Genomic DNA, 60,948 nt, shown 5'->3' with positions numbered 1-60,948 from the left:
ACCAAATTTCAGACCCAGCTTTAGCTCACTAAGGATTTGGGGGCCACTTTCCTAGGCTCCAGCCCAAGGCCAGCAGGACTAAGGAATCCAGGAATTGATATGTATGTATGTTAGGGGCAGAGGGCAGCACTTTACTCTCAAGGTGAGGAAGCAGACAGGACCAAACCCTCTTTACACTCTCCCACCACCCTCTGCTGATGGGTACCTCCCTCCCTGGTCAGCTCCTCTGTCCCACAGAGCACTGGTCACTGCAGGGAGAGCTGACATGGATCCTCCCAAACCACCCCACAGCCGGCCAGGCTGCGGCATCCCAGTGTGTGCCAGCCTCCTCTTCCCAGGAGAGTTAAGACACCAACCACAACGTAAAAGTCACATAAAAGCCTCCTCCACTTGCCAAATAAAAAAGACAAAACCAAACTGGACACAACACAAATCAAGGAGAGACATACACAATGTGAGGGGCCGAGGCCCCCGCAGGTCTCTGGCTTCCCGGCATGGTACATTCTTGTGTAATTCAGGAACAGAGGCACTAGGGCCCCTCTGGGGAGTAGGAGTAAAAAAATAAGGAGATTATAGTCTCCCTGTGGGTCCCAAGCAGGGCAGGGGCAGACGCAATCTCTCACAGTTTTTTCTTGTTTTTGGTTCCACATCTGGTCCCCAACTGGGGCTGGCTCCCTGTGCCTCAGCCTCTGCTCTGCCCTTGGGTCTGCTCCCTCTAGCTCCCCAGCTGATGGAAGGGCCTGCAGCTGGGAACGGATGTCCCAGCCATGTGTGGTGGGACCAGCAGGACAGAGTCTACCGGGGGGACAGGAGGCAAGGAGTGAGGACCAGCAGTTCCGAGACACTGTTCCCTCAGTGACTGGCCAGCCCCGAGTGCTCTGGTCACTGGCACAGGGCATCCATCTTCGGCCTTCAGCCCTTGAGAGGCTTGTCGGCACCGCCACTGGGGCTACTGGCACTGTCACTCTTTTTCCTGCGCAGGCTCTCAATCCAGCTAGAGCTGGAGCGGGTGGTGAAGCTGGAGAGCGCGAGGGAGCTCAGCCGCATGTTCTTGCCAGACATGATGAGCTCCCCGAAGCCCTCCTGGTGGGAGAAGGCATAGCCAGAGCGCCGGGAGCCCGTGCGGCCAACCCGCCGCATGCAGCGGTGCTGGGCTTTCTGCTTCTTCCTCACCAGCTGCGTGTAGCGGACCTGCAGAGGGGCACAGGGAAGAGCCCTCTGTCATCGTGGAGGTGTCAGACATCGCCAAGGAGAAGGGACCCACAGCACCCAGGACCAGGCTGACGCAGAGGCCTCAGCGGCCAGCTGCACACGGTGTCTGTCCCCAGGAAGAGCAGATAAGCACCAACACACTGAGCAGCCACACGGCCCCACAGAGCCCCCCAGGGTTCACAGGAGGCCTTTCGGGACATCCCATCTCTGCCTCCCACAGCAGGTAGCCCAGCTTCTCACCGTGTCAGAGAGATCCGGCTTCAGGTTGAGCCTGAGGAATCTAAAGGCAACCACGGGCATGATGCAGACGACCGTGGTAAGCACAATGGTCAGCCACACCGTGGGCTGGGCCAAGGTGTTCTGGGCATTCCCTGGGGATGGAGAGGAGTCAGTGGCCTTGGGAGTCACAAGGCGGACATTCCCCATTCCCATTTCTGGCAGCTCCACTTCCCCACTCTCAAAGCCTAAGTCACCTCTGGCTTCCCGCTTCTCCAGGCTCACCCTCCAAATGTAGATCTCCAAATTTAGTTCCAAACTCCCTCAGAGCTCCAGACCTGCTGCTTCAATTGCCAGACTTGACATGTCTGTTGAACATCTACCAGGCATCTCGAATTTCCCATGGCCCAAACTCAACTATTGTTTCCTTCCCCCAAATCTGATCCGGGTCTTTCTCAGCTCAGGAAATGCCACAACGCATTCAGTTGCTCCAACTAAAAACCCCGCAATGGATCTTGATTCATTTCTTTTTAAAATTTTGTTTTGTTTTGATTCATTTTTCTCTCTTCTTTGGACCCCACATTCAATCTGTTGGTTCCATTTTCAAAACATCTCTGGAATCCCACGGCCTTTTACTCTATTCTAAGCCCTCATCAGGCTCTCACCTCCTAACTAGTCTCCCATTTCCACCCTTGCCCCCTACGCTTTATTATCCACAAAACTGTAAGAGTGGCCCTTTAAAAACATTGTAAGCTTATGGTATTTCTCTGCTCAAAACCCTCCAATGGCTTCCTCTCACATTTAGATTAATATTAAAAATTCAAAGTTTTTAATATTTTAATAAACCCATAAGGGCTTAAATAATCCAGAATGATTCCACACCCCCACACTCCAACTCATTTCCTCCACTCCTCCCCAGCTCCACGTGCAGAAGACCTCCTCCCAGGCCCGGGCTTCTGAAGGCCTTTGTATATATTGCTGTTTCCTCTTTTTGGATTGACGGTTCCCAGAGAGCCACATGGCAGGCTCCTTTTCCCTTTATTCAGATTTCTCTGTGCCAGCTGGGCGCGGTGGCTCACACCTGTAATCCCAGCACTTTGGGAGGCCGAGGTGGGTGGATCGCCTGAGGTCAGGAGTTCAAGACCAGCCTGGCCAAAATGGTGAAACCCCATCTCTACTAAAAATACAAAAATGAGCCAGGCGTGGTGGCAGGTACCTGTAATCTCAGCTACTTGGGAGGCTGAAGCAGAAGAATCACTTGAACCCAGGAGGCAGAGGTTGCAATGAGCCAAGATCATGCCACTGCATTCCAGCCTGGGCGACAGAGTGAGACTGTCTCAAAAAAAAAAAAAAGTATCTGTACCAATGTCCCTTCCACAAGAGGTCTTTGCTAACAATGCTTGTCACTCTCTAGCCCACTTGATGTTTCTTAAAGGACTTATTAGTTCCAGACATTATATCTGTTCATGTATAAATTATCTGTCTCTCTCATATATAAAATCCAGGAGGGCAACCGCTTCCACCTGTTGGTTAATTGCTGCCCCCCCCCCCCGGGCATTCAGAATAACGGGTCACATACTAGGTGCTATAAAATGCTTGTGTGGGCTGGGCGCGGTGGCTCACACCTGTAATCCCAGCACTTTGGGAGGCCGAGGCAGGCGGATCATGAGGTCAGGAAATTGAGATCATCCTGGCTAACACGGTGAAACTCCACCTCTACTAAAAATACAAAAATTAGCCAGGTTAGCCAGGCATGGTGGTGGGCGCCTATAGTCCCAGCTACTCGGGAGACTGAGGCAGGAGAATCTCTTGAGACTGGGAGGCGGAATTTGCAGTGAGCAGAGATCGCGCCACTGCATTCCAGCCTGGGCAACAGAGCGAGACTGTCTCAAAAAAAAAAAAAAAAAATTGCTCGTGTGATAAATGAACAAACAGATCTGAAGCAAATGCCAAGATCTGTAAATACTTCCTTCACTTCATACCTCCCACCTCTTTGCCACCCACCACGGCCACTGTGGCACCAATTCTGAACCAGTTTGCACTGGTCACTCTGGTAACTTCCTTGCTGGACATCAACACCAGCTTCATCTTTCTCAAGCAGTCTTTTGATGCTGCTCCCTCCTCTTCCTCTAAATAAATGAATCAAGACTCCCAGCAAGTTGGATGCAATCCTGACAGCCTGGCGTTCTGACACCTCAAATGCTCCACCTTTCCCCCTCTCCCCCACTGCTTCTCAATGAGCATTCTTGCCCATTCTACCTGGAGCAGTCTCCATTCCCTACAAACACCTCCAGCTCTCCAACTTGGAATCTGACTCCCCAGTCCTGCCTCCACTCACAGCAGCCCCCTCTCTGGAACTGTCCCTGGCTAACTCAACAAAAGCAACTCTACTGACCGTGAAGCCTGGCCTTCCATGGTCTGGCAGGGCTGTTCTTCACTTTCATGGATATGGAAGCTCTTTGGGGGCAAGGCCTGGGTCAGATATAACTTGATATTCCCTCAGCACCTCACTGAATACTTGGCACATAAGAAATGTTGAAATGTGCAGATTGGCTGACCGTCCTGTTAGTCCCGGAAAAGCTGTGAGTCCTCACTGATTCAAGGAGGCCACGGGGACTTACCCACGAACCGGAACTGGTTGGGAAACATGTCGAAGAGCCCATTGCTGTGCATGGCAAAGAGGATGGCAAAGTAAACAGCAAGGCTGCCCCAGATGAAGAAGTGGTTGATGGCCGTCCAGTAGCCTGTGTCCAGCCCAATCTGCAGAAAGTAGGCATAATCAGGGAGGTGCACCCCCTAAAAACCCCTTCACCCAGAAACAGAACTGTGGTGCCCACGGCAGCCCCAGGGACAGAAGGCTCACTCCTTCCAGAGAAGAGGGAAGTTCCTGGACGGCCTCATACCTGCACGCTAACCACAATGACCAGGGATGTGGCCACAGTGACTGCAAAGGACTGGTAGTCAGCCAGCTGGGTGCCATCATCCCGGGTGGCATCGGCAAACACCCCGTAGGGAATGAAGAACATGAGCACGGAGGTGTAGATGCCCTGGGCGATGCAGATGAAGAACTCCCGCTTGTTGAAGAGAAGGTTCAGCTGGCCCGGCTCATACAGCTTAGGGTACTCCATGCTCCGCTGCTCAGGGACATCCTGTGTGGGAGGACCATGTAGCATAGGGGGCCTCAGAGGTTGCCATTTTGACTCCACAAGGCCAAGGGCAGACTCTGTCCCTGCCTCCTTCTTTCCAAAGTCTTTGGCAGCTAGAACCAACCTCAAGCCAGGTACCCCCAGTCTAACTTAGTTCAGCAACCCAAGAGAGTTCTAGATCAGCTGCAACCAGGAGGGAGAACCAGTCACACCTTCCCCAGCTGAAAGAACTGCCTTCCCAGTGGCCACAGACAATGGGCACAAGTGTCACACCTGTCTATGTGACTCCTTCAAGCAGTGACCTTCCCCGCATCCCATCTGATCATCAAACTCCCCCATACCTGATCAAAGACCCCCATAGCCAGGACTGGCAGGGAGGTGTACACGATGTTATACAGGGTGATGAAATACTGGTCATAGACGGTCTGGAAGAGAACAGGGAGCAAGGGAGCACGCAACCTTTCTTTGCTACACATCAGGCACAGGAAGACAGCTGATGTCACATACAGAGAACCCTAAGAAATTTTCTCAGGCTCCTTCTCTCCTCCTTTAATAAGCATTTTTAAAAAGTATGTACCAGAAAATAGCTAGGCCCTGGGGGACTGAGTGATAAACAAGACAGATAGAACCTCTGCACTCAGGTTAACAGATTTGCACTACAGTGGACCGGGAACACTTATTACCTGGGCTGAGAAGCCGCAGAAGAAGCCAAACCAGAAGTGGACCATGGTGAAAGCAAAGTTTTTGTAGAAGAAATAGCAAAGAAACTTGCACATTCGCAGGTAGGACCAGCGCCCATGCACCAGCAAAAGGCGCTGCAGGAACTTGAACTGGGAGAAGGAGTAGTCGGAGGCCAAGACAGCCTGGATCCCTTCCTGCCCACTGATGCCCACACCAATGTGAGCCGCTGCAGAGACAAGAGATGACAAGAGGGTGAAGATGGCCACCGGCCACACACTTTAGAGCCTACCAAGTTACAACCCCCTTCCCATCATTCTTCTGCAGTCCAGAGACCCCAGTGGGCCCCTCCCCAGCCTCAAGCCCGACCTACACACCTGCATAGCCCACACTCACTTTTGATCATGCTGACATCATTGGCTCCGTCTCCAATGGCAAGCGTCACAGCCTTCTTGTACTTCTTGACCAGTTCTACCACCTGGGCCTTCTGCAAGGGGGTCACCCGGCAGCAGATGACAGCTTTGCAGGCACATGCTGTCTCCAGAAACTCCAGCTCCATGTCCGCCTCCAGTGCGTGGGCCTGGAGCACAGAGAAACCTGAGAAAGCCAGTCTTTCCAGGAGACACCTGGGAGTCTCAGCTCCTCCCAGTCCCCTTTGAGACCAGAGTCTTCTCTGAAGTCAGGGGAAATTAAAACAAGATATAAAAGCCCCGGACAGAAGTGCTCCCTGAAAAGACACTGCCCAAGCTAAGGACAGCGATGCCTACCAGGCTGTGACCATTGATGACCAGGGCGTACTCCCCAGCAACGGCCTCCAGGACAGAAGTTAGCTTGGAAGAAGAAAGCTTCTCCTGGTAGGTGAAGCCGTTGCCTACGGAGCGGGATGAATCCATCATCTTCTCCCGGGCTTTCCTGGCGAGGTGGAAATGATATGCTTGTGGTCTTTCAGGACGGCAGTGGGGAGCAGGGATTCAAGCCTAAACAGGGTCCAGAAACCCCCGCCTGAGCCCTGAGCACAATGCAGAGCACCGCCTCCCTCAGGCTTCTTGTTTACCTGAGCTCCTCCCGCACCTCCAGGACAGTATGGCCAGTGACTATGAACACCTCGGTCATGTCGTCCGTCAGCATCTTGCAGGAATAGCCGATGTTCACAGCCGTCTCTACCAAGAGAGAACGCAGGAGCTACGGACAGGCACCCAACAAGGTCAGCACACTCGCCTGCCTGATGTCCTCGGCTCCATGCAAGGGTCCAACAGGGCTACTGTCAGTTGCAACTGCCTCTGCCCTGCTGGGCTCTCACCTTGCTTGTCTCCGGTTAGCACCCAAATCTTGATGTTGGCCAGTGTCAGGAGGGCAATGGTCTCTGGAACCCCTTGCTGAAGCTTGTCCTCAATGGCCGTTGCACCCAGCAGCTGAAAATACCACAAGGATTCCTGGCACAAGAGTCGCAAGCATGAGCCCTCCGTGCCCACCCCTGGCCTGTCCCACAGCCCGTACCATCATGTTGTTCTCAACCTCCTCGTAGATGCTAGCCAGCCTGTCCTCCCGGCTGTCCTGGGCCAGGCTGGCCTGGAGGCGTCGCTCAGCCCACTCCTCATAGTACTCTTCATCCAGATCCTTGTAGGCCAGCACCAGGGTCCTCAGCCCTTCCCCTGCGTACTCCTGGAGGCAGAGTGGAAAGGCACACCTGGGTAAGTCTGGAGAGCTAAGGGACAGCATGAGGGCGACAATGAATAATCCTGCACTGTAGACTGGGCGTGTGCCACATTCCACAGTTAGGGACCGTCACCACACACACACAAAGAGGTATATACACACCCAAACATCACGTTGTAGACCTTACATTTACACAATAAAACATACAAGCCGCCTCCCCCACACTAGAAGTAGAACCCCCAGGCTGGCCCTCCTCTCCTCACACCCACATTAAGGTGGTCCGTGGTGGTGCTGAGCAGCTCTTGAGTGGAGTGGTGCAGTCTGTCCAGCAGGATAGTGTCAGCCCCTTTGCAGTAGAGTCGGATCTTCCCCTCTGGATTCCGCACTATGAATGGGGCAGGTAGAGAAAGTGCCAGAGAAATTCAGACAGGCAACCTAAACACATCAAGAGTCACCTGGCACACTTCACCCATTCCAGGCCTTAATGCTGCCCCCAAACGCCCCAGCACCCTAGTCCTGGCCTCACCTATGACTGACATCCGCTTGCGGATATTGTTGAAGTCCAGGATGGCCAGCAGCTGGTAGGTGATGGCTGTGCCCATCTCATGGACAGTGATCGTCTTGGGGGTGCGAGAGCGGAAAACAAAACCAAAGTTCCTGGCTGCAGTGACCAGGGCCCCCTCATCTGGGGACTGAGCTTTGTAGTACAGCTCTCCTGGGTGGGGAGGAAGAATACACGTGATATAAGTGGCCTCTCTCAGCCATGTGCCCCGCCCAGGAAGCCCCAGCCCAGCCACATTGCAGAGGAGAGCAGAGCCCAAGGGCAGAGTCAGGTCGGAAGAGTGCGAGCCGGCTCCTCAGCCCACCTTCGTTCTTTTCTTCTGACATGACAGTATGACACAGGGAAAGGAGGCGGAAGAACTCATGTGTGTGGGGGTCCCCGATCTTGACAGCCTCCAGGAGGCTGGGGTCCCAAAATAAGAACTTCTTGTCAGCCAGAGGATTGAAGGAGAAGTCGACAGGTTCAGGCCTCTGGAACACGTAAGAAAGCTCTTAGGAAAGGCTGGGGTGCCAGGCTGCATCCCGGGGAAGTGTTCATCCCTGCCCTCCCAAGTCTTAGTAGGCTCTTGTCCACGGTGGACCTCAAAATTTCCAATTCTGTCATCACCAGTTCTGCCTTAAAACACCCATTTCTCCAAGCAGCTTCCATCTCCTATCCAGACAACACATCACTCCTGACTACACTAACTGTTACTGGCCAGGCACCCTGTTTCACTGGCACATAGAATTAGGGAGACTGAACCTTACCTCTCCCAATTCAGCTTTGTGTCCCAGGACATCAAACACATCACCTACATACAGCCAGGGCAGAAAAAGAAGCAATGTCAGAGCCAGAGAACTCCAGAGCACGGAAAACACCTCCAACACAGAATCCCCACAGCCACTGAGCCCCTCAACCCTAATCGCTGAGCAGCTGTCACAGTGTGAGTCACTCAGTCACACTACTGACCTTGCGGGATAGGAGACAGCAGGCACCCTAGACCCTAGAACCCCAAGGCCTGGCCATGAAAGAGCCCCGGCACCCACTGCTCACCATCCCTGTCTCCACCCTAGGTGGCACTCCCCTTAGGGCAGCTGCAATTCCACACCTCCCAGGCCTCCTTGCACCCATTAGACCTGTGCAGCAGACAAGGCTCAGACACTGACTGAAAGGCATCGGTCAGTACAGAAAGCAGTTACAAGAGGGGTCCACACTCTGCATAAAAGTCAGCCCCACATGCTGCCCCAGGCCATCCCAGCAGCACAGCCACAGGCCACTAAGGCAGGGCCACACTGGGAAGTCCAACCACAGCCACATTCCACAGACTCACAAGGACCCTGAGCAGCAACAGGGGAGAGTGCAGCAGGGTTCTGCCTGGCCAGGATGCCCAGAGGCCAGTGTCTCACTTCAAACAGCCATGGAGCTCCCTAATTCCTGGAGCTGAGACCAGGGTCAGGGCATCAGGGGAGGACTCTCAGAATCTACTTTTTTTTTTTTTTTTTTTTTTGAGATAGAGTTTCACTCTTGTCGCCCAGGCTGGAGTACAATGGCGCAAACTCGGCTCACTGCAACCTCCACCTCCTGGGTTCAAGCAATTCTCCTGCCTCAGCCCCCCAAGTAGCTGGACTTACAGGCACCTGCCACCATGCCCAGCTAATTTTTGTATTTTTAGTAGAGACTGGGTTTCACCGTGTTGGCCAGAATGGTCTCGAACTCTTGACCTCAGGTGATCCACCCGCCTCAGCCTCCCAAAGTGCTGGGATTACAGGCGTGAGCCACTGCGCCCAGCCAGGATCTGCTTCCTGACATGGGACACAGAATGGACCTCTTCTTTGTGTGTGAATTTTTCTCAAGAGACGGGGCCTCACTCTGTCTTACAGGCTGGAGTGCAGTAAAAGGATCATGGCTCACTGTAGCCTTGACCTCCCAGGCTCAAGTGATCCTCCCACCTCAGCCTCTTGAGTCACTGGCTAGCTGAGACCACAGGTGCCACCACACCTGGCTAATTTTTAAATTTTTTGTAGGGATGGGGTCTCACTATGTTGCCCAGGCTGGTCTTGCACTCCTGAGCTCAAGCAGTACTCCCACCTCAGCCTCCCAAAGTGCTGTGACTACAGGCATGAGCCACTGTGCCTGGCCAGGATGGACCCTTTCGAGGCCCCTCAGACCCAACTAGGAAGGAAGAAAAAACCAATGTTAAGGAAACTGTGGGGCCCCAGTTCCACTGTCCTTCCAGGCGAGGTGCAAGCGTCCAGTCCCCAGTGGTGCCACCATACCGTAGCTGCGGCCATTGATGGAGCACTTGTTGAAAACCATAATGTTCTGAGTGAGGGTGCCCGTCTTGTCGGAGAAGATGTACTCCACCTGGCCCAGCTCCTCGTTTAGAGTGGTGGTGCGGGCTTCTGCAGGCGTCCGCTTCTTCATGCAGAACATCTTCTTATCCCAGTTGATGAAGTAGCTGTGGCCCAAACGGATGACCTCCACACTGCACAGGGGACAAGAGGTGAAGCTTGGGTCGGGAAGGGGAGGAGGTGCCCCACCCGCACGGGCCTTCGCTGCAGGCCCTCCGCCTGGGGAGAGACGAGAACGGAGAAGACACCTGGGCACAGAAACCTGGGTGGGAAAGGGCAAGGAGAGCCTGAAGGTGGAGACGGCTGCACACAGCCAGCAGAGGAATGCCCCAACCCGACCCTCCTGACGCTCTCCAGACAAGAAGGGGCAAAGGGCCTGGGTGGGCAGGACAGACAGCAAAGGAGGAGAAGGGGCTGTAGACAAGGCACTCGGCCAGTTCTTACCTCAGTACTAATAATACAGAAACCATGCAGAGAAAAACAAGTGAAAGTGCCAGAGGGAGGGGAGAGAAAAAAGAGAGAGAAATAATGAGGGTGCTGTGCATGCCACAGCAACGCAGACGCCACCTCAAAGAGGGGCCGCACCAGGGAGGGGAAATGGAGTAGGCTTGAAGCCCACTCCTCACTGTCCCAGCACAGGCAGGTGCACTCCTTCCACCCTGGGCTCGCAGCGCTACATCCCTGATTCTGAACAGGGGGCAGGGCTGAGGTGCTGACTCCAGACAGAGAGGGCCCTAGGCATCTGCAGAACACCGCCACTTCACAACAGCACAGCGCTCTGTGGTGGTGGTTGTTAGATCATTTGTTTTTTGAGCTAGGGTCTCTGTCACCCAAGCTGGAGTGCAGTAGCATAATCATAGCTCACTGTAGCCTCAAACTCCTGGGCTCAAGCAATCCTCCCACCTCAGCCTCCCCAGTAGCTGGGACTACAGGTGCACGCCACCACACCTGGCTAATTTTCATTTTTTATAGAGATGGATCTCGCTGTGTTGCTCATGCTGGTGTTGAATTCCTGAACTCAAGAGATCCTCCCACCTTCACCTCCCAAAGTGCTGGGATTACAGGTGACAGCCACTGTGCCAGGCCAATATAGTGCCTTTAACATCTCCAGGTCTGTTCATATCCTCTTCTTTGCTAATCATATGCACTGTTAGCATTTCCAGAAAGGGCCATGTTTAGGTCCAGTGCAGCCAAGCAATGAGGCCATATCCGGAGCTCTGCTTCCCACCTGACTAAGGCTCCTATCAGGATCCCATTACCAGGCAAATGGGAATGTCTTCACATTCCGAAGAGCCTTCTCCTCACGCAGCTCTCCAACCCCCTCTCAGTCTCCCCCAAACATACACACTGTGACCTGATGAGACTCAGAAAGAAAACTGTTTTAGCTGCTCCAAGGGCTTCAAGTGAACTGAGATACAAAACACAGATAGCAAAAGCCCATAGGTGGGAAAACAAAATTAGGTTGTAAGCAAAAAGGCATTTAAATAGTAATACAGAAGGGAGTGGTAACAGTCACGACGAACAGGCTACCACCCAATAACTGTACAGTCATTTAAGTTTAAAATGTTATCTTCTAAGCCAGTATCTTATATCAAGACATCCTATTAAAAGGTGAGACAAGTACTCCTGTTCCTGTTTCACACGGGAAAACTGAGATCAAGTGAGGCCCTGAGTGACTGTGGATTTTCCTGAGGTCACATGGCCACTGAGGAGACAGGACTAAACCCAGAACCTTCTGACTCTCCTTTTCACACCCTGGAAAAGCCTAAACTGTATTCCCTCAGCAGAGAAATGCTATATCTTCTATTTATTATCACCAGCAGTTAAGATTGGAGGCTGGGAACGAGTTGAGGGCTATTTGGGGAATCTGTATGAACAAAAGATGGGAGACAGGACAAGTTTCCAGCACCTCCATAAAACATTTCCTTAAAAATGTCACAGGTTCCCTTATCTCAAGGGCAAGACACTAAGCAAGAAAGTTCCTTTCCCCTGGCCGTTCTTCCTGCCTCCTCTTCCTCCTCCTCCCCTTCATTCTCACTGGCCTGTCCCTGCTAACATTCTCTTTACCTCAAACATCCTAGATGTCGCCTTGATCCTATTCATGCTGTACACCACTGCCAGTCAACACTTCCTAAAGCATTCTTTAGATTTTTTTTAGAATGCTTTTTTTTTCTTTTTGTGGGGGAGGGGCTCCAGTGAAAACCGGAAAACCTGCTAGGGAAATTCTAAAAGAGCTGTGACACTTGGAATGCATTTTTACAATATAGAATACATTCTTTTCACTTCCTTCAAAAACTTTTGTTTGTTTGCTTTATTTTGATTTTTGAGACAGAGTTTCGCTCTTGTTGCCCAGGCTGGACTGCAGGGGTGAAATCTTGGCTCACTGCTACCTCCACCTTCTGGTTTCAAGCGACTCTCCTGCCTCAGCCTCCCGAGTAGCTGGGATTACAGGCACCTGCCACCACACCTGGCTGATTTTTGTATTTTAAGTAGAGACAGGGTTTCACCATGTTGGCCAGGATGGTCTCGAATTCCTGACCTCATGATCTGCCCACCTTGGCCTCCCAAAGTGCTGGGATTACAGGCGTGAGCCACTGTGCTTGGTCTCTTTAATAACTTTTAATGGTTAGTAAGTACAAAGTCCACAGGCAAAGATTCAAAAGCCTCCACAATCAGTAGCAAGCTATGTTTCCAGCTCTCGCTCTTGGCCCAAGACCCTGGACAACTATTTCCACAGGCCATTCCCAGGCTCCCATCTCCACACCTATGCTTCCAGCCCTCTCCTCCCCTCCTCCTCTCCTTTGCGGCTCCACCTTCACCCAGCCCAATCACCACTCAAAGCCCAGAGCAAATGCCATCTCTCCCTCCCTGCCTACCTGCTTAGGGAGTGACACCCTCCCAGCCCCCGGCACCCTGTGCCTCCCACGTGGTATCTCAGTCTGACACTGTCTAGATCTCCCCTCCTCGACCCATCCATCTGCTGCTGCTGAAGGCAGAGGCCACCTAATACATCTCTGTATCCCCTTGCTTCACACAGAAGACTCTAGGTCCAGTTCTACAGCACTGGTCCCTATTTTGTTTTATAATGTGTTTAGATTTTCCTTCCTTTACTAGATGTAAGCACCTAGAAGGAAGGAGATCCATTCCTAATTCATCTTTTATGTGTGATGGCACCTAGCACACTTCTTTGTACACAGGAGGCATGTAATAAACAGGTGCTGAATAAATCAATATTTTTTTTTCTCTAATACAGTTCCAAGTACCAGGAAACTGTGGTAAAAAGTTTGCTCTGCCCACAAAGATAAACAGATAACATCAAATGTTTACGGTACAGGAAGAAGAGGACTTCAAGTTACTTCTCAAGGACTTCATCTTCATAGAAAAGAAAAGTTCTATGGGACCACCTGACTCCCCGGAGAAACCCCAGGGCAGAGAAGGCACATACCTGACGTAGAGTGAAATGGGCACAACGGTGTTGAGGATGATGATGTAGGACCAGAAGGAGAGGAAGCCAGAGAAGAAGGCACTGTCTACTGCCTCATCCCACGGCAGGTAGACCTGGAAGCGCATCCCCACCTCGTGCTCCCAGATGGCATTGCCAATGGCCAGGATCACCCCCATGCAAACCAGGAATCCAAAAATCTGGGGAGGAATGAGAAACACAGGTGAGGCTGACATGTAGGAAGCCCTCAAAACCAAGTGCATCTGTGATGTACTCATCCCTTGAGCCCTCAAAAGCTCAGATGCTCTAGTGCAAGCTTGTCCGATCCGTGGTCTCTGGGCCACATGTGGCCCAACACAGATTCATAAGCTTTCTTAAAACCCTATGAGGCCGGGCGCGGTGGCTCAAGCCTGTAATCCCAGCACTTTGGGAGGCCGAGACGGGCGGATCACGAGGTCAGGAGATCGAGACCATCCTGGCTAACATGGTGAAACCCCGTCTCTACTAAAAAATACAAAAAACTAGCCGGGCGAGGTGGCGGGCGCCTGTAGTCCCAGCTACTCAGGAGGCTGAGACAGGAGAATGGCCCGAACCCGGGAGGCGGAGCTTGCAGTGAGCTGAGATCCGGCCACTGCACTCCAGCCTGGGCGACAGAGCGAGACTCCATCTCAAAAAAAAAAAAAAAAAAAAAAAAAAAAAACCCTATGAGAGGCCAGGCGCGGTGGCTCACGCCTGTAATCCCAGCACTTTGGGAGGCTGAGGTGGGTGGATCATGAGGTCAGATCGAGACCATCCTGGCTAACACGGTGAAACCCCGTCTCTACTAAAAATACAAAAAAATTAGCCGGGCATGGTGGTGGGCGCCTATAGTCCCAGCTACTCGGGAGGCTGAGGCAGGAGAATGGCGTGAACCCGGGAGGCGGAGCTCGCGGTGAGCCAAGATTGCGCCACTGCACTCCAGCCTGGGTGACAGAGCGAGACTTCGTCTCAGAAAAACCAAAAACAACAACAACAAAAAAAACCTGTGAGATTTTGGTAACAGCTGAATGTTAAAAGAAAAATAATTTTAAAAAACCAAAAAAAAAAAAAACGATTATGGGCTGGGCGCAGTGGCTCATGCCTGTAATCCCAGCACTTTGGGAGGCTGAGGCAGATGGATCACCTGAGGTCAGGAGTTTGAGACCAGCCTGGCCAACATGGTGAAACTCCATCCCTACTAAAAATACAAAAGAATTAGCCAGGCCTGGTGGCACTTGCCTGTAGTCCCAGCTACTCAGGAGTCCAAGCCATGAGAATTGCTTGAACCCGAGAGGCAGAGGTTGCAGTGAGTCAAGATCGCACCACTGCACCCCAGCCTGGGCAACAAAGCAAGACCCTGTCTCAAAAAACAAACAAACAAACAAAGGCCAAGTGCGGTGACTCACGCCTTTGGGAGGCCAAGGCAGGCAGATCATGAGGTCAGGAGTTCAATACCAGTCTGGCCAACATGGTGAAACCCCATCTCTCATCTCTACTAAAAATACAAAAAATTAGCCAGGTATGGTGGCGGGAACCTGTAATCCCAGCTACTAGGGAGGCTGAGGCAGGAGAATCACGTGAACCCAAGAGGCAGAGGTTGCAGTGAGCCGAGATCATGACATTGCACTACACTCCAGCCTGGTGACAGAGTAAGACTCCGTCTCAATAAATAAATAAATAAATAAATAGTTATTTTTTGCAATTATTTTTTTCTAAGCTCATCAGCTATTGTTAGTGCTAGTGTATTTTATGTGTGGCCCAAGACAATTCTTCTTCCAATGTAGCCCAGGGAGGTCAAAATATTGGAAACCCCTGCTCTAGTGGAAAAAGCTCAGAATTGGTGACAGGTTCTAGTCTGTCACCAATTATCACGTGGCCTTCTGTCTGACCATTATTTCATCTATATGATGAAGAAACTGAAATAGTTGATTAGCTCCCGGTCTGGCACCTTGAAACCTTCCAGAGTCCTCAAAGTTGGTAAGAGTGGGTATGAGCTACTTTTAACATACCACAAAACTTACTGTAAATCATCTATTCACCTGGGCTAGGCCTCCACAAGCCAACAAAAATGCCAAGCCACAATAATGTTCACTATCTCACATAGATTGCCTTTTTTTTTTTTTTTTTTTTTTTTTTGAGACGGAGTCTCGCTCTGTAGCCCAGGCTGGAGCGCAGTGGCCGGATCTCAGCTCACTGCAAGCTCCGCCTCCCGGGTTCAGGCCATTCTCCTGTCTCAGCCTCCTGAGTAGCTGGGACTACAGGCGCCCGCCACCTCGCCCGGCTAGTTTTTTGTATTTTTTAGTAGAGACGGGGTTTCACCGTGTTAGCCAGGATGGTCTCGATCTCCTGACCTCGTTCGTGATCCACCTGTCTCGGCCTCCCAAAGTGCTGGGATTACAGGCTTGAGCCACCGTGCCCGGCCAAGATTGCCTTTTTTAAAAAAAAACTTGGGAAACAAACTATACCTTCATAAACGTAGATTTCTCTTTTTTTGAAACAGGGTCCTGCTTTGTTGCCCAGGCTGGAGTGCAGTGGCATGATCCTAGCTCAATGCAGCCTCAATCTCCCGGGAAAGCAATCCCCCCACCTCAGCCTCCAGACTAACTGGGACCACAGGTGCATGCTACCAAACCTGGCTAATTTTTCAATTTTTTGTAGAGATAGGGTCTCACTATGGTATCCATGCTGGTCTCGAACTCCTAGGCTCAAATGATCCTCCCACCTTGGCCTCCCAAAGTGCTGGGATTACATGTGTAAGCCACCACCCCGGTCTAGATTTCTTGATTAGTCAGAAATCTTATAAATTTTGGAGTCTCTGGAGAGACTGGTAAAAAACCAGACCACTGTCCAATTTCCTACATCTATTTCCAAAGCTGCCTCCACTGTTGAGGCTTTGAAACAAAATAGGAGATTGGTGCCCAATGACCACCAGGGGGCGACTGAAGCCCCCTATGTGATAGACAACCACGCCCAGCAGGCTGGGTTTCTGCACACCCTTTAAAGCCAGAGCGGAAACCAGCTCACCAGAGGCCGGCCCCAGCCTTTGCAAGCTGGCATGTAGGGGGCAGGCAGCAGACAGTCAGGGCGCAGGAAGGGGAGGAGAGCCCAACAAGGAGTTCAGATTTCTAGCTAAACAAGAGAAGGATTCAGGAATTGCCAAAAACCAAAACAGAAACTTTTCCTTTGGGATCCTTCGTTCTTAGAAGTTGGGGGGAAAAGACCCTGCCAACCTCTTCCAAATGGAAATTTTTCTTTTAATTCCCTCTCCATCCCCATGAAGGCCTCCTTGTCCCTGGCAAAAGCAAACAGAAGGTCACATGCTTTACAAAGTCATCATCAGAACTGGAATCAGAGAAGGGATGATTTGTTTTAGCTTTAAGTTGTTGATTCATGCACGTTCCTAAAGTTTTTTTAAATAACATCTTCCAACTAAAAGGAGCCTAAAATAAACACTGCCTTTGTGTAGCTGACCTGCTAGTGGCTTTAAAGCCAAATTTGAAGACTACTGCCCAAAGAAGAGAGAGGAAAGGAAAAGGAGCCACCCAGGGAGAAGCCGAGGGCAGGGGCAGGGACCAGATGTGGGGCGCCTTACCCAGAGCACCAGGGTATTCATTAGGCGATCAATACTCGTTCTTTTGAACTTTGTTCTGCCGCTGTTTTGCATCAACTTAGTGTCAGGACCTGGAAAAAAATGGGAAGGACTGGGAAAGCCAAATAACACATCTGCCTCTGGGCTTCTGCCCTGATCCCCAGACTGCAGGACACCAAGGGGGAATAGAGACACTGGCTGGATAAAAGGCCTGTATACAGAGCTGGAGGTTTTTTACCTTAGGTATTCTCCCACCTCATCCCATACTCCTGAGGGAGGGCTGGCTGGGTCCCTCTTACCCTTCTTTCTTTGGATGCTAGGAGGCTCACCTGCAAAGATGACCAGCCCGAAGCACCACTCGGTGTTTCGCAGCACACAGCCCCGCAGCAGCATGTTCTGGTTGCTCAGGGGGAACTTGTTTTCCTTCCAGTAGAGGGTTCCGCTGAATTTGTCCAGTTTGTTGTTGGGAGGTTCACAGATCACTTCACCTGAACAGGAGACAAAAATTCCACTGCTCAAGGTCCAGTCTACAGCCTGACCACAAGACAATAAAACAAAGAGAAAATGCACTGAGGGAAGAGGATGCAAGAACAAGGGCCCATCCACACCCTGCTGGTGGGAGTGTGAGCTGATGCAGCTCTTCAGGAAAATAATGAAGCAGGCCAGGCACGGTAGCTCAGGCCTGTAATCTCAGCACTCTGGGAGGCCAAGATGGGCAGATCATTTGAGGTCAGGAGTTCGACACCAGCCTGGCCAGCATGGCGAAACCCTGTCTCTACTAAAAATGCAAAAATTAGCCAGGCGTGGTGGCGGGCACCTGTAATTCTAGCTAATCAGGAGGCTGAGGTACGAGAATCGCTTGAACCTGGGAGGCAGAGGTTGCAGTGAGCCAAGATTGCACGACTGCACTCCAGTCTGGGCAACAGAGTGTTTCAAAAAAAAAAGCAGCAGCATGACCTAATATTTGTTTGTACAAACATGTATGAAAAGTGTGGATGAACACACACTGACTGTCAGTGTGGCTATCTGAGCAGGGTAGAAGAAGAAGGAAGAGCTATTTTCTTTTTTTTTTTTTGCTTTTTTTTGAGACAGAGTCTTGCTGTGTTGCCCAGGCTGGAGTGCAGTGGCATGATCTCAGCTCACTGCAACCTCCACTTCCTTAGTTCAAGCAACTCTCATGCCTCAGCCTCTCGAGTGGCTGGGACAACAGATGCACGCCACGCCACCTGGCTAATTTTTCTATGTTTTTTTTTTTCTTTTTGAGATGGAGTTTCGTTCTTGTCACCCAGGCTGGAGTGCAGTGGCACGATGTCGGCTCACTGCAACCTCCGCCTCCCAGGTTCAAGCAATTCACCCGCCTCAGCCTCCCGAATAGTTCGGATTACAGGCACACACCACCACACCCAGCTAATAATTTTTGTATTTTTAATAGAGACAGGGTTTCACCATGTTGACCAGACTGGTCTCGAACTCCTGGTCTCAAGAAATCTGCCCGCCTCGGCCTCCCAAAGTGTTGGGATTACAGGCGTGAGCCATGGTACTGATCTTCATTCACTTTTTCTTATACACTTTGTATGGTTTGTCTTATAAGGGACATATATTATTATTCCGAGCTAATAAGCAAAAAGAATATGCTGAATTTCTCTCAACATGCATAGCAAGTGGGGAGCTATCAGCCACAAAGTTCCCTTGAAATAATTATCAACTCACAATCAAGAGGGAGCCAAATGACATTACCAACACTCCCCTCCCCAAAACAGTCCAGGAAGTTGCATAACAATAACAAAAAGTCCAAATGAAAAGGTATAATTTAACGCCCCCAAGCAAAACCCAATGCCCCTCCTCTACCTTCAGGCTGCTCCCCCAAAATTACTCACCATCAAACTTGGCAAGCTTACTGATGTCTCCCAATTCTGAGGTGACTGGAATCGCCTGACGTACTTTCATGTTGGTCTCACTAGAAGGACAGTATCCCTGAGTCCCCGATCCCTCCTCATCCTCTAAGTATTTTTTTTTCATAGATGGGGTCTTGCTCTGCTGCCCAGGCTGGAGTGCAGTGGCACAATCATAGCTCACTAAGGCCTCGAACTCCTGGGCTCAAACGATCCTCCCGCCTCAGCCTCCCAAGTGGCTGGGATTACAGGCGTTAAAACCTCCATACCCAGCTAATTTTTAAAATGATTTATTTATTTTTATTTATTTATTTTGTGTGTGTGTGTGTGTGTGTGTGTGTGTGTGTGTGTAGAGACGAGGTCTCACCATCTTGCCCAGGCTGATCTCAAACTCCTGGCCTCAAGCAATCCTCCCACATTGGCCTCCCAAAGTGCTAGGATTTACAGGAGTGAGTCACCATACCCACCTTTCCCCATCCTCTAAATTCTACCTGGTGACACCTAAGCATGGTGTATAACTGCTTAGCCCCGCAAATACCGGCCGAATAACACTTTGCACATCCCATCCAAAGCTCTTCTTACCCTAATTTTTCCAAATTCAGACAGAGCCCAGGCCTGAGAACCTCATTCAAAGACAATCTTTTTACCTCCAAAGAGACAGAAGGAGAGGGCTGACACTGAGCATGCCACTTACCCATCAAGTTCTGCTGTCTCTATGTAACACAGCCCATGGGGCTCACTGCTGGAAAGGAGGAGGAGATCCGCCTAGAGAGAAAAACTAATGAGAAGTCCAAATATGCAAACCTCCACCCCCAGTGGGCTGTGATGGTGGCTCCTTCATCCAGGCATTCTCGGTTTGCTTAGTTCCAGATGCATAAATGGCTAGTCCCAGGCATATCAGCATGACACAGAAGCCTCTGATGTGAGAAAGTTTCCTGCCATGGGTGTTTACGAGGCAACAGTAAATCAGGAAAGATTCATCCCTTTTTGACAAAGAAGAGGAAGAACCCTACCAGCCTAGAGGGGTACCCTGTCCCTTACCGCCACAAACTGGTTATTTTCTAGCTTGATAATATCACCAACACAGACATTCATCCACTGCTCCTGCTGGAGGCTGAGGCAACAAGAAGACAGTGAAGAGGCTGTCAGGAGCTAAAGAGGTTCCTAGGGGACCCCCTTCCTCCCCAGAGCTCTTGTCTCCAACAGGCACTCACATTCCATTGATCAGCACCTGAGACTGGCGGTTATTCACCTGGTTATCACTCTTGTGGCGGAACTGAAAAGAAGAAAACTGTGAAAGGTAAGACACTTTCCCTCGCTTCGAAGGAATTCGTTAATCAGTAGAACTCAGAGCATGCTGGGTAACACCTCATATATACCCCATCACAAACCAATTCACTCCCTGACTCCCCCTCCCCACCCTCAGCAAAAAGACATCAGAGATCTAGCCGGACCGGGTAAGGGATGTCAAAGTCACCAAGAAATTGTGCTGGGTGAAGGTGGCTGTGAGTTGGGGGTGGGGGTTGGAGTAGGGGTGGGTGACTGGGACAAAACAGAGGAATGAAACCAACTCACATAGTCATCAGTGGCATCTTTAACAGCTGTGATGGTGAGGACAAGAACCAAAGGCACAATGGTGGTGAACCAGGACAGGGAAGAGATCTGTGGGATCAACTGAAAAAAAAAAACAGAGAAGTATGCCTCTGAGGCCCCATCTGATGCCTTCACTCCCTTTCCTCTTCCTTGGCTTTATTCAGTTTGGGGAGCTGCAAAAAATCTACTGTGGGTCACCTACCTGCAGAATAAGGAGAAACAGGAAGTAAGTGTTGGCAACTTCCTGGAACTGCTCAAAGAGGTTGACAGGCAGGAAGGTGAGAATATTGTACTTGGAGGTCTTGATGCAGTTACTCTATGGCAGTAGGAGAGAAGATAATGAGCAGCCTCCAGCCCCAACCCAGAACCAGACTGAGGCTGCCTCCCCCATCTTTATACTTCCCCAGACCTCTACCCCAAAAGCCAGCAAACACAGGTGTGGGAGTGGGAAAGGGGAGGAGAGATGGGAGTCTCAAGGGGGTCAATGTATTCTGCTTCACTGACAGGTGAAGGCGTGAAAAATTCAGCACCGTAGCAGATTGAGAGTGGCCGAGGAGCTTGCCTTCCCCTCCCCCAACCACTCTTCCCAGGTAGCCCTCAGTCCCAAGGGTGGGTTGTCCTTGCCCCTTTCCCCTCTCCAAACAGAGACAGGGAACGGGTGGTCTAGAGTCACTTACCGCATACTGGAATTTCTCATTGTATTCTCGGTCATTAGCCCGCGCCCTCCTTTCTTCTTCTGCAACAAAATGATGCTGCAGTCAGGAGGAGCAAATTGAGGTCTGGACCAACACTTTGTGGGGGTTCCCTGTTTTTTTCCACAGAACATCATTTTAAGGAGTTAGCTCCACAACTGAGGGGGGACATCAAATTCTTCCCTCCAGTCCACCTCTCACCAGCAGCCTGACCACACGGCTCTCCAGGTTACATTCACAGGATAGGGTATGTTCTCTTTTCCTCACCACCAACCTTCACAGTCTTCCACTGGGAGCACCCAGTTTGTCTCCCCCACCCCCACTGCAGAGGAATCTTAACCACTGACAGTCCTGGGATTCCCCAGCCCCCTTTGCTGCTATTATTAATGCATATATCGTCATAATCAAGGAGTAGCGCTGAAAACGTAAAGTTTCCTTCCCCCTGGGGACCACTGCAGATCTAGTAGCAGTACTGCTGTCTCCCTAATTTGGAGGGTTGGGTAGGTGGCAAGAAGGAGGCTCACTGTGCCCTGGAGCTGCTCTGCGGCAGCATCCCAGCCCCACGTGCAGTCCCCCCTACAGGAGCCTCTGCTTGTCACATGTCACCAGCAGCTGCTTCTGACTGGCCCACAATGACATCATCTTATTTCAAAGCTCATCTTCAAGTAGAAAAGTGGGAGGGGGGGCGTTTCAGGGATATGGGTCATGCAGACTGAGATAGAGATGGAGGTGGGAGGAATGAAATGTAATGGAAACAGCTGCGCTCTAACTGGACTTTCCTTGTACCATCTGCACGCATTTCCCTTTAAAGGGCTCATTTGTCACTCAGTTAGTGACACCCGTCTAGGTAAACCTATCCCAAACCTTTGCAGGTCTGGGACTGCAGGCACCAAATTCATGTCCCAGAGTAAGGAGCTGTTCTATAATAGATTCCCCAGCCCATCTCCCTGGAGGTCACCATGACCTCATGCTGCAAAAAGGGGTAACTTGGTGGCAGCAAACCTAATTCCTTAAACCTGTCCAAGAGCCAAAGACAGCATTCCAGAACCCTTTCTACACACCCCAGGACCCCTGCAGAGCACACTGCAGTAACAAAACCCCAGGCCACAGTGCCCCCTGCCTACCAAGCCACTTCACTCCCATAAACTTCCCTAGAGGGGCTCCCTTGGGCTGAGTCCCCTGCGCAATCACCAAAGACCATGCAAAGGAAGAAGGTAGGGACTGGATCCTTCGGAGCCAGGATCTCTGGGTCTGGAAAGAGGATCAGGGGAGGTAGGGGAAGGCTGGGGACAAATGAATGTAGGGATTGGAGTGGGGAAATAATGGGTGCGGGAGAGCTGCCAGGTGCTGCCTCCAGTTACCTGTCCCCCAGGAGGGCTTCTTTCGGCTCCAAGAGGGAGGCGCCTGGGCCCGGGCCCACTTCTCGGGCATCTCCTTGGGGACCGTCATGATCCCGGTGTGAGTGGGGGCGGGCAGACCGTCTATACGTCCTTGGCCTTAGCGGCATCGACCGGGCGGCCCCCCGGGGAGGTGCAGGAGCCACGGCCGCTCAGAGGGAAGCCCCGGCTGTCGGGCACGCGCCCCACCCGCAGCCCAGGCCATCCTCCCGGCCGTCGGCGCTCGGGGACACCGCGAGCTCAGCTGCGCCGCCGCCGCCGCCCCCCATTCCCCCTGGCGGATGCCAGCGTGCGCTGAGTGGCCCCGGACACGCCGAGCACGCCTAGGGCTCCGCCCCCGCCCGCTCCCCGACTGCAGGAGCCGCAGCCTGCCAACGCGCCGCGTAGGCGAAAGCTCGCGCGCGAGCCCCGCCTCCCCTCCCACCCCCGGGCCCGGCCAATGCGGGGGCCCGGCCAATGCGGGTGAGCGGACTGCCGGCGTTGTTGGGGGCAACCGCTTTCACGCACACACACCCCCGCCCGCGGAAAAACCGGAAGGACTGGTAGATGAAAAAATGAGGGGAGCAGGGAGGGGGTGAGAGGACCAAGCAGAGATGAGAACACAGCTCCCTGGGCCAGAGAGCAGGAGCTGCAGGTGCCCCACAGTAAGACTGCAGGTGTTTCGGGGCGTAGGTGCTCAGCGCCGTCCTGGCACATAACCCAGCTTTGGGATCAAGCGGAAGAATTCGGTTTCCTAGGTTCCCCCTAAGCTTGGTAGAGACTGCTGTAAGCTACCCTCCCTCAGACCCATACCAGTTGTCCCTTTTCCTTTTGCTCCCTGAGCCATAACAACACCCACTCTTGATGGTTCCCGGGATCTCCCCTCCTTGCCTGTCTTACCTGGGGGGCGCTTTTTTGCACACAGTGCCATCTCACCCAGCAAGGTCCCAGCAATCCCATGGGAGACCCTGCAAGAAGTGACAGACGAATGAGGTCAGGAAACTGAGGGTAACCCTTCCCTCCCCTCATGAGACCTCTTTTGAAGACCCTCTTCTCCAGCTCTGACCCTGCCCCTCCCCCAGTCTCCTCTTCCCAGTCTCTCCTCTTACTGCCATGATGGGTCTCTGGGAAAGAGGGGACTTCCCCCACCACCTCCCATCATGCCCCTCCCTTGGGTGACATGGGGGACTGATACTTTACAGAAGCCCATGCCTGTAGGGAAAGGAGAAGAGGCCAGATATTGAAAAAAGGGGCAGAGCTCTCAAGGTATCCATCCCAGGGACAATGGAGGTTCTCATGTGTTCTGGTGGCAATGAGTAGTGCTTGTGCTTACTAGAAAGCAGTTTCCCCAAAGGGTGGGGTGGAGGGAACATAAGCCAGGAAACACCTGGCAGGGCATCAGGAAATAGGGTGGGCAGGCTCCACCCTTCTCGAAAGGCTTATAAGTTCCCTGCCATCCCCACCCCCCATTACTAGGGCTTCCATCATCACCTCCTCCAGGGGAGCTCACATTAGAGGCATGGCCCTCACTCTCTGCACAGTCCCCAAACAGCTTCCCTTCAGCCTGGGTCAGCCACCCTTCTGGGCTGCCAGAGGGGTCTTCCCAACCCTGGTGGGGAGTTTGCTCCTCCCTCCATCCCACTCCAAGCCTAGTCCAGTCAGTATGGCACAGGATGCAGGTTCAGGGAGCACCAGTGAGACAGGCCTCTGCCTGCTTCCACCTTCCCATGTCCTTTCTTTCTCCCAAAAGGTTCAAGGCCTGGCCTTACAAGGCAGAGCTTCATCCTTACTCCCCAGCCTGGCCCAAAGGAAACTGCCAGCCAGTCACCTCCTCTTTCCTTTTCTGGGTGGAAGGCCTTTCACCTCCTCATCCTCTTTGGTTCCCTTTGCCTCTAGCCTACCAGGCATACCCCACCAGCCTGTCAGCCCCAAGAGATACTAATTGCCTGTCTGGCCAACCTCTGTAATTACAGACTCTGCCCATGGCCTAGTCACCCACACCAGTTCTCCCTGCGCTAGCTCAGATCCCGCCCTTACACCAGGTCAGGCAATCCTGAAAACCAGAAGTCCTTTTCATCCCTGACCTTCTCCAACTATGGCAGGCCAGGGTGCCTGGCTCAGGAAGAAAAACCTCATCCATATTTTAGAGATGCCAAGCCCTCCTCCAGGGCCCCCAGCCAGGGTCTCCACCCAGTCTGAGTATGAGTCATGGGAGGGTGGGGAGCACAGGGAGAGGTTAAAGGATGCAAGGGTGGACATCACAAGTTCTACGGGCAGCCCCGCCCTTGGGGAGGAAGGGATCAAGAAACACTATCAGCCTAAAGATCTGAGTTTGAGTCCCATGAAAGAGTTAATGTAAGAGCTGCACACGCCATCAGGAGTCAGGAGTCTGGATATGGACCAGGAAAGTTGTTTTACCTCTGAGACCCTGGGGAGACTGGAAGCAGGCTTGGCCCCAGACCTCATCCCCTCTGCGGGGGCCATCATTCCAAGGGGAAGGGAGGAGAAACCTGGGAACAGGGATCCCCTCTCACTTTTCCTTCTCAAAGTCTCACACAGCCTGGGTTTTTTTCTGAGCAGGTCAGGCCCATCAGCCACGTTGCCCGGTCACCCAGCCCCAGCCCCCTCTCGGCCACATTTGGGATAAAAATAGCCAGCCCCGGCAAGCAGGCAATGCTCCATGGAGGAAAACAGCTCCTCCTATAGGTCCGATCCCTGCTCCCTTCCAAGCAAGAGCCCCAAAGGTTGGCCACTTCTTTCAGAGGAGGCTGGCAGGTCAGGGAAACAGGAGGAACTGGAACTCGAGACCCCCAGCTCACTGGCCACCAACACGAGATCGGGCCACCTTCCCTCACCAAGGACAGAACTCAGGGCTCCCAGCACAGCTATCATGTCCCAGAGCTACCGCCCCTCCTGACATCCTCAGTTTTCCTCAGGCAGAGACCTCCACCTTACTGAGACAAAGCCTACCAGCCCAAACTCCCTTCTCCAGGCACCAAACCCTCGGGTCCCGGTTACTCCTCTCGCCCAACAACTCTCTGGGCGGGTCTCCCCTGGCCGAGGCTGCACGAGCTTCTCCTTGGCACTCGCGCCGCTCTCCTGCTCTCCACGCACCCCTTCGGCACCCCATCCTCCCATCCTGCACACACAGCCCCCCGCTCTACCCCGTCCCCGGGCACCCGACAGCCCCTCCTCTCCAGTCGGCAGCCACCTCCGTCCCGTCTGGACGCAGCTCCCGACTCTCGGCCCCTGGTGCTCCCCTGTCTACACCCGCTCCTGGGCCCCTCCAGCCCCGCGGCTGCGGCCGCATCTCCCTCTGCCCTCCCGGCCCCGCGCTCCCGGGCGCCCCCGCCTTGCCTCGCCTCGCCTCGCCTCACCTCAGCGCTCAGCGCTCGGCGCCCGCCCCGGCGGCCCCGTACTGCCCATGCCGGGGGCTGGGGCGGGGGGCGCTCGGCTCGGCTCCCCGCGGGCTCCCACCCCCCCAGCTGCGGCCCCGCTCCACCGGGGCCTCGGCCCGCTACTTTGTGTCAGTTTCGGCCACGGCGGGGCGGAAGTGACGGAGCCGGCGGCGGGGACCGGGGGGCGGGAGGGGGTTTTGGGGAGGGGAGAAGGAGCGGGGAAGAGGGAGCAGCCATCTTTGTGCGGGGCAGGGGGAGGGTCTTAGCCCTTCCGAGGCTCGGCGTGGCCGGGCCGCGAACTCGCCACACGTACTCATCCGCATCTTAAAAGAAAAAACAATTCGGGAGGCTACATAGTTCTGAGGGTTTTTTTTTTTTTTAATTCGGAAGAAGGGAATAGAGGAACACTGCCTTCTCTGCAAAACGAGCATCCTCTGCAGGGAGCGGCAGGAGAGCTGTAGAAGTGGTGAACAACCAGAATTTTCCCCAGCGCTAGGTTGCCTTCAGCCCCAGACTTTCGCACCTCGGAGCCGTCCGCCCTCGGTTCCTTCACCTTACCTCCTCGCCCTGGCTCATTTCACTGTTTCTCAACTCTCTTTGAATGAACGACACAGCACCGAGATTTCTAGGAACGGTGCCTCAGTTTCCCCGCCTTGCTCTCTATCTCTGTGCTCCACCGCCCTCTCGCCCTCCCTCCGCCCGCCCTCTCGCCCGCCCTCCGCCCGCCCTCTCGCCCGCCCTCCGCCCGCCCTCTCGCCCGCCCTCCGCCCCCACCACGCCCCCTGGGTGGAGGCGGCTTCCCTACACCTAACACGGCCCCCAACACCCTCTGGGGGAGGCGCCCCTGAGGGGGTGAAAGTGGGAGGCGCCGAGGCGATGCGAGCTGGGAGTCGGCAGTCGGGACAGGCTACGGAGGGCAGTCCCCAGGGTTGTGCCCTACACTGGATGGGGGCCCCCTCCACCCTGCAGATGCCCGGAGCAGTCCCCATCCAGCGGCCAGGTGTGCACCCTCTAGCGGCTACCTCGAGCAACTACTTTACGAGAGGCCTTGAGGGTCAGAAAACCGCTTTGCAGAAGGAGGGAATGAGAAGCCTGAGTCCTGGTACCTTATCCTCCTCCACTTCTCCCTGTCCAGGATCCTTCTTAGTTTAGGAAGAAGGGATGCCAAATGGGTAAACAGAGAAGCCTCCCAGGTTCTGGCACATTAACAAAGGGGAAGAATAACTGTTGCTCCCAGGCGGGGTCAGTGGCTGGCTCCAGGGTCCATGAGTGAAGTAAGGGTTGTCCTAATCATAGCTTACACTCCAGCATCTGAGCTGAGGCAGGAGTTTCCAACTCTGAGGCTTTGTGTTGGGCAGACACCAGATCCTGAGCTGGCTCTGGGTCCTCAGGGTGGTGCAGAGCCACCAATAGCTGGTAAGTGGCTGTGCCAAGGGTGGCCCCCACCAGAGGGGCCACCACAGGCACCCACCACCAGCCATTACCAGCACTGCAAAAGAAGGACAATGGGAAGGTATCAGGAGTGACTCCCTTTGCCTCCCCCCTCTCCAAGGACAGGGGGTAGTAACAAGAGAGTGCCCTAAAGTTGTTCCCAGGGTGGTAGACACCAGGAAGAGGATTGCCTTGGCACCAAAGCATAGTATTTAGAAGATGGAACCCCAGGAGAGCTTGGTCCAGCCTCTTGCCTTAGGGAATTATCTGAATATATTAATTTTGCTGATGAAGTCGCTAATGTGCACGGAGGTAATATGGCATGCCTAAGAACACAACCTCTAAATCTTACTGTTTCAGTGAAAAGTTGGGAGGGAAGCAAGGGAGAAAGGGGGAGCATGTGACTTGGAGAAAGAACACTGTCCTAAGAGGCCAAGAGAGCTATTTAAAGGCTGAGTGCTGTGGACCCAGGGACAGAGCCCTTAGCAGAGGAAGGTGAGTGGAGGCCAGCACCAGGGGAGGCTATCTCCCACCTGAAGACTTCAGGACCCCAGCCAGCCACGTAGGTGAAGAGACGTGGGCCCAAGTCCCGGGCAGGGTTGAGTGGAAACCCACAGTTGGCACCCATGGATAACCCGATGGCCAGGATCAGCATCCCCACCACCACAGGCTCCAGACCCGCAGGGACTCCCTTGTTCCGTCTGTCCAGGATGGCTAAGAGCCCCACCATCAGCATACCGGTGCCCAGAACCTTGGAGTCAACAGAGGCAGAGGGTTCCCTGTCAGCTGCCAAGTGCTCCGTCTGCCCTCTCTCATCCAAATATTCCATGTCATCTGGCTTTGTGCAACACAGGCAGTTGGGGATGGTGGGGGGCGCCAAGATAGACCCAACCCACACTCCACCCAGAGACTGAACAATAGGCTGGGGTCCCGAGGAATGGGGCGAAAGTTGTGTCCCCAGGTCTCCCCCTCACACCTACCTGATCCAGGAAGCCGTTGTTCAGGGACAGATAGGGGGCAGGATAGGTGGCAAAAATGGAGGCTGTTTCCTTGGGGCCAGTCACTGTCAGGTTCCCACCTGTATAGTTCTGTAGGGCATCTGTGGAGGAGGGGAACACCCAGGATTTCCCTCTTTGCTCATTCATCCAAAACCATTCTGAGGCACCCCTGGCCACCCACAGGTGCTCCCAAGGCACGGCTCCCTCTGTTCCCTCTGTCACCATAGTAGAGAACATAGGTGGCTCCCGAAGCACAGAAAGCAGACAGCAACTGCACTAAGATGTAAATGGGGAGCTTGACCCAGGGGAGGCGTCCAACGATGCACATGGCCAGGGAGAAGGCTGGATTCAGGTGGGCTCCTTCAAGGATCAAGGAAAGAAAAACAGCATCTATCAAGTGTCACTGCCAGGCATTGTCACCAGACAACACTGCTGCTCCTTCCTACAGCTCTTAAGGCAGGTAGTATAATTCCCATCACACAGCTTAGCAAATTGAGGCTCCAGGATGTTAAGCGACTTAGCAAAGTCACACTGTGGGCTGGGCACAGTGGCTCACGCCTGTAATCCCAGCACTTTGGGAGGCTGAGGCGGTGGATCACTTGAGGTCAGGAATTCCCGACCAGCCTGGCCACATGGTGAAACCGCATTTCCTCTAAAAACACAAATATTAGCCAGGCGTGGTGGCAGGCACCTGCAAAATCAGCTATTCGGGATGCTGAGGCAGGAGAATCGCATGAACCCAGAAGGCCGAGGTTGCAGTGAACAGAGACCACATCACTGCTCTCCAGCCTGGGCAACAGACTGAAACTCCATCTCAAAAAAAAAAAAAAAAAAAAGAAGAAGAAGAAGACACTGAATCCAAGGTTGGAACCTAGGTCTGTCTGCTTTTTCCACAGCAACACACTATGTCTCAAGGCTCCAGCCAGGCACACCGATGCAGTGTGTATCTGGGGAACAAACGAGAGGTCCTGAACAGAGATGAGCCCCCAGAGGAATTCAGGTGGGGGACACAAGAGGATAGCACCTGCCCTTCGTGCCCTGCCATTGATTTCTGTCTAGGTGAGCCAAGCATTAGTGTGAGGAAACAGGATGGAGAGATACAGAAAGGGGACGGGCTGGTGGGGCTAAAGGCTTATCTCAGTCTGGGGCACTAGTCAAGGAGATAATGTCCACAAGTCACAGAAGGATTTGCGTTTCCACCATCACCAGACAGACACGCTCGCACACACGTCCCACCTGCTCCGATGACCAGACCCCACCCTCCTCACCTGAGACGTTACCACCCACGTAGATGGCTATCACAACGGCCAGAGAGCCAGCCAGAAACATGGTGAAGAAGTTGCCTTTGGTTTCTCCACTGGTTACAGCCTGGGCCGCAGCTCCTTGGGTGAGGAGCTGGTGAAAAGAGGAGAGATGAGGAACAGGGAGCCCAGGAGACCAACAGGGAGAAAGGTTGGGAAGGCCAGGGGAGAAGCCAAGAACACGAATGGGCACGGAAGACAAGCAAGGGAAGGAGAAAAGCAGAACGAGGGAAGGGAAAAGAAATGGGGAAAGTGGAGGAAGAAGAAAGGGAAAGAATGTGGAAAAAAAGGAAGAAAAGTGACAAGAATAAAAAAGATGCAGAAGGAGAGGAAAGGAGATTACGAGAGATGAGAGGATAAAAACGAAAACGCTTAGGGAGTTGGGAGGAAGGGGGACACCAAGAGAAAGAGATAAGGACACCAGAAGGAGTCAGGAACTTTTGCCCACCCCCTTCTTTCCTTTCCCCAGTGACCCTACATACCATGAGCACAAACACACCCAGAAACTCTGCCAGGCACTGCCGGGCCAGGAGGCTGCGAATCCGGAGGTGGCCCCTGATTCCAGCCAGGGCCTGAGTGACGACCATGGTGGAAACACCCTATCTCTGTTCACTGCTCCCTCTGTCTGCACAGGCACACTGCCACTGCACAGCTACTGCCTGCCCCCAGCAAAGATAAGGAACAGACTTTAAAACCATTAGCTCAATTCCTGAACAGCAGCTACTGTCTGTGCACGTGTGTAGGCTAGGAAACAGAGAGATAACAGGAGAATGTCCGGGAGCAGGCTATGAGCACAGAGCCTGGGGTTTGCCCAACATCTGTCTCTTCTGTCATTCATTCCCATTTGTCACAGGACTAGCCTCCTCCATCCTGACAAATCGAAAGAAGTACCCTGCTTCATATACATTAGATCTCTTAGTCCTGAAGTCAGTTCTGCAAAGTAATACTATTGCTTCCATTCTACAGATGAAGCCAGTGGGCCTTAGAACTCTCCAAGATCACACAATTTTCTTTCTTTCTTTCTTTTTTTTTTTTTTTGAGACAGAGTCTCTCTCTGTCGCCAGACTGGAGTGCAGTGGCACCATCTCAGTTCACTGCAACCTCCGCCTCCCAGGTTCAAGCAATTCTCCTGCCTCAGCCTCCCAAGTCAATAGGACTACAGGTCCACCACACCTGGCTAATTTTGATATTTTTTAGTAAAGACGTGGTTTCTTGGGAGGCCGAGGCAAGCAGATCGTGAGATCAGGAGATCAAGACTATCCTGGCCACATGGTGAAACTCCATCTCTACTAAAATACAAAAAAATTAGCTAGGCGTGGTGATGCGTGCCTGTAGTCCCAGCTACTCGGGAGGCTGAGGCAGGGGAATTGCTTGAACCAGGGAAGCGGAGGTTGCAGTGAGCCGAGATTGCGCCACTGTACTCCAGCCTGGGCGACAGGGAGAGACTCTGTCTCAAAAAAAAAAAAAAAAAGAAAGAAAGACGGGGTTTCACCATGCTGGCCAGGCTGGTCTCAAACTCCTGGCCTCTAGTGATCCATCTTCCTTGGCCTCCCAAAGTGCTGGGATTACAAGTGTGAGCCACTGTGCCCAGCCCAAGATCACACAACTATTTCATGGCTGAGTGAATTCAAATCCACATCTTCTGACTCTCCGTCTGTTAACCCACAAAGCCTCTCATTTAGAACCTGAAGCCTTTCCCCAAACCATTTGGATGCTTGAAGAACTCAACAGGCATCTGGAGAGACTGGGTTAAAGACCATAGACTGTGGGAATGAAACCCACACATTGAGTGCTTGTACTTCCCTTATGCCGAGTCTCACATAGGTTAGAGAATGCTCCATCTTTGCGTCCCCTGACACGGCTCGACATGAGGCCTTCACACTCCTACTTCTTCATATCTCAAGCCTGCAATTGAATGCATTCAAAGAATCTACTTCTAGACACTGGAGAAACAGTGGTGAACAAAACATAGTCACTGCCCTCCTAGAGCTTATGTTCTAGTAGGTGGAAACAAACAATATGCAATTTAAAAAATTACAATATACAGTTTATGAGGTTCTTCAGGGCTACCATTATGACTTATGTAACTCTGTGGGCTCTACCACTGTCCTGGGCACATCTGTGTGAAATAGTATTTCTTTACTGAGTTTAATGAATACTATAGTGCTCCACCCAGATTCTCCCTTGGGAGTCAATATGCCCATGCACTAGCTGCAGGTAATATCAGCTGCTGATACCACATAGCTACCTCCCTCATTGGGCAATGCCCTTCAAGTCAGAAAGGTGCATCACTGAAGGTTACACGCCCTCATGGAGCCCATGTCCAACACTGATTGATGCAGGGATATAAAAGTCTAGCCTCTTTACCTTGCTTTGCAACAGCTCTAAAGGGCTGTTCCAGCTCCAGTTCCCCCACAGGATCCGTTGAGGCATCTGTTATATCATCCATGTGTGTCAGTTTCTCCTGATGCCTAATCTTGTTACAGGAAAGGGGTCTGAATTCAGATCCCAAGAGAGGGTTCTTGGATCTCACACTAGGAAGAATTCAGGCTAGGTGAAGTGGCTCACGCCTGTAATCCCAGCACTTTGGGAGGCCGAGGCAGGTGGATCATGAGGTCAGGAGATCGAGACCAGCCTGGCTAGCACGGTGAAACCCAGTCTCCACTAAAAATACAAAAAAATTAGCCAGGCATGGTGGCGAGCACCTGTAGTCCCAGCTACTCAGGAGACTGAGGCAGGAGAATGACGTGAACCCAGGAGGCAGAGGTTGCAGTGAGCTGAGATCACGCCACTACACTCCAGCCTGGGTGACAGAGCAATACTCTGTCTCAAAAATAATAATGATAATAATAATAATAATAATAATAATAATTCAGGGCGAGTTCGTAAAGTGAAAGCAAGTTTATTAGGAAAGTAAAAGGAATAGAAAAATGGCTACTCCATAGACAGAGCAGCCCCGAGGGCCGCTGGTTGTCCATTTTTATGGTTGTTTCTTGATGATATGCTAAACGAGAGGTGGATTATTCACTCCTCTCCTTTTTAGACCATATAGGGTAACTTCCTGTCATTGCCATGGCATTTATAAACTATCATGGCATGAGCCACCATGCCCGGCCATGACCTGTATCTTATTGCAACCTCCCTAACTCATCCTGTGACTTAGAATGCCTTAATCATCTGTGAATGCAGCCCAGTAAGTCTCACTCTTCTTTTACTCAGCTCGTATTCAAAATAGACTTGCTCTGGTTCACATGCCTCTGACATTTCCCCCCTTCCTTTTATAAGAGAACCACTAATCCTAAGGGTTGCAGAGGGACTAAGATCCATCTGCTGTAAGTTCTTCAGGTTGAATGGGGGTGATGATATTTTTGCCTAACTCTCAGCATCTCTCATATTCATGGTAGGAGGAGTTCAGTTGGAAAGTGTTGGTATGGGCCAGGTAGGGTGGCTCACGCCTGTAATCCCAGCACTTTGGGAGGCCGAGGCAGGCGGATCACCTGAGGTCAGGAGTTCGAGACCAGACTGGCCAACATGGTGAAACCCTGTCTCTACTAAAAAATACAAAAAAAATTAGCCAGGTATGGTGGCAGGTGCCTGTAACCCCAGCTACTTGGGAGGCTGAGGCAGGAGAATCGCTTGAACCTGGGAGGCAGAGGTTGCAGCAAGCCGAGACTGTGCCATTGCACTCCAACCTGGGCAACAAGAATGAAACTCCATCTCAAAAGAAAGGAAGGGGAGGGGAGGGGAAGGGAGGGAAAGGGAAGGGAAGGGAAGGGAAGGGAGCTTTGGTATGATGAGGGCCACTCATGAGTTCTGACAGAAGGTGATACTCTGGAAGATTTGTAAGTGTTCAATTTAAGAAAACATTCAGTAAGCTTGTCCTGCATTCCTATACAAAGATTACAACAGCTATATATTCCACAACAGTAAAGCAAAATAAGTAAAATTATCCCAAGTAAACTAAACTAGAAGGCTTTCCACGAACTGAGGAACTGTTGGAACCATGCTGATACGGGGTTGCTAGATGATTCCAGTACATGCCCAGAATTAGAATATTGATGCAGATTTTTACATTACCCATCCCTCTTGTTTCTTCTGAGCAGCAGTCAGAGGCCACTGGTTGGTTCACAGGATTAAGCAGGGTTAGCCTAAATCGCAGAAGCAAACTTAAAGACAACTGCTGAGACTGGAATTTAATAACAAGTGTATCATAATTCTTGAAACAATTTTTCTGTCTCCAGTTTCCCATTTTTATGAAAGACCATTTTTATGGTAAGACTGATGTGCTTTATTATACTTGGCCTGATGATTGTATAAAGTGCAGCAAGAATAAATAATTTTCACATAGGCTTTTAAAATTGTCTTTGATGGAACTCTGTTCCATAGAAAGAATCTTAGATAAGACTTTTTTAGAGCTGAGCCCTGTCATGGGTTTGTACCCTCACATACCTATGAGTTGGGTAAATTCCTCCTCTCCTTTTGAGGTCCCAAGATAACTTGGGGCTCCTGGACCTTTTAGAAGGTGACATTCTTTACTTACCACAGGTCAGAAACCCTGTACAGGGACTGTGTAGGCAAGGTTATGAGCTCAGTTAACTAAGTGGCTTTTATAGGCTTTACAAGTCAAGTTTGATTCCTTAATGGAAAGCACACCATTCCAGTCAAAGTCTTGGTAAAATAACCAATTTCTCCAATTGTGTCCTCTTGCAAAAGAAAACAGATTATTATTACCCTTATGCAAATAACTGCATTGCCATAAATTAAGAATACACACAAATAATTTCCAAATTCTGGAGAAATCAGGTAGAGAGATAAATATTCTCCAAGTGTTATTCACAGGAGTGTACTTTACTGGATTGTTAAAAGCTGTAAATATCTGAAAAGAAAAGTTACCTTGATTCTGAAAAATAAAACAAAGGATCAGCAATGTTTTAAGCAAAGGCAAAAAGATTGCTTTAGTCTTCTTTAGTTTATGCAGTTAACTTTTGTTAGATATCTATGAACATTTCAGCTCTCCATGAGAGTTCTGAAAGTTGTTTCCTCTACTCTAATGTCACAATCTCCAAAGTTTCAGAAACCTGCATTTAAGTGCACCTGTTAAAGTCCTATGGCTGATTATAAACCACCGTCTAAAGAAGATCAAAACAAGACAATTGTCTGTGGATGATAAAAAGTCTTAGGGCTGGGTGCAGTGGTTCACATCTGTAATCCCAGCACTTTTGGAGGCTGAGGCGGGTGGATCACTTGAGGTCAGGAGTTCGAGAGCAGCCTGGCCAACATGGTGAAACCCCATCTCTACCAAATATCCAAAAAATAGCCAGGCATAGGGCAGGTACCCATAATCCCACTACTCAGGAGGCTGAGGCAGGGGACATGCTTGAACCTGGGAGGCGGAGGTTGCAGTGAGCTGAGATCATGCCACTGCACTCCAGCCTGGGTGACAGAGCAAGACTCCATCTCAAAAAAAAAGTCTTAGGACAGCCACTAGTAAAGCCACATTGACTAGGAAATTTTGGTTACTTCTGTGGCATACAAAATGTTATGCAACAGTTATTAATAACATATGCTAAGTCATATTAGAATTATAGGATTTTTTCATAATTTTGGAACATGTACCAATAACACATTTAATCTAATGCTCCAAAGTAGATAAACTGAACAATTTTATTGTTGTCGTTGTTTTTTGTTTTTGGGGTTTTTTTTTTTAGACCAAGTCTCCCTCTGTTGCCCAGGTTGGAGTGCAATGGCACGATCTCAGCTCATTGCAACCTCCACCTCCTAGGTTCAAGAGATTCTACTGCCTCAGCCTCCTGAGTAGCTGGGATTACAGGCACACACCATCACGCCCAGCTAATTTTTTGGTATTTTTAGTAAAGACAGGGTTTCACCATATTGGTCAGGCTGGTCTTGAACTCCTGATCTTGTGATCCACCTGCCTCAGCTGCCCAAAGTGCTGGGATTACAGGCGTGAGCCACCGCACTTGGCCTAAATTGAACAATTTTTTTTTTTGAGACGGAGTCTTGCTCTGTTGCCCAGGCTGAAGTGCAGTGGTGCCATCTCAGCTCACTGCAAGCCCTGCCTCCTGGGTTCCACCTCCCGAGTTTAGCCATTCTCCTGCCTCAGCCTCCTGAGTAGCTGGGACTACAGGCGCCCACCACTATGCCGAGCTAATTTTTGTGTGTGTGTTTTTAGTAGAGACAGGGTTTCACCATGTTAGCCAGGATGGTCTCGATCTCCTGACCTTATGATCCGCCCGTCTCAGCCTCCCAAAGTGCTGGGATTACAGGTGTGAGCCACTGCGCCTGGCCTGAACAATTTTTAATAGTCAAAGAAGCAGCTTATGACCTTAAAGAATTTAGCAAACTTAATATCTGCATAATTTAGACCAAATGTTTACATTTTTTATTTGTTTTGTTTTTTTGTTTCTTTTTAGTCAGAGTCTTGCTCTGTCACTCAGATTGGAGTGTGGTCACTTGATCTTGGCTCACTACAACCTCCACCTCCCGGGTTCAAGTGATTCTCCTCCCTCAGCCTCCCAAGTAACTGGGACTACAGGCTTGCACCACTACACTTACTTTTTGTATTTTTCAGTGAGATGGGGTTTCATCATGTTGGCCAGGCTGGTCTTGAACTCCTGACCTCAAGTGATCTCCTCGCCTCAACCTCCCAAAGAGCTGGGGTTCAGGCATGAGCCATCACACCCGGCCAAAATGTTTACATTTTTGAAGATTTTTTTATTTTGCCAATAATCTTTCAAACTGTCTTTATTTCCCAAAGATTACTTAAGTCACATGAACTAAATAAAGGGCATTCCACTTTTTACTTTTCTGATAAAATGTTTGATTTAAGCACTTCTTATTGTTAAACCAATTAATTAAAGCTTTTTCATATATAAACTTTACATACATAATACATATAAATACACAGACAGACAGAAGATAAGGATCATCCCCTAAGCTGGGAATTTGACCTTAAACCAGGGCTGCCATTGTGAAAAGAGAAAGCATGGCCACATGGCTACAAGGTCAAGCTGCTAAGGACATACAAGACAAGAAGGAGGCCGGGCGTGGTGGCTCACACCTGTAATCCCAGCACTTTGGGAGGCTGAGGTGGGCAGATCACCTGAGGTCAGGAGTTCGAGACCAAACTGACCAACATGGAGAAACCCCATCTCTACTAAAAATACAAAATTAGCCGGACGTGGTGGTGCATGCCTGTAATCCCAGCCACCTGGGAGGCTGAGGCAGGAGAATCACTTGAACCTGGGAGGCAGAGGTTGCAGTGAGCTGAGATGGTGCCATTGCACTCTAGCCTGGGCAACAAGAGCGAAACTCTGTCTCAAAATAAATAAATAAATAAATAAGAGAATGAAATGTGAAAGCATTTGTAGCTCATGCAAGAAAGAATTCAGGGTGAAGTCCATACAGTAAAGTGAAAGCAAGCTTATTAGGAAAGTAAATGAATAAAAGAATGGCTACTCCATACACAGAGCAGCCCCAAGCGCCGCTGGTTGCCTGTTTTTTTTTTTTTTTTTTTGAGACGGAGTCTCACTGTGTCGCCCAGGCTGGAGTGCAGTGGCCGGATCTCAGCTCACTGCAAGCTCTGCCTCCCGGGTTTTTACGCCATTCTCCTGCCTCAGCCTCCCGAGTAGCCGGGACTACAGGCGCCCGCCACCTCGCCCGGCTAGTTTTTTTTTTGGTATTTTTTAGTAGAGACGGGGTTTCACCGTGTTAGCCAGGATGGTCTTGAACTCCTGACCTCGTGATCCGCCCGTCTCGGCCTCCCAAAGTGCTGGGATTACAGGCTTGAGCCACCGCGCCCGGCAAGGTTGCCTGTTTTTATGGTTGTATCTCGATTACATGTTAAACAAGGGGTGGATTATTCATGCCTCCCCTTTGAGATCATATAGGGTAACTTCCTGTAGTTGCCATGGCATTTGTAAACTGTCATGGCACTGGTGGGAGTGTAGCAGTGAGGAAGACCAGAGGTCAATGTAGTCATCTTGGTCTTGGTGAGTTTTAGCTGGCTTCTTTACTGCAACCTGTTTTACCAGCAAGGTCTTTATGACCTGTATCTTGTGACAACCTCCTACTTAATCCTATGACTTTCTTTTTTTTTGAGGTGGAGTCTCACTCTGTCACCCAGGCAGGAGTACAGTGGTGCAATCTTGACTCACTGCAACCTCCGTCTCCTGGGGCCAAGCAATTCTCCTGTCTGAGACTATCGAGTAGCTGGGACTGTAGGCACACGTCACCATGCCTGGTTAGTTTTTGTATTTTTAGTAGAGACGGGGTTTCGCCATGTTGGCCAGGCTGGTCTCGAACTCCTGACCTCAGGTGATCCATCTGCCTCAGCCTCCAAAAGTGCTGGGGTTACAGGGGTGAGCCACCACACCCAGCTGTCCGTCCTACAGCTCTTCAGGCAGGTAGCATTATTCCCATCACACAGCTTAGGAAATTGGGGTTCCAGGATGTTAAGCAACTTATCAAAGTCACATTGTGAATCCAAGGTTAGAACTTAGGTCTGGGCCGAGTGCATTGGCTCATGCCTGTAACCCCAGCACTTTGGGAGGCTGAGGTGGGTGGATCACCTGAGGTCAGGAGCTCAAGACCAGCCTGGCCAACATGGTGAAACACCATCTCCACTAAAAATACAAAAACCAGCTGGGTGTGGTGGCACACATCTGTAATTCCAGCTACTCAGGAGGCTGAAGCAGGAGAATCGGCTTGAACCCGGGAGGCAGAGGTGGCAGTGAGCTGAGATCGTGCCACCGCACTCCAGCCTGAGAAACGGAGCAGGACTCCATCAAAAAAAACCAAAACAAAACAAAACAAAAAACCTAAGTCTGTCTGCTTTTTCCACAGCAATGCACTATGTCTCAAGGTTCCAGCCAGGCACACTGATGTCTGGGGGAAAAGCAGGAGAGGTTCTGAGCAGAGATAAGCCCCCAGAGGACTTTGGGTGGGGGACACAAGAGGATAGCACCTGCCCTTCGTGCCCTGCCATCAATTTCTGTCTAGGTGAGCCAAGCATTAGTGTAAGGAAACGGGATGGAGAGATACAGAAACAGAAAGGGGACGGGCTGGTGGGGCCAAAGGCTTATCTCAGTCTGGGGCACTGGTCAAGCTCAAGGAGATAATGTCCATGAGTCACAGAAGGATTTGCGTTTCCACCATCACCAGACAGACACGCTCGCACACACGTCCCACCTGCTCTGATGACCAGACCCCACCCTCCTCACCTGAGACGTTACCACCCATGTAGATGGCTATCACAACAGCCAGAGAGCCAGCCAGAAACATGGTGAAGAAGTTGCCTTTGGTTTCTCCACTGGTTACAGCCTGGGCCGCAGCTCCTTGGGTGAGGAGCTGGTGAAAAGAGGAGAGATGAGGAACAGGGAGCCCAGGAGACCAACAGGGAGAAAGGTTGGGAAGGCCAGGGGAGAAGCCAAGAAGATGAATGGGCACGGAAGACAAGCAAGGGAAGGAGAAAAGCAGAACGAGGGAAGGGAAAAGAAATGGAGAAAGTGGAGGAAGAAGAAAGTGAAAGAATGTGGGAAAAAAAGAAGAAAAGTGACAAGAATAAAAAGGATGAAGAAGGAGAGGAAAGGAGATTAGGAGAGACGAGAGGATAAAAACGAAAACGGATAGGGAGTTGGGAGGAAGGGGACACCAAGAGAAAGAGATAAGGACACCAGAAGGAGTCAGGAACTTTTGCCCACCCCCTTCTTTCCTTTCCCCAGTGACCCTACGTACCATGAGCACAAACACACCCAGAAAATCTGCCAGGCACTGCCGGGCCAGGAGGCTGTGGATCCGGAGGTGGCCCTTGATTCCAGCCGGGGCCTGAGTGACGACCATGGTGGAAACACCCTATCGCTGTTCACTGCTCCCTCTGTCTGCTCAGGCACACTGCCACTGCACAGCTACTGCCTGCCCCAGCAAAGACAAGGAACAGACTTTAAAACCATTAGCTCAGTTTTGCGCATTGGTTCACACCTGTAATCCCAGCACTTTGGGAGGTCGAGGTGGGTGGATCACGTGAGGTCAGCAGTTTGAGACCAGTCTGACTAACATGCTGAAACCCTGTCTCTACTAAAAATAAAAAAGTTAGCTGGCGGTGGTGGTGGGCACCTGTAATCCCAGCTACTCAGGAGACTGAGGCAGGAGAATCGCTTGAACTCAGGAGGCACAGGTTGCAGTGAGCTGAGATAGCGCCATTGCACTGTACCTGGGCAACAAGAGCAAAACTCTTGTCTCAAAAAAAAATAAAAATAAAAATAAAACAAATAAAAGAATGAAATGTGAAAGCATTTGGGGTTCACGCAAGAAAGAATTCAGGGTGAAGTCCATACAGTAAAGTGAAAGCAAGCTTATTAGGAAAGTAAAGGAATAAAAGAATGGCTACTCCATACACAGAGCAGCCCCGAGGGCCGCTGGTTGCCTATTTTTATGGTCGTATCTCGATTACATGTTAAACAAGGGGTGGATTATTCATGCCTCCCCTTTGAGATCATATAGGGTAACTTCCTGTAGTTGCCTTGGCATTGTAAGCTGTCATGGCACTGGTGGGAGTGTAGCAGTGAGGAAGACCAGAGGTCAGTGTAGTCATCTTGGTCTTGGTGAGCTTTAGCTGGCTTCTTTACTGCAACCTGTTTACTCGCAAGGTCTTTATGACCTGTATCTTGTGACAACCTCCTACTTAATCCTATGACTTTCTTTTTTTTTGAGGTGGAGTCTCACTCTGTCACCCAGGCAGGAGTACAGTGGTGCAATCTTGACTCACTGCAACCTCCGTCTCCTGGGTCCAAGTAATTCTCCTGTCTAAGACTACGAGTAGCTGGGACTGTAGGCACACGTCACCATGCCTGGCTAGTTTTTGTATTTTTAGTAGAGATGGAGTTTCGCCATGTTGGCCAGGCTGGTCTCGAACTCCTGACCTCAGGTGATCCATCTGCCTCAGCCTCCAAAGTGCTGGGGTTACAGGGGTGAGCCACCACACCCAGCTGTCCTTCCTACAGCTCTTCAGGCAGATAATATTGTTCCCATCACACAGCTTAGGAAATTGAGGCTCCAGGATGTTAAGCAACTAATCAAAGTCACATTGTGAATCCAAGGTTAGAACTTAGGTCTGGGCCGAGTGCATTGGCTCATGCCTGTAACCCCAGCACTTTGGGAGGCTGAGGTGGGTGGATCACCTGAGGTCAGGAGCTCAAGACCAGCCTGGCCAACATGGTGAAACACCATCTCCACTAAAAATACAAAAATCAGCTGGGTGTGGTGGCACGCATCTGTAATTCCAGCTACTCAGGAGGCTGAAGCAGGAGAATCGGCTTGAACCCGGGAGGCAGACGTGCAGTGAGCCGAGATCGTGCCACCGCACTCCAGCCTGGGAAACAGAGCAGGACTCCGTCAAAAAAATAAATAAAACAAACCTAAGTCTGTCTGCTTTTCCCACAGCAATACACTATGTCTTAAGGCTCCAACCAGGCACATCCATGTCTGGGGGAAAAGCAGGAGAGGTCTTGAGCAGAGATGAGCCCCCAGAGGACTTCAGGTGGGGGACACAAGAGGATAGCACCTGCCCTTCGTGCCCTGCCATCGATTTCTGTCTAGGTGAGCCAAGCACTAGTGTAAGGAAACGGGATGGAGAGATACAGAAAGGGGACGGGCTGGTGGGGCCAAAGCCTTATCTCAGTCCGGGGCACTGGTCAAGCTCAAGGAGATAATGTCCATGAGTCACAGAAGGATTTGCGTTTCCACCATCACCAGACAGACATGCTGGCACACACATCCCACCTGCTCTGATGACCAGACCCCACCCTCCTCACCTGAGACGTTACCACCCACGTAGATGGCTATCACAACGGCCAGAGAGCCAGCCAGAAACATGGTGAAGAAGTTGCCTTTGGTTTCTCCACTGGTTACAGCCTGGGCCACAGCTCCTTGGGTGAGGAGCTGGTGAAAAGAGGAGAGATGAGGAACAGGGAGCCCAGGAGACCAACAGGGAGAAAGGTTGGGAAGGCCAGGGGAGAAGCCAAGAACACGAATGGGCACGGAAGACAAGCAAGGGAAGGAGAAAAGCAGAACGAGGGAAGGGAAAAGAAAAGAAATGGAGAAAGTGGAGGAAGAAGAAAGGGAAAGAATGTGGGGAAGAAAAGAAGAAAAGTGACAAGAATAAAAAGGATGAAGAAGGAGAGGAAAGGAGATTAGGAGAGACGAGAGGATAAAAACGAAAACGGATAGGGAGTTGGGAGGAAGGGGGCACCAAGAGAAAGAGATAAGGACACCAGAAGGAGTCAGGAACTTTTGCCCACCCCCTTCTTTCCTTTCCCCAGTGACCCTACGTACCATGAGCACAAACACACCCAGAAACTCTGCCAGGAACTGCCCGGCCAGGAGGCTGCAGATCTGGAGGTGGCGCCTGATTCCAGCCGGGGCCTGAGTGACGACCATGGTGGAAACACCCTATCGCTGTTCACTGCTCCCTCTGTCTGCACAGGCACACTGCCACTGCACAGCTACTGCCTGCCCCAGCAAAGACAAGGAACAGACTTTAAAACCATTAGCTAGGTTGTGCGCATTGGTTCACACCTGTAATCCCAGCACTTTGGGAGGTCGAGGTGGGCGGATCACCTGAGGTCAGGAGTTTGAGACCAGCCTGACTAACATGCTGAAACCCCGTCTCTACTAAAAATACAAAAGTTAGTTGGGCGTGGTGGTGGGCACCTGTAATCCCAGCTACTCAGGAGACTGAGGCAGGAGAATCGCTTGAACCCGGCAGGCGGAGGTTGCAGTGAGCTGTGATCGTACCATTGCACTCCAGCCTAGGTGATGGAACGAGACTCCATCTCAAAACAAACAAGCAAAAACCCATTAGCTCAATTCCTGAACAGCAGCTACTGTCTGTGCCCGTGTGTAGGCTAGGAAACAGAGAGATAACAGGAGAATGTCCGGGAGCAGGCTATGAGCACAGAGCCTGGAGTTTGCCCAACCTCTGTCTCTTCTATCATTCATTCCCGTTCATCACAGGACTAGCCTTCCCCATCCTGACAAATCGAAGGAAGTACCCTGCTTCATATACATTAGATCTCTTGGTCCTAAAGTCAGTTCTGCAAAGTAGTATTGTTGTTTCCATTCTACAGATGAGGCTAGTGGGCCTTAGATCTCCCCAGATCATACAATTTTTTGTTTCTGTTTTTTTTGTTTTGTTTTGTTTTGTTTTTGAGACAGTCTTGCTGTGTCGCCCAGGCAAGAGTGCAGTGGCATCATCTCAGCTCACTACAGCCTCCATCTCCCAGGTTCAAACGATTCTCCTGCCTCAGCCTCCTGAGTAGCTGGGACTACTGGTGTGCACCAGCATGCCCAGCTAATTTTTATATTTTTTAGCAAAAACAGGGTTTCACCCATGCTGGCCAGGCTGGTCTCGAACTCCTGGCCTCTAGTGATCCACCCACCTAGGCCTCCCAAACTGCTGGGATTACAAGCAAGAGCCACTGTGCCTGGCCCAGGATCACACAACTATTTCATGGCTGAGTGAATTCAAATCCACATCTTCTGACTCTCCATCTGGTAACCCACAAAGCCTCTCATTTAGAACCTGAAGCCTTTCCCCAAACCATTTGGATGCTTGAAGAACTCAACAGGCATCTGGAGAGACTGGGCTAAAGACCATAGACTGTGGGAATGAAACCACACATTGAGTGCTTGTACTTCCCTTATGCCGAGTCTCACATAGGTTAGAGAATGCTCCATCTTTGCGTCCCCTGACACGGCTCGACATGAGGCCTTCACACTCCTACTTCTTCATATCTCAAGCCTCCAATTGAATGCATTCAGAGAATCTACTTCTAGACACTGGAGAAACAGTGGTGAACAAAACATAGTCTCTGCCCTCCTAGAGCTTATGTTCTAGTAGGTGGAAACAGACAATATGCAGTTTTTTGTTTTTTTTTTCTTGAGACGGAGTTTCACTGTCGTTGCCCAGGCTGGAGTGCAGTGACGTGATCTCGGCTCACCACAGTCTCTGCCTCCTGGGTTCAAGTGCTTCTCCCGTCTCAGCCTCCCAAGTAGCTGGGATTACAGGCATGTGCCACCACACCTGGCTAATTTTGTATTTAGTAGAGACAGGATTTCTCTATGTTGGTCAGGCTGGTCTTGAACTCCCAAACTCAGGTGATCCACCAGGTTTGGCCTCCCAAAGTGCTGGGATTACAGATGTGAGCCACTGCGCCCAGCCAATATGCAGTTTTAAAAAATACCATGTACAGGCCAGGCACGGTGGCTCAAGCCTGTAAATCTAGCACTTTGGGAGGCTGAAGCAGGTGGATCATTTTTAGTCAGCCTGGCTACTCTGGAGGCTGAGGCAGGAGAATCGCTCAAACCCAGGAGGCAGAGGTTGCAGTGAGCAGAGATCGTGCCTCTACACTCCAGCCTAGGTGACAAGAGCAAGACTCCCTCAAAACAAAACAAAACAAAACAAAAAAAACTAATCACCACATCAAGGCAGACTACAAAAGCCGTCAGGCCTTTTTGACAGCATTTAAGGAAAACCTAATCCCCTGTATCCACTGGGCATTAGAGTGAAGGAGCAGCTCAAGTGTTAATTATATAAGTAGTAGGTCTTTAGAGAATGTTGAAGTCTCAGCCCCTGTAGATCTCCTATGCGAAGGTTAGGGTCAAAAAAGAAAAACCGTAGGATCTTGAGACTTGGGTTAGAGACATCTAGGTAGATACAACAGAATCTTGAGTCCCCAGATTCCTCTGAAACCTCTGTCCAAGCCTGCAGAGTTTGCTCAGTATATATATATTTTGAGACAGTATCTGTATTAGTCCATTTTCACACTGCCAGTAAAAACATACCAAGACTGGGTAATTTATTACAGGAAAAAGGTTTAATGGACTCACAGCTCCACATGGCTGGGGATGCCTCACAAACATGGCAGAAGGCAAGGAGGAGCAAGTCACATCTTACATGGATAGCAGCAAGCAAAGAGAGCTTGTGCAGGGAAACTCCTTCTTATAAAACCATCAGATCTCAGGCCAGGGGTGGTGGCTCACGCCTGTAATCGCAACACTTTGGGAGGCGTAGGCGGGCAGATCACCTGAGGCCAGGAGTTCAAGACCAGCCTGACCAACATGGCAAAACCCTATCTCTACTAAAAATACAAAAAATTAGCCAGGCATGGTGGCAGACGCCTGTAGTCCCAGCTACTTGGGAGGCTGAGGCAGGAGGATCTCTTGAACCCCGGGAGGCAGAGGCTGCAGCAAGCCTAGATGGCACCATTGCACTCCAGCCTGAGCAACAAGACCAAAACTCCATCTCAAAAAAAAAAAAAAAAAAAAAAAAAGAAGGCCGGGCGCGGTGGCTCAAGCCTGTAATCCCAGCACTTTGCGAGGCCGAGACGGGCGGATCACGAGGTCGGGAGATCGAGACCATCCTGGCTAACATGGTGAAACCCCGTCTCTACTAAAAAATACAAAAAACTAGCCGGGCGAGGTGGTGGGCGCCTGTAGTCCCAGCTACACGGGAGGCTGAGGCAGGAGAATGGCGTAAACCCGGGAGGCGGAGCTTGCAGTGAGCTGAGATCCGGCCACTGCACTCCTGCCTGGGCGGCAGAGCGAGACTCCGTCTCAAAAAAAAAAGAAAAAAAAAAAAAAAAAAACCATCAGATCTCGTGAGACTTACTATCACAAGAACAGCATGGGAAAGACCTACCCCCACGATTTAATTACCTCCCACCAGGTCACTCCCACAGCATAAGGGAATTCAAGATGAGATTCGGATGGGGACACAGCCAAACCTTATCAGGGTCTCACTCTGTTGCCCAGGCTGGAGTGCAATCTTGGCTCACTGCAGCCTCCATCTCCTGGGTTCAAGCAATTCTCGTGCTTCAACCTCCAGAGTAGCTGAGACTACAGGCATGTGCCACCATGCCAGCTGGCTCACTCTTCACTTGCAAAATGATCATACAAAGGCTTCAAAAGAAGCAGGTGCTTTACAAGATGATACTCATCCTCTCCAGGATCTATCACCACCTCCTCTCCTGGCAACAAGACAAATAACAAGGATTGAATTCTAGCAAAGACCCAAAGAGAATGTTCTGGCCTACTAAGAGAAGGGAGAAAATACATGGTAAAGGAACTTCAGGATCTGGCTAATACGTACCTGCAGAATTTGGTAGAGACACATGGAACTGGATACTGAGAATGTTGGATCAAGGGAGGTGGAACACAAAGTTAGATATGGAAGATGTAGATATGGAAGATTTATTGATATGAGAGCACTCGCCTGTGACATAGGATTTAACACCTTTGTGTAACCACCCAATGGGTTCACCTTGCCCACTGCCTAGACAGAGATGATTTATCAAGGCAGGGGAATTCCAATAGAGAAAGAGTAATTCACACAGAACTGGCTGTGCAGGAGACCAGAGTTTTGTTATTACTCAAATCAGTCTCCCCAAACATGAGAGGATCAGAGTTTTTAAGGGCATCTTAGTGAGTGGGGGAAGTCAGTGAGCCAAGAGTGCTGATTGGTCAGGTCAGAGAAGATATCATAGGGAGTCGAAGCTGTCTTCTTGTGCTGAGTCAGTTCCTGGGTGGGGGCCACAAGATCAGATGAGCCAGTTTATCGATCTGGGAGGGGCCAGCTGATCCATCAAGTGCAGGGTCTGCAAAATATCTCAAGTACTGATCTTAGGAGCAGTTTAGAGAGGGTCAGAATCTTGTAGGCTCCAGCTGCATGACTCCTAAACCATAATTGCTAATCTGTTTTTTTGTTTTTGTTTTTGGTTTTTGGAGTCTTGCTCTGTCATCCAGGCTGGAGTGCAGTGGGGCAATTTCAGCTAAATGCAACCTCCACCTCCTGGGTTCAAGCGATTCTCCTGCCTCACCTCCTGTAAAAATTGGTTAGATCATGGCAGATGGCAGCAGTGTACCATAAACTTAACCAAACAACAACCCCAATTGCAGTCGCTGTATCCCACATGGTAACTTTGTAAAACAGTTTTTTTTTTTTTTTTTTTTTTTTAAAGTCTCACTCTGTACCCCAGGCTGGAGTACAGTGGCATGATCTCTGCTCACTGCAAAGTCTGCCTCCTGGGTTCATGCCATTCTCCTGCCTCAGCCTCCCGAGTAGTGGGACTACAGGTGCCTGCCACTATGCCCGGTTAATTTTTTTTTGTTTTTTGTTTTTTTTTTTTTGAGACGGAGTCTCGCTCTGCCGCCCAGGCTGGAGTGCAGTGGCCGGATCTCAGCTCACTGCAAGCTCCGCCTCCCGGGTTCACGCCATTCTCCCGCCTCAGCCTCCCGAGTAGCTGGGACTACAGGCGCCCGCCACCGCGCCCGGCTAGTTTTTTGTATTTTTTAGTAGAGACGGGGTTTCACCGTGTTAGCCAGGATGGTCTCGATCTCCTGACCTCATGATCCGCCCGTCTCGGCCTCCCAAAGTGCTGGGATTACACGCTTGAGCCACCGCGCCCGGCCCTTTTTTTGTATTTTTAATAGAGATGGGGTTTCATCGTGTTAGCCAGGATGGTCACGATCTCCTGACCTCGTGATCCACCTGCCTCGGCCTCCCAAAGTGCTGGGATTACAGGTGTGAGCCACCACGGCCAGCCGTAAAACAGTTTAACATAGCCTCTGGGTGTTGGTGTATAGCCATTAATTTGGTTGGTGAATGTTATTTTCCATCCCAAATGGATCAGAGAGGAGAATCAGAAGCAGGATCATTTGCATCCACATGGGAAGGACAACAATATTTATAGGCTTGTCCCAAGATTATGTTTTTTTGTTGTTTGTTTTTGTTTGTTTGTTTTGTTTTTGAGATAGTCTCACTCTGTCGCCCAGCCTGGAGTGCAGTGGTGCAATCTCAGCTCACTGCAATCTCCACTTCCTGGGTTCAAGCGATTCTCCTGCCTCATCGTCTTGAGTAGGTGGGATAACAGGTGCATGCCACCACACCTGGCTAATTTTTGTAATTTTAGTAGAGATAGGGTTTAGCCATGTTGGCCAGGCTGGTCTCGAACTCCTAACCTCGAGTGATCTGCCCACCTCAGCCTCCCAAAGTGCTGGGATTATAGGTGTGAGCCACCATGTCTAGCCAGTTCTGCCTTCTTAACATTTTTTGTGTTCTGTTTTTGAGACGGAGTTTCGCTCTTGTTGCCCAGGCAGGAGTGCAATGGCGCAATCTCAGCTCACTGCAACCTCTGCCTCCCAGGTTCAAGCGATTCTCCTGCTTCAGCCTCCCAAGTAACTGGGATCACAGTGTATACCACCATGCCCAGCTAATTTTGTATTTTTAGTAGAGACAAGTTTTCACCATGTTGGTCAGGCTGGTCTCGAACTCCTGACCTCAAAAGATCTGCCTGCCTCGGCGTCCCAAAGTGCTGGGATTACAGGCGTGAGCTACGGTGCCCGACTCCAGGATTATGTTAATTCTCTGGCCCTCTGTCATAATATACTCTGAAGGCATCTTGACTATATGAACATTCTGAAGAACATCATATTAGCTCCAAAGCAAGCTTCAAAGCAAGTGGCCCAGTCCACTATACATATGACATCATGCTAGTCATACCAGAAGAGCAAGAAGTATATTGGAGGCCTTGGAAAGATACATGTATTCAGACAGTAGGAAATAAGACCCCACAAAGATTCAGGAAATTGCTACATTGGTTAAGTTTTTAGAGGTATGGTGATCTGAGACATGCTGAGATATCTATCCAAAGTCAAGGTCAGATATTGCATCTCATGCCTCCCACCACTAAGGAAAAACAAGAAGTACAATATCAATCTTCTTAGGACTCTGGAGCAATATTTCACAGTTAGGAATACAACCCTGGCCAAGTTACTAGCTGACACTGAAGGACGTCAACTTTGAGTGGGGCCAAAACAGAAAAGGCCTCTGCAGCCTTCTGACCTAGCAGAACCTAAGAGACTGGAATATCTGTGGTTGGAGAAGATGTTGGTTTTGGTTTGGCAAGCTCTCATAGGAGAATCATAATGTAGGCCCCTGGAGCTCTGGAGCAAATCCATGCCATCTGCAGCAGGAAAATACCCACCATTTGAAAAGCAGCTCTTGAAATGCTCCTGGGCTCCGGTAGAGACAAACATCTGACTATAGGACATCAAGTGACCAAGTGGCCAGAACTAACCAGAGCTGGGCTCTGTCAGATCCTCCACGTCATTAGGAAGAGTGGGCCCAGCAAGAACATATCGTGGCGACAGAGTGAGACCCTGTCTCAAAAAACAAAACAACAACAACAAAAACATTTTAAGATAGAAGTGGCATCTTTGATATCAGGCATAAGCAGGATCAGAGGGCAAAGCAAGCTTCAAAGCAAGTGGCCCAGACTCCCAGGTCACTTAGCAGTGTTGCACTGACATCTCTCATCAGCTCCCACCTATGGGCCCGTCAGGGATCCCTGTGACTCGCTGACAGGGAAGGCAAAAGCCCAAGCTTCACTCACAGATGGATTGGCATGGTAAATGGGGAAATGCCAAAAATGAGAATCCTCCTGCATTGCAGCCTCACTCAGAAGCAGCTCTGGAAGATAGTGGTGAAGGGAAATCCTTCCAGGGACAAAGATTTGGACAGTATATCTGGTCATCCCCTTTGTGTGGAAAGAGAAGTAGCCTTACGTGAGAATATTCACATGGGCGGAATATTCACACAGTCACATAGTCAGTGGCAAATGCCCCAGTTGGTTGGTCAGGAGCTTGAGAAGAAAGATTGAAAGATCAAAGACAAAAAGGTCTGAGAGCCAGGCCATGGTGGCCCACGCCTGTGGTCCAGCGTGGGAGGCTGAGGTGAGAGGATCGCTTGAGCCCAGGAACTCAAGGCTGCAATGAGCTGTGATTGCCCCACTGCACTCCAGTCTGGGCAACAGGGTGAGACTCTGTAACGATGGGAGTGGTCTTGGAGTGTAAGGATCTTTGTACAACATGTTAATGCCCACCAGAGAGCATCCATTATAAAGGAGGCATTGAACAGACAAGGAGACAGAATGACTCAGCCATTGTCATCAGCCACCCCAGCTCTGAACAATGGGTACAATGAATGGAGTAACTGGTCGTAGAGATAGAGGTGATGCATTGGCCCACCTCCATGAGCTCTGTGATGATTAATTTTAGGTGTCAACTTGACTGGATTGAGGGACGCCTCCATGGCTGGTGAAGCATTGTTTCTGGGTGTGTCTGTGAGGGTGTTTCCAGGGGAGATTGACATATGAGTCAGTGGACTGAGCTTAAAAATCCCCTCTTCTCTCTCTCTCTCTCTCTCTGACTCTCTCTCTCTCTCTCCAGTATATCCTATTGGTTCTGTCTCTCTGGAGAACTCTGACTAATACAAACTCCTACTCACCAAGGCTGAAATAGCTACGGCTGCTGCCAGTGTTCAATCTGTCATTAATAAACGCCAGGGCTAAGCCCCCATATGGCTCTATCCCATGAGGAGAACAAGCAGCCATTCAGGGATAAGTTGATGACAGTACACCCCACCACCTTTGATTGAAATTGACCCGTATTCTGAGTATAGGTTTGCCTTTCCTGCCCATAACTGGTACCACCCTCCAAGGACTTACAGTGTGTTTGATCCATCAAAATGAAGTCTGACCGGGCACGATGGCTCACACCTGTAATCCCAGCACTTTGGGAGGCTGAGGCGGTTGGATCACTTGAGGCTAAGAATTTGAGATCAGCCTGGCCAATGTGGTGAAACCCTGTCTCTACTAAAAATACAAAAATTAACAGGGCATGGTGGTGCACACCTGTAATCCCATCTACTTGGGAGGCTGAGGCAGGAGAATTACTTGAACCTGGGAATTGGAGGTTGCAGGGAGCTGAGATCATGCCAATGCACTCCAACCGGGGCCACACAGTGAGACTTCAACAACAATAACAAAAATAAAAATTAAAAAAAAACCCATGAAATCTGAATTACATTACTTTACCCTAAAAGATCAACATTATAGCAATTGGGATGTGGCAGTGGGCATGTGACAAAAGGATCTACTGATCTGGTTTTTTTTTTTTTCTTTTGAGATAGAGTCTCACTCTGTTGCCCAGGCTGGAGTGCAGTGGCACAATCTCAGCTGACTGCTACCTCTGCCTCCTAGGTTCAAACAATTCTCCCGCCTCAGCCTCTCAAGTGGCTTCGATTACAGGCCTCCCAGGTTCCCGCCATTCTCCTGCCTCAGCCTCCTGAGTAGCTGGGACTACAGGCACCCGCCACCACGCCCAACTAATTTTTGTATTTTTAGTAGAGACAGGGTTTCACTATGTTGGCGAGGCTGGTCTTGAACACTTGACCTCAGGTGATCTGCCCACCCCCAAAATGCTGGGATTACAGGCATGAGCCACTGTGCCCAGCCAAGTATTTTTTGTTTTGTTTTGTTTTGTTTTGTTTTTTGAGACAGAGTCTCTCTGTCACCCAGGCTGGAGTGCAATGGCGTGATCTTGGCTCACTGCAACCTCCGTCTCCTGGGTTTAAGTGATTCTCCTGCCTCACCCTCCCGAGTAGGTGAGATAACAGGTGCATGCCACCATGCTTGGCTAATTTTTGTATTTTTAATAGAGATGGTGTTTCACCATGTTGGCCAGGCTGGTCTCGAACTCCTGACCTCAAATAATCCACCTGCCTCAGCCTCCCAAAGTGTTGGGATTACAGGTGTGAGCCACTGCGCCCGGCCTTTTTTTTTTTTTTTTTTTGAGTTGGAGTTTTGCTCTTGTTGCCCAGGCTGGAGTGCAGTGGCATGATCTTGGCTCACTGCAATCTCCACCTCCCGGGTTCAAGGGATTCTCCTGCCTTAGCCTCCTGAGTAGCTGGGATTACAGGAGCACGCCACCGTGCACAGTTATTTTTTTGGATTTTTAGTAGAGATGGGGTTTCATCATGCTGGCCAGGCTGGTCTCGAACTCCTGACCTCAGGTGGTCTACCCACCTCAGCCTCCCAAAGTGCAAGGATTACAGGTGTGAGCCACTGCGCCCAGCCTTGTTTTCTTAAATTAAAGACAGAGTCTTGCTCTGTAACCCAGGCTAGACTGCAGTGGCGTGATCATAGCTCACTGCAAGCTCAACCTCTTGGGCTCAAGCAATCCTCCTGTCTCAGTCTCCTAAAGTGCTGGTATTACAGGCGTGAACCCCCATGCCTGGCCAGGAGGAATACTTTGGCATTCAGGTCATCCACTGGGATGCCTCTTGGTGCTACTGTGATCAATTCTAACAGTAAATAGAAAAGTATAGCAGCCAGCCAGGCGCGGTGGCTCCAGCACTTTGGGAGGCCGAGGCGGGCGGATCACAAGGTCAAGAGTTCAAGACCACGGTGAAACCCTGTCTCTACTAAAAATACAAAAAATTAGCCCGGCGCGGTGGCGGGCGCCTGTAGTCCCAGCTACTCAGGAGGCTGAGGCAGGAGAATGGCATGAACCCGGGAGGCGGAGCTTGCAGTGAGCAGAGATCACGCCACTGCACTCTAGCCTGGGCGACAGAGCAAGACTCTGTTTCAAAAAAAAAAAAAAGAAAGAAAAGTATAGTAGCCACATGGTAACCAAAGGCACTCTCAGCATTTAGGGTCTGGGTCACCCTGCTACCCAGCTGTCTAGATCACCCTGCTACCCGGCTGTCTAGACCAGCAGAAGTGCTAGCCAAAGGTGAGGAGAATCTGGAATTAGTGGTACAGGAGGGGATAATGAGAAGTTCTTAGAGCCTCAAAACCAATTGCAGCAGTAAAAAGGCTATAAACTTTTCCACTTAATCCTTCTCTCAAAGTTCCCCCAGGAAATGAAACCAATCAGAATGCTACAGATGCCTTTCCCCAACAGGGCAAACTAACTATAAAAGGAATGAAATGGGTCGGGCGCAATGACTCACACCTGTAATCCCAGCACTTTGGGAGGCCGAGGCAGGTGGATCACCTGAGGTCAGGAGTTCAAGACCAGCCTGGCCAACATGGTGAAACCCCGTCTCTACTAAAAATACAAAATTTGGCTGGGTGCGGTGGCTCACGCCTGTAATCCCAGCACTTTGGGAGGCCGAGGCAGGCGGATCACCTGAGGTCAGGAGTTTAAGATCAGCCTGACCAATATGGTGAAACACCATCTCTACTAAAAATACAAAAAAAAAAAAAAATTAGCTGGGCATTGTGGCTCATGCCTGTAATCCCAGCTACTCAGGAGGCTGAGGCAGGAGAATCACTTGAACCCAGGAGGTGGAGGTTGCGGTGAGCCGAGATTGCACCGCTGCACTCCAGCCTGGGCGAAAAGAGCGAAACTCTGTCTCAAAAAAAAAGATTTAGCTGGGCATGGTGGTGCATACCTGTAATCCCAGCTACTCGGAAAGCTGAGGCAGGAGAATCGCTTGAACCCAGAAGGCAAAGGTTGCGGTGAGCGGAGATTGTGCCACTATACTCCAGCCTGGATGGCAGAGTGAAACACTGTCTCAAAAAACAAAAAACAACAACAAAAAGAAGAATGAATCACGCGGTGGCTCACGCCTGTAATTCCAGCACTTTTGGAAGCTGAGACATGTGGATCACGAGGTCAGGAGTTCAAAACCAGCCTGGCCAAGATGGTGAAACCCCGTCTCTACTAAAAATACAAAAAAAATTTAGCCGAATGTGGTGGCGGGCGCCTGTAATCCCAGCTACTTGGGAGGCTGAGGTGGAGATTAGCTTGAACCCAGGAGGCAGAGGTTGCAGTGAGCCAAGATCACCCCACTCTACTCTGTCTCAAAAATAAACAAACAAAAAAGGATAAACTGTAGAAAACACCAGTGTTTCACCCAGATTCCCTTTCTAGGATCATGAGCCTATTCCCCAGCTGCTAGGAATATCAGCCACTGATGGCCCACTGCTGCCTCCCTCACTGGACATTACCATCAGCCACAGGAAATTGTCTTGACCTTTCTTTCCTGCAGCCAATGATTGGCTAATGCAGCGACACAAAGTCATGGTCCCTTTGCCTTCATCTGGGACAACTCTGAAATATTATCTTCTTTCCAGAGCTCCCTGTAAAATCTGAGGATCAGTTTAAGGTTCTGTTGCAACCACATTGTGTGTCAACTACTCCCTCTGCTCAATTCTGCCTTCTTAACTTAAAAAAATTTTTTTTTTCTGCTGGGTGCAGTGGCTCACGCCTGTAATTCCAGCACTTTGGGAGGGCGAGGTGGGTGGATCATTTGAGGTCAGCAGTTCGAGACTAGCCTGACCAGCATAGTGAAACCCCGTCTCTAATAAAAATACAAAATTAGCCAGGCGTGGTGGCACATACACCTGTAATCCCAACTACTCAGGAGGCTGAGACAGGAGAATCACTTGAACTCAGGAGGCAGAGGTTGCACTGAGCCGAGATTGTACCATTGCACTCCAGCCTGGGTGACAGAGCATGACTGTCCCCCACTGCAAAAAAAAAAAATTAATATTTTCTTCCCTCAGAGATCCCTGTTCTGAATGTTTTTATGTATGTGTGTATGTATGTATGTATGTATGTATGTATGTATTTGGTAGATATGGGGGGTCTCACTATGTTGCCCAGGCTGGTCTTGAACTCCTGGTCTCAAGTGATCCTCCCACCTCAGCCTCTCAAAGTATTGGGATTACAGGCATGAGCTGCCACACCCAGTCTGTCTTTTGATATTCTTCAACCTGAAAGACTCAAGGAGGGTGGCTAATGGTATGAAGTGTGTGGGCTGGTAAAACTAAATGTCTTAGATTGGATCTCCCTGGAAAGACTCTGATATGGAGAGTTCCATGTAGAAGGTTTATCTGGGAGTGATCTTCAGAGATACACTTGTAAAGAAGTAAAGTGGCTGGGCACGGTGGTTCATGCCTTCCATCCCAGCACTTTGAGAGGCCAAGCCCAGGCATGAGAATCACTTGAGCCCAGGAGTTCGAGACCAGCCTGGTCAACATAGTGAGACATACCCCGATCCAGGCCTGGCTCTTTTATTCTTCTTTTTCTGGTGAAGGAATAAAAGAATGGCTACTCCATAGGCAGAGCAGCCCCGGCTCTTTAACAAAACACAACAAACACATTTAGGGCTGAGTGTGGTGGCTCAAGCCTGTAATCTCCACACTTTGGGAGGCTGAGGTGGGAGGATCGCTTGAGGCCAGGAGTTTGAGACCAGCTGCCTGGACAGCATACTAAGACCCCCATCGCTACAAAAAAAAAAAAAAAAAAAAAAAAAAATCAAAAGGAAAAAAAAGAGTATCAAAAGTCACCATATACAGCTGGGTGCTGTGACTCACGCCTATAATCCTAGCATTTTGGGAAGCCAAGGTGGGTAGATTGCTTGAACTCAGGGGTTTGAGACCAGCCTGGGCAACATGATGAAACCCGTCTCCACAAATATACAAAAATTAGCCAGGCATGGTGGCACATGCCTGTAGTTCCAGCTACCAGGAGAGCTGAGATGGGAGGATCACTTGAGCCTAGGAGGTCGAGGCTGCAGTGAGCCAAGATCTTGGCCACTGTACTCCAGCCTAGGTGACAAAGTGAGATCCTGTCTCAAAAAAAAAAACAAACAAAAAAAGTCACCATATCCTCCATCTCTCTCCCCTGTCACTTTATAAAAGAAGAAAAAATTGGTTTTATTTTCATAGTTTCTAAAGTAATATGTGCTCATTATCCTTATACCACATACTCATGTTTCCAGGTAGAAAAATTTCTATTAGACCCTTTTTTTTTTTTTTTGAGACACAGTCTTGCTCTGTCACCCAAACTGGAGTGCAATGGCATGATCTCAGTTCACTGCAACCTCTGCTTCCCAGGTTCAAGCAATTCTGCCTCAGCCTCCCACGTAGCTGGGATTACAGGCGCCCACCACCATGCCCAGTTAATTTTTTTTTTTTTTTTTTTTTTTTTTTTTTTAGTAGAGACGGGATTTCACCATGTTGGCCAGGCTGGTCTCCTGACCTCAGGGCGTGGTAGCAGGCGCCTGTAGTCCCAGCTAATCGGGAGGCTGAGGCAGGAGAATGGCGTGAACCTGAGAGGTGGAGGTTGCAGTGAGCCGAGATTGTGCCACTGCACTCCAGCCTGGGCGACAGAGCGAGACTCCATCTCAAAAAAAAAAAAAAAAAAAGTATATGATCTCAGAATGTGACTCTTTCTTTGTATACAAACATAAAGCATTTTTTAGGAGTTTTTTTTCTTTTTTTTTTTTGAGATGGAGTCTCACTCTGTCACCCAGGTTGGAGTGCAGTGGTGCAATCTCAGCTCACTGCAACCTCTGCCTCACGGGTTCAAGTGATTTTCCTGCCTCAGCCTCCTGAGTAGCTGGAATTACAGGTGCCCACCACCATACCTGGCTAATTTTTATAATTTTAGTACAAATTTAGTAATTTTCGCCATGTTGGCCAGCCTGGTATCAAACTCCTGACCTCAGGTGATCTGCTTGATTCAGCCTCCCAAAGTACTGGGATTATAGTCGTGAGCCACCTCGCCTGGCCCTAATTTTAAAATTTTTTTGTGGAGGCGGGGGTCTCCTTATGTTCTCCAAGCTGGTCTTGAACTTCTGAGCTCAAGTGACCCGCCTACCTCAGCCTCCCAAAGTTCTGGGATTACAGGCGTGAGCCACCGTGCCTGGCCTCTCTTTATCCTCTTATTTTGCTTTTTTTTCTTTTCTTTTTCTTTTTTTTTTTTGTTTTTGTTTTTGTTTGTTTGTTTTGAGACAGAGTCTTGCTCTGTTGCCCAGGCTGGAGTGCAGTGGTGCGATCTTGGCTTACTGCAACCTCTGCCTTCCAGGTTCAAGCAATTCTCCTGCTCCAGCCTTCCAAGTAGCTGGGATTACAGGTGTGAGCCACCACACTTTGCTAATTTTTGTATTTTTAGTAGAGACAGGGTTTCACCATGTTGGCCAGGCTGGTCTTGAATTCATGACCTCAGGTAATCCACCCGCCTCTGCCTCCCAAAGTGCTGGGATTACAGGCGTGAGCCACCGTACCCGGCCTGTTCTTTAAGTGTTGATATAATTTAGTAATAAAGCATCTGGGCCTGGGCATTTTCTTGTGGGATGATTTTAAATCCAAATTATTTTCCTTTTACTTGGTATAGGTCTATTTGGATTTTCTTTTATTCTTTCTTTAGTTAGCTTTTCTAATTTGTCTCTTTCTAGGGTTTTCTCCATATCATTTAAATTCTCGACAATCTGAGCCATTTGATCAGGAAAAAAAATCCAAAAAATGGTAAATTCCCTAACTTGTTGGCATACATATACATTCATAATATTTCTTTATTATCCTTTTAATTTCTAGGGTCTAAAGAGATGTCTCCTTCCTTCCTTCCTTCCTTCCTTCCTTCCTTCCTTCCTTCCTTCCTTCCTTCCTCCCTCCCTCCCTCCCTCCCTCCCTTCTTTCCATACTTCCTTCCTTTCTTTTTTTTGACGGAGTCTCGCTCTGCCACCCAGGCTAGAATGCAGTGGCACGATCTCAGCTTACCACAGACGCCACCTCCTGGGTTCACGTGATTCTCCTGCCTCAGCCTCCTGAGTAACTGGGACTGCAAGCATTCGCCACCATGTCTGGCTACTTTTTTTGTGTTTTTTTGTTTTTTGTTTTTTTTTTGAGACGAAGTCTCGCTCTGTCACCCAGGCTGGAGTGCAGTGGCCGGATCTCAGCTCACTGCAAGCTCTGCCCTCCCGGGTTCACGCCATTCTCCTGCCTCAGCCTCCCGAGTAGCTGGGACTACAGGCGCCCACCACCTCGCCCAGCTAGTTTTTTGTATTTTTTAGTAGAGACAGGGTTTCACCATGTTAGCCAGGATGGTCTTGATCTCCTGACCTCGTGATCCACCCGTTTCGGCCTCCCAAAGTGCTGGGATTACAGGCTTGAGCCACCGCGCCCGGCCCTTTTTTTGTGTTTTTAACAGAGACAGGGTTTCCCCATGTCGACCAGGCTCATCTCAAACCCCTGACCTCAGTTGATCTGCCCGCCTTGGCCTCCCAAAGTGCTGGGATTACAGGCATGACCCACCACACTCAGACAAGATGTCCCTTCTTTCATTCTTGATTTTGGTAATTTGTATGTTCTTTCCTCTTTTCTTGGGCAATCTAGCTAAAGATATGTCTGTTTTGTTGATCTTTCCAAAGAACCAAGTTTTTGTTTAATTGCTTTTCTCTAAAGTTTTTGTTTTCTATTTCATGGATTTTTCAGTCTGGCATTTATTATGTTCTTTCTTCTATTTACTTTATGTTTGATTTACTCTTATTTTTCTAGCTTCTTGAAGTGAAAGTTTAGATTATTTATTTTATTTTATTTTATTTTATTTTATTTATTTATTTATTTATTTATTTATTTATTTATTTTTTGAGATAGAGTCTTGCTCTGTTGCCCAGGCTGGAATGCAGTGGTACAATGTTGGCCAGCTGTAACCTCTGCCTCCCAGGTTCAAGCAATTCTCCTGTCTCAGCCTCCCGAGTAGCTGGGATTACAGGTGTGTGCTACTGCACCCAGCTAGTTTTTGTATTTTTAGTAAAGACAGGGTTTCGTCATATTGGCCTGGCTGGTCTCAAACCCCTGACCTCAGGTAATCCACCCGCCTCAGCCTCACAAAGTGCTGGGATTACAGGCGTGAGCCACCATGCCCAACCTAGATTATTGATGGTAGACCTTTCTTTCTTTCTACTAAAGGCATTTAAGCTACAAATCTTCTAAGCATTGCTTTAGCTTTATCCCTTACAACTTTTTTTTTTTTTTTGAGACAGAGTCTCAGTCTGTCACCCAGGCTGGAGGCTGGAGTGCAGTGGTGCCATCTTGGCTCACTACAACCTCCGCCTCCTGGGTTTAAGTAATTCTCATACCTCAGGCTCCCAAGTAGCTGGGACTATAGGCACGCACCGTCATGCCCGGTTAATTTTTTGTATTTTGTTACATATTTATTTAGAGATGGAGTCTCCCTCTGTGTGGGGAAAAGAAAGGTCAGACTATTACCATGTCTATATAGAAAGAAGAAGACATAAGAGACTCCATTTTGTTCTGTATTTGAGATGCTGTTAATCTGTGACCCTGGCCGGGCGTGGTGACTCAAGCCTGTAATCCCAGCACTTTGGGAGGCCGAGACGGGCGGATCACGAGGTCAGGAGATCGAGACCATCCTGGCTAACACAGTGAAACCCCATCTCTACTAAAAAATACAAAAAACTAGCTGGGCGAGGTGGTGGGCGCCTGTAGTCCCAGCTACTCAGGAGGCTGAGGCAGGAGAATGGTGTAAACCCGGGAGGCGGAGCTTGCAGTGAGCTGAGATCCGGCCACTGCACTCCAGCCTGGGCGGCAGAGTGAGACTCCGTCTCAAAAAAAAAAAAAAAAAAAAAAAAAAAATCTGTGACCCTACCCCCAACCCTGTCCTTGCAAGAGACATGTACTGTGGTGACTCAAGGTTTAAAGGATTTTGGGCAGTGCAGGGTGTGCTTTGTTAAACAAGTGCCTGAAGGCACTATGCTGGTTAAAAGTCATCATCATTCTCTTAATCTCAAGTACCTAGGGACACGTACACTGCCAAAGGTAGCAGGGACCTCTGCCTAGGAAAGCTAGGTATCGTCCAAGGTTTCTCCCCATGTGATAGTCTGAAATATGGCCTCGTGGGAAGCGAAAGACCTGATCATCCCGCAGCCTGACACCCGTGAAGGGTCTGTGCTGCGGAGTATTAATATAAGAGGAAACAAGGCCTCTTGGCAGTTGAGATAGAGAAAAGCATCTGTCTCCTGCCCGTCCCTGGGCAATGGAACATCTCGGTGTAAAACCCGATTGTATGTTCTGTTTACTGAGAAAGGAGAAAACCGCCTTAGGGCAAAAGGCAGGACTTGCTAGTGCAGTGCTGCTCTTTATGCACTAAAAAGGTTTATGGAAATGTTTTCATATGCATATCAAGGCACAGCATTTCCTTAAACTTATGTCACAGAGATGTTTATTCATATGTCTTACTGCTGACTTTCTCCCTATGATGATCCTTTTATCCTGCTACTTCCCTTTTTCTAAGATGGTAAAGATAATGATCAATGGCCCGGCGCGGTGGCTCAAGCCTGTAGTCCCAGCACTTTGGGAGGCCAAGATGGGCGGATCACGAGGTCAGCAGATCGAGACCATCCTGGTTAACACGGTGAAACCTTGTCTCTACTAAAAAAAATACAAAAAACTAGCGGGGCAAGGTGGCGGGCACCTGTAGTCCCAACTACTCGGGAGGCTGAGGCAGGAGAATGGCGTAAACCCAGGAGGCGGAGCTTGCAGTGAGCTGAGATCCGGCCACTGCACTCCAGCCTGGGTGACCAAGTGAGACTCCGTCTTAAAAAAAAAAAAAAGATAATGATCAATAAATACTGAGGGAACTCAGAGACCGGTTCCGGCGTGGGTCCGCTGTATGCCGAGCGCCGGTCCCCTGGGCCCACTTTTTCTTTCTCTATACTTTGTCTCTGTGTCTCATTTCTTTTCTCAAGTCTCTTGTTCCACCTAACGAGAAACGCCCACAGGTGTGGAGAGGCAGGTCACCCCTTCACCTCTGTCACCCAGGCTGGAGTGCAATGGCGTGATCTTAGCTCATTGCAAGCTCAACCTCCCGGGTTCACGCCATTCTCCTGCCTCAGCCTCCCAAGCAGCTGGGACAACAGGCACCTGCTACCACACCCGGCTAATTTTTTTTTATTTTTAGTAGTGACAGGGTTTCACAGTGTTAGCCAGGATGGTCTCGATCTCCTGACCTTGTGATCTGCCCACTTCAGCCTCCGAAAGTGCTGGGATTACAGGCGTGAGCCACCATGCCCGGCCTTTTTATTTATTTTGACATCAAGTCTCACTCTGTCACCCAGGTTGGAGTGCAGTGGTGTGATCTTGGCTTACTGCAACCTCCGCCTCCCAGCTTCAAGTGATTCTCCTGCCTCAGCCTCCCGAGTAGCTGGCATTACAGGTGCCCGCCACCCCACCCAGCTAATTTTTTGTATTTTTAGTAGAGACAGGTTTTTGCCATGTTGGCCAGGCTGGTCTCAGACTCCTGACTTCAAGTGATCACCCACCTCGGCCTCCCAAAGTGTGGGATTACTGGTGTTAGCCACCACACCCGGCTAATTTTTTTTTGTATTTTTATTACAGTCAGGGTTTGGCCATGTTGGCCAGGCTGGAATAACTGGCTAATTTTTTAAAAATTTTATGTAGGGATGGTGCCTTGCCATGTTGTCTAGGCTAGTTGAAAGGACACAAAGATAGATGTATACCCGCCCCCCACCCGCTACACCCTTGTTCTGCTCTCTAATCTTTGCACATACCAGAGATTTCATAAGTTCTGTGAGTACCTGGTTTTCTGCACGTACCAGAGATTTTGTTTTGCACATACCAGAGATTTTGTAAGTTCTGAGGCAAGGTCACAAGACGTGTTTAAGTAAGATAAACTCTTGCTGCCATAAACCTGCTCTCCCGCCTCAAAGTTTGAACCAAAATATC

General features: G+C 50.1%; 2 protein-coding genes and 1 non-coding gene across 6 annotated transcripts; all 3 read right to left on the bottom strand.

Annotated features, from left to right (window-relative positions):
• Positions 1-363: 363 nt before the first annotated feature.
• ATP8B2 (ATPase phospholipid transporting 8B2) lies at positions 364-25,957 on the bottom strand. 4 transcript variants are annotated; one of them, XM_050752569.1, is made up of 28 exons: positions 25,780-25,957; positions 23,303-23,370; positions 21,012-21,070; positions 20,537-20,650; positions 20,317-20,415; positions 19,956-20,017; positions 19,783-19,855; positions 19,436-19,506; positions 18,727-18,806; positions 17,179-17,337; positions 16,853-16,941; positions 13,246-13,442; positions 9,726-9,934; positions 8,217-8,260; positions 7,775-7,940; positions 7,435-7,623; positions 7,178-7,293; positions 6,750-6,914; positions 6,553-6,664; positions 6,307-6,412; positions 6,020-6,164; positions 5,649-5,832; positions 5,258-5,481; positions 4,916-4,999; positions 4,332-4,577; positions 4,050-4,188; positions 1,453-1,583; positions 364-1,191 (listed from the first exon to the last, which is right to left on the bottom strand). In XM_050752569.1, exons 2-28 carry the CDS (start codon positions 23,331-23,333, stop codon positions 913-915), a joined length of 3,573 nt encoding a protein of 1,190 aa, XP_050608526.1. In that variant the 5' UTR covers positions 23,334-23,370; positions 25,780-25,957; the 3' UTR covers positions 364-912. The 4 variants fall into 4 exon arrangements, with proteins under 4 accessions (XP_050608526.1, XP_050608535.1, XP_050608518.1 ...); XM_050752578.1 differs by lacking the exon at positions 25,780-25,957 and adding an exon at positions 23,615-25,505; XM_050752561.1 differs by lacking the exon at positions 25,780-25,957 and having other exon boundaries at positions 23,303-23,463.
• On the bottom strand, positions 11,986-12,045 carry LOC126945009 (U7 small nuclear RNA). The gene has a single exon (XR_007722269.1). It is a non-coding gene; the product is annotated as a U7 small nuclear RNA (small nuclear RNA).
• A 1,042-nt stretch (positions 25,958-26,999) lies between the features above and the next one.
• AQP10 (aquaporin 10) lies at positions 27,000-30,180 on the bottom strand. Its single transcript, XM_050755149.1, has 6 exons — positions 30,013-30,180; positions 29,498-29,624; positions 28,452-28,589; positions 28,212-28,330; positions 27,765-27,982; positions 27,000-27,289 (listed from the first exon to the last, which is right to left on the bottom strand). The coding sequence occupies exons 1-6, from the start codon at positions 30,115-30,117 to the stop codon at positions 27,091-27,093; spliced, it is 906 nt and encodes a 301-aa protein (XP_050611106.1). The 5' UTR covers positions 30,118-30,180; the 3' UTR covers positions 27,000-27,090.
• Positions 30,181-60,948: the final 30,768 nt, after the last annotated feature.

The sequence above is a fragment of the Macaca thibetana genome, chromosome 1 (genome assembly GCF_024542745.1).
Source record: "Macaca thibetana thibetana isolate TM-01 chromosome 1, ASM2454274v1, whole genome shotgun sequence".
Classification (NCBI taxonomy): domain Eukaryota; kingdom Metazoa; phylum Chordata; class Mammalia; order Primates; family Cercopithecidae; genus Macaca; species Macaca thibetana.
This window is presented reverse-complemented; position numbering and strand designations above follow the sequence as displayed.

Coding starts and splice junctions, on each gene's coding strand:
- ATP8B2 (XM_050752578.1), bottom strand. CDS start 23,775: ATGTTCCCTCCACCCCACCCTTTGGGGAAACTGCTTTCTAGTAAGCAC. Junction 17,338..18,726: donor TAAGCTTGCCAAGTTTGATG/GTGAGTAATTTT, acceptor TCTCCTGTTCAG/GTGAAGTGATCTGTGAACCT. Junction 5,000..5,257: donor TCTGCGGCTTCTCAGCCCAG/GTAATAAGTGTT, acceptor GTTCTCTTCCAG/ACCGTCTATGACCAGTATTT.
- AQP10 (XM_050755149.1), bottom strand. CDS start 30,117: ATGGTCGTCACTCAGGCCCTGGCTGGAATCAGGGGCCACCTCCGGATT. Junction 28,590..29,497: donor CGTGGGTGGTAACGTCTCAG/GTGAGGAGGGTG, acceptor TGATCCTTGAAG/GAGCCCACCTGAATCCAGCC. Junction 28,331..28,451: donor CACCTATGTTCTCTACTATG/GTGACAGAGGGA, acceptor CCTCCTCCACAG/ATGCCCTACAGAACTATACA.